The following is a 72,089-nucleotide window of genomic DNA, read 5'->3' as shown; positions in this document are numbered from 1 at the left end:
TATTTTCGCCAACATCAATTTCCTTTCCAAACGAGTTTGTTTGGAATTTGACTAACCTTAACAAATTGGGATTAGAACTAGTTTACTAATGTAAGGTTCGCTAGATCTTTAAGATAATCCAAATATTAATGGTTTGATTATTGAAAATAACATTTATTAAGAGGACAAATATATATTTTGGAATGGATTAGTTTATTATCCAAAAGTGAATACTTTCATGATACCAAAAAAATTAGGAATTAGATCATAGATAATAATCCATTCTTATTTAAATAAAATATTATCCTCTCATTCGCTATTATTATTTTTTTAAGAATATGTAATATTATTTGTACAAGAAATATCTTGTGTTTATTCTAAATAAGAAAATGTGGGTTTGGAAAGCACAAAAAAAAGACAGAGAAATCGTTTGTTATTATAAAATAAAAAACTTATGGATAAATTGTGATACTCAAATATAAATAAGAATGATATAAAATAATACGTTGAACCGAACTAAGAATGGAAATGTTATGAACTTAAGAATAGATTTTCATTGTAAAAATCTATATATAATCAATATATCATTTATTTATATCAATGATAATTAAATATATGAATGATAGATGATATAGTAATAATATATAAAACTCTTATATTATGAAGTCATTTTTCTCATGACTTAAAAAACATTATTTAACTTTTATAAGAATATAAATGATACGTTCACAATATAAAAATTTGTTATGCATACATCCTTTTCTTTTCTCAATGTAATGCACTATGGCTCTCGTCATCGCAGTTAAAAACTTCCATGTAATCTTCTAAATTGTCTTGACATTTTGAAGGGAAAAGAATTCCAATGCAGCAGAACATAGATTGTGGACATGAAGAGTTGGAGAGTGTAACGACATAATTAAAGGTTTATGTTGACATTTTCTATACTTACTGCACTATAATATTCATGCCAAGGCCATGGGAATATGTGACTTGTTCATGTACATGGGTTCCAACGATGTTTTATGGGATTGTAGAATTGATTCAAAGGTGAGAAGGACAATGTGTGGTGAATGACTATGGTGAGAGGGTTGAACAATAGCAATGGTAATAACATCTCCAACTTCAACTATCAATCCTACAAAGATTGTCAACAGCATCTATAATCAATTAGATCTTTGGTTTTCCAGATAGATGATTGTTGGTTGTTGATGCCCAAAAACACTAAAAATAAGAAATAAAAAGAAAATATAAAATTAAAGCACCATGTAGGGTGCCAATTGTTTTTTAGATACTAAAAACATACTTAAACATTAAAATTATTATATTAACTACAACATAAAAATAGGTAAATAGTTAGGAACATAAAAGTTCGGTTTTTGGTTTAATTTGGTGACTGAATTGAACATAAAGAAATAGTTTAATACACCTCAATCAACTATAAATTTTATTATGGTACCGAAACGCTCATAAATGGTTCGGTTCCACGATTTTCTATATAAAAAAAGTATTGTATCAATTAAAAATTAAAAATATATTATAAGAAACATTGTTTGTCCATAAAAAGAAAAACACTCATATTATTTATCCAAAAAATATAAATCAGGAATAAATGTGTAAAAAATTTAAACTAATAAGTTAGTAACCCATATAAAAATTGTGTAATTTAGGAAGAAAAAATAAAAGACTACATATATGATAGTACATTCAGAATTAGTAATATATATATTAGTTACATATATAACAATATAATTTACTATTAGTAACATGTATAACAATTTAGTAATATATATAATAGTAATATATATACTAGTAATAAATGTAATATTACAATTCACAATTGTAAGTAGTAACATATGTAAGAACACATGTCTAACAATTTATGGTATATATTAATTTCAAACCTAATACCACGAAAGTTAAAAAATATGTTCTAAATCATAAGATATTGAGAAAGTAGCACATATATAACAATTTAGTAAGTAGTTATATAGATAACACTAATATAACAATAATTTAGTAACATTTATAACACTACAATGCAAACAAAAATGATAATTTAAATCACAAAATTGGTTGAAGAATACAAACAACACTTTAACATTATTCCCTAGTATTTATTTACTTAATATGCTGTTGAGTTCTAACAATTTATAAATTTTTAAAATCATGAACCGAACCGAACATAAATGGTTCCTTAAATAAATAACCAAACCCAACCGCAAAACTGAACTGAACCACATTTTATGGTTTGATTCGGTTCTACCAATTTCGTGGTTTAAACCGGAACTGCTAACGCCCCTATTGATATTTTATTCCAGGGTACTCATACCTGTGTGTTTGAGACCAACATTTTTTGATTTCTTTAACAAAAAAAATTAGGTGCATTAATCTCAATAACTCATCAAAGGACAGATGTTTATGAAGAAATGATGAATAGAGAGAGGTCCCATTTAGAGTTTATTCAGTCTGTGAATGCATTATGCATTGCAGGTTAGTAACAATAAATTTTAGTTCATTAAAATGAAAGTCAAATAAATTGAAATGAGTTGAAGAAAGTTTTATTTGATTCAATTAAGATTCACTTAAAACGTTCTTGATCAAACTCATTCTACAGTTCAATAAGTGAACACTTAGATTTTGTTTGCAAGTTAAATTTTGAAGGGGAAATAAGATAAATGAGGATCGGAGTCATCTCACTAATGTATTTCATGGCCCCCAAACCTTCTATTTCCATTAATTCACCTTCAAAACTCAACACGTAAACGTAGTAGAGCATAGTAGTAGCACTAGGCACAACTTTTACCCAGGGAAGAAAAGTATATATAGCTAAAACAATAATTTCTAAAATGTAGCCTTTTATCATCATCAACAAATGGAGCCAAATAACTTGCAACAATTTTCAACACATGAGCCACTTCAAATTTTGCAGTTACAAAGAAAGAGCCAATGCCTGATATACAGACTTATCTAAGGACATTCCCATAACAACAACACCATTCCATTGCAACAACTCAAAAATCAAATATTTTATTATTCCTCTGTGCTTAAAAAAGAAGATCAGCAAGAACAAATCAGAGCATGCTTAAAATGAACAAATTAGTTTTTTCTGAGGGCATATGTTTTAGTCTTTCTGACTCTTTACCATCTCATCAACATCAAGTTCCACTTCCAACACTGGTGAATCCTTTTGCATGCTGAAATCACTGCAAAGAAGAAGAATATATCAATAAAAAACAAAACAATATGTGCATAATAAATTATGCGTCGGAAATTTAGTTTACCTGTTCTCTACACGGCCATGGTCTACGGCATTTCGCAGGCAATATATGACTCTGCCTACAATGTCTGTCATCTGAACTGGACCAAATTTTCGACTATCATTTGCTTCCTGCCATTTGGATTGGGGTCGTTAAGCAAAGGAATTATTACTTGTTCTACAAGCGACTGAGCAGTCAAAAGCATAGCCAAAATATTACAGCAGATCCTACTAGACTTTCTGGAAACATTCACTTCAAAGCTTAGAGATACTTAATACAAGGTTCAAAATTAATTATATGCTCAATTATCACTTAAAAAGGTTTTCTGTTACTGTTACAGCTATTTTTTACTGTTTAAGAAGAAGCTATTTTTGTATTACTAACGACTCAAAACAGTAAAGTTTAGAGAAATGCTAACACACACTCTTTTCAACACGCACTTTGTAAATCGCGGAATTCATGTGGACTCACTAAATTGAAAGTGGAACCATATGATTTAGCGGGCCACATAAATTCGACCCAATAACAAAGCCTGCATTAAAAAGTGTGTTGCTAGCATTCTTCATAAAGATTATGACAGAAATAAGTGAATTAAACATTTCTACTTGAGAAACCCAAGTCACAAGCTCATACACCTATAGCAACATAATTGTTGTAAACTGAATTCTAAAATGCTTTGCAGAATTGCCATGCCAAGCTGTGGTCTATTTCATTTCTATGACTCTGACTTGATAAAAGGGGGGTTTAGCTGAAAACCGATGTCCAAGTCACATTGACAGGATCTGTTGATACATGTGTAAGAATTGGCTAGCACCATCTAGTAATTCTATAGATTTTAACCAATTAAACCGTTGAATTCTAGCTAGTTCTCATGTGAACCTAACACACTAAATTTCAAAAATTCTAAGCAATTACACGTATGTGATCGCTTTGAATGATATTATATCGATAAGAACCACTTGCTTTATTGCATGATATTATAATCTTAAATTTCTATTCCAACAATAATACAATAATAGCACTTTAAATTGTGGCAGAGATGCATAATGATCCATCTACTGATAGAATATAGGTAATAGTGAATTGGAAATGCAAATATAACAATTACTTTACAAGAAAAGTAAGCAGTTTATACCTTGGCTTTCAAATTTTCATTGTCAGACGCTACCCAGCATTGCTCCTTCTCAAGAACAAAGGGTTCATCCTTCTCATCCGTAGAAACCATTTCATAACCCTCAACTGCAGTTAATCTTCTGACTAGGAAGTTATCTGCCTTCTCGGGGTCCTTCAACACTACAACATCTCCTACAAAAACAGTCCTGTCAAAGAAAATGTATATCACTAACAAATAACAGAAATGTGCATGCACTAAGTAATTATCTCCGGGTGAAATCATCAATTGTCAGTCAATCTCTTACTAACTTCTGTGGAACAAATGCAGGTCAGAAACTGTAGACACAATTACTGTATATTTGCACAACCAATTGTATCAAATTGTGAAATGTATCACCAGATGTGGCCGCAACATTGTGATCGTGGTGATCTCAGCAACCGCATCACCCCGCAACTGAGGTGTGACAGCGAATTACAATGATGCAGCTGCAATACAATCACATTATATCGCATTTGGGCCGCATCAAATTCAAAACAATTTTTTAATCATAAAAAATTTCACACCGCAACGTCCACAATGCGTACTGCAGTGACCGCAATCACAGTAGTCGTGATCGCAATTTAAATCATTGGCCCAACCATTGAAGAACAATTACTTGGACAGCAAAAATCTTAGATACCTACCTCGAGGAGCCACTTATCTATCTGAACACAGAAAGGGACCTGAACCAACATTACACGTAGTTCCTCATAGCATCACATTACTGACTAAAAACGGCAGCCTAGCACACAAGAATATTTGTGGGGTTTGACGAGGAGTAGATGAATAAACTTTATTTCTTACTGCATGAGCAGAAAGGTGGTTTCCGCCAATAGCACCATTGCACCAAGGCACACCCTAATGCGTGAATCGTGATATCAAGTATGCGCTTAAAAAAAACTAACGAAACAGTGGAAATGGAAAAGGTACAAACCAAGAAAATAATATATTACTGCATAACAATGAAAAATGAACGAAAGAATAGCTACCACTTTCATAAGTGATCTGGATTATAACAGAGATTGAAACATTCAGCCAAAATTATTTTTTATGATGGAGATTATGTTGAGCTGATATAGCATACAAAAATATGCAATTAAGCTAAGAAGGTCCCTACTTTAATGCATAAGTCATTGCAAATCATTTATTATTCATTATTATAAAAATTATGATTCAATGTCATTTGGATAAAGTGGGTAGCAGAAATAAAAAAACAGGTGATTCATTTGTGAAATCAAACCACAACGGGCAAACTCTAATTTAACCAAAAAAATTATACACAGAAAATGGTGTCTCCTAAATAATACACAGACACACCATAAAAGATATTGAAATTGGTAAGTAACTCTGCTTCAAGTGTGAATTCTATATCACTGTAGTTCACAATGATGGTCTATTGGTCTAGTAGTAAAAAAACGGCAGTCCCGGATAGCAGAGCATAGCGGCCGACCCCAAAAACACTATAGCGGGATAGCGGGACAACCGCTACAGCTAAGAAAAAAATATATATATAAGTAGTTTATAGCCTACATATATAAATACTAAAATTAATCATATTAAAGACACATTCCTAATTAATAATCAAGAAAAAAGTATTAAAGGTTCTAGAGTTGATCAAAGTTGGATGCCATAACAGAATTGTATCTCACGAAATTGAACCACACGAAGATGATGTCAATTGGGTTCAATCAGGTTAATAAGAGAATCAATAAAGAGATGATAGGGCAAACAATCAGGGACCAAGAATTTTCTTTTAAGAAAAGATGGAGAATGATCGTAAATTAGGAAGCCTTGCAATTTTGTTCTATGCTGATGAAGAACATGTAAGCAATTGAACATGTGAACTGGAATTTGGAAGAAGAAAGGTATAACCAATTAAAAATCACATGGCCTAGGAAAATCAATGTGTTAAGTAGAAGGGAAAGAATGGGAGGTTAAATTACCTAAAACCCTAGTGAAAAACCAGCCACCTATTAAAAAGAGGAGCAAAAAATACTTTTCTTCTATAAAGTTAGGGTTCCACTCGCAATAAAACATGTAGCGGGTCATGATCCGCTATTTTCCCTGCAATTTTGCCGCTATTTGACCTGCTACAGGTGCTACAGCCATCTGCACCGCTATCCACTATGGCGTTGCGGGTAATGGTCGAAATACTGCTACAGTCCGCTATTGCGGCGCTATAGCGTGCTATTGACTACCTAGGATGACCCATATCAAACAACTTGCAATAGCAGTCAATAGATTTTCATAAAGAAAAATGTATGCTGAATTGGACAAGTATAGTTACTTTGGATCAGCAATTGGTATTTTACGAACAAGAGTTACTGCTTTTCCAGCAATGGTAGGGGCCATCTCCTCTCCTTTATTCCAGTGCATGTATGTTAACTTTCCTTGAAAAAGGTTCTTCCAAACAGCATCACCTAGCTGTGTGTCTGTGATTTGACCTCCTGTATAGTTCTGTTTCACATGACAACACTGAATCAGTCAGAAAATACTTTAAAGGAGAGGCTTTTAAGTGCTACTGCTAACAATGTGATACACAGCCACAGAATAGAGGAAAAGCAGGTAAAACCTGTACAATTGTAGAACTTAAACTACAAAGAAAAATATTACTTCATATGCCTCTGCTTAGTAGATAACTTGCCTATTATTCTAAACATTTTACATCAAGGTTCTATGTTATAACACCCACAAAGGTAGGCCTTAGGAGAGTTCCCTCGCCTTTAATATCAAAGCTCATATATGATGTTCTTCACAAAGTTATGCTTCAAATGACCCCAAGTATAAGCTCAAAGTACATTACGGAGAAGGACAAAAGAGAGAATATATTTGTATTAGACCCTGAATGATAATTAAGCTGTGATATAAAAACACTAACCTAATATTCCTATTAATTATAATAAAATTCTAGGCCAAATACAAGTGTGCTACTGGTACATGCCCCATCCCAATAACCCGCCAAAGTCAATACCACCCCTAATATTCTAACAGATTTAGCTGAAGAGAAGGAGAGAGCCAAAATTAAAACATAAAGATTAGTGTTTGAACTTCTCAAGATAAAATCATAACCTTGGAAGCTAGAAATAGAATACTGGGATGCCTTGTTTTTCTAATGCTTGCCAGAATTCACATAGAGTAAGAAACTGGTTTTCAAGCCACGGGTACCTCCCATAAGGCCATAACCTTGCATACATTTATAAGTGCCAATTAAAACAACAAGTCCTTGATTTACCCACACACAAAAAACAAGTGTGTAAACAGTTATTACTTATCACCTCCTCTTATGCAACGCAGTTTAGACTTACAGTTAACTCTCTTTTTTAAAGAGTTCCACTTAGACTTATACACTTTGTTTATAATAAATAGAAATAAAGGGAGGAAATATAGAATCTAAACTTTTAAGCTCTAATATCCCATCCACTCTAACGCCATGAAAACTCCAAATGCAATTCATTTCAAACTACTTAGATCCTGATTTGAAGAAAACAAGCTTCATCAGATATAAAATTCTTCTATCCAGTAATATCTTATTTACGTATCTCAAACCTACAAGCTAGAGAGCCTATTGACAAAGCATCAACAAGGTTCCATGCCGAGCATGGCCTTTTAAACTACACAGTGATTTCTGGAAATCTACACATGTGTTAGAAGTTAGAACATTAATGAGATGAACCCTATTAAATACCCAAATTATAATATTTTCTCATCATCATTACCATGTTGCCGACCCCATCTAATGGGACTAAGGCTTGGATGTTGTATCATTACCATGTTAAACAATTCAAAGCAGACCAGTTTTAAGTTTACTTTGCAAATCTAACTTCCAATCACAAAAATCATGAGGTGAAAAATCTTCATATACCGACTTGCATCTGGAAACACGGGCGAATCATCGGTTACGAAAATATTTAGCTTGCCTAAGTGAGAACATCCAGGGACAACCATTTACTTGATCCGCCCATTATGACGTGGAAACTAAAATACAGCAAATAGAATATGCAGAACATCATATCATTTGACAACCAAGCAAACTATGATATCACTTCTAACTTTCCCTCTTTACGAGTTGCATCCTACCCTCACACTTCCTCCTTATAACCCACACACTCCCCATAAATACAACCTTAACGAACTTAATTAAAAAATTAATGAAAGCAGTTTAAGGGCATGTTTGTTTAAGCTTTATTCAACTTATGATATTTACAAGCTTGTTTGGTTAGGCTTTAAAAAAAAAGCAGAAGCTGAAATTCAGCTTTTACAAGAATCCATAGTTTTCAGCATCTCAAAAAATCCCTTATTTTGTAAAATCACTTTTCTACAATATCTTATAATCATTTTTTAAGCATAACAAACTGACCCTAAAATGCAGCAAAAGCGGAGAACACTTGTAGAACCTAATAAAAGAACCACATTTGATTAGAGTTACTTTACAAGGGTTATGTGAAAAAAAAACAGCTTTTTTTCCCATTTCTCTTCTTCTTCTTCTATTTTGGAGCAGGGATCTTATAAATTGCATAGCTAGAATTAACAATTAACACCAAAACTCAAAGATAGGAACAATGTTTTTATAATTAAACATAAAAAAACAAGTTTTGGAGAGTATAAGTGGTAAATGAAATGAAGGTATGAATTGAAGAGTAAAGAACCTTCCAGCCGATAGAGGCGGAGTATTCAAGCTTGTGAGCAATGTATCGAACCCATGTTGACAACGAAACCATTGCACTTTACAAACTGAACCAAAACCCTCTAACCCAACCAACTTTCTTTCTCTCTATTTTTTTAGACTCAAGAGCTATTCTTCAAGAAAATGGGTGAATTCAACCATGGGAAAGTTTAAAATGATTTCAAAAAATATTTAATATAGGTCAAATTTATTAGTTTTAATATTTTTATTATCATGATAGAGACATTATTATCTTTTTTGGTAATACAGATGTTATAATTTTTTGAGTTTACTTTTCTCAATTATCAAATTATTACACTTTAAAATTTACTAGAACTATATGTATTTACACATTTTTATTGGAAAAAAACTACACCATTCCTCTTTCAACTAATTTTTTTTCTCTCTCCTTATTTTGTTTTGTTTGGGATAAGTTTTCTGATTCTTCAACCCAAGTATAAGTAACAACATTTGTCATGTGTACCATTTTAATTACATAATGAAAAGATTTATTTGTTGGAAGTAGAAATTTTATGGGACTTATTTGGAAAAAGAAACCTTTTAAAACACTAAAATAACTTTTAAAAAACCAAGATAGTAGTTTTATTTATTTTTTTGTACTATCAAGGTTATCCCTTACCTTTTTGGTTAAGGAATAAATCTCTTTTGGGGTTTGTGGCTATTTCTCACAATAAGTGTCGCTCACAGGAATCAAACCATCAGCCTTAGAGATCAAGTGAGGCCTACACTACTAAACCAACACCTTGTTGGTAGTTCTGTTTGTTTAATTTGTCACATATGTTTTTAGAATTTTCCTTTATAAACCTCTTTCTCCTAGGATATATTATGACGGATAATTGATCAATAAATGTGTTCTTTTATTTTGGTGAGGTCTAGTCCTTGTCATTTGGCCTAAAAATCGTGGCCTATATATGTGTTTAGGAAAAGTTTATTTTCTATTTTTGAAATCCAAAATGTTTAAGTTTATGAGTTTAAGTGTATTTTAAAGTGTTAAAGTAGTGTTGTTAGTATGCTTAATGAATGTGTTATCAACACTAAAAAGTCATGTGATTACTTAGAATGAAATGTTGTTGGATGACACCCCTTGGGCTCATTGGTGAAGTTGTGAACCATATTACGGAAAATGATGACTTCTTGTTAAAAAAGTATTATGTGTTAAGAGTTTAATTAGTAAATGTTATCCTTTGATTTACAAGTTAAAGTAATGATTTGGGATAAAAGATGACTTATTAAAGTCTTGACTTTATAAACTTAAAGTGTTATAAAGTCTTGGATAGTAATATAGTTAAAGTGTGGACGTTGTTAAGATAAGCTTACTTTAACGTGGTAAGTTTGACTTAAAAAGTTTTGATTTAAAAGTGTCGACTTTGGCTAAGTTAGCTTACCTTGAAGTGGTAAGTGTGACTTAAAAAGTCTTAATTAAAGTATTGATTTTTATTTAAGTTAGCTTACTTTAAAAATGTAAGTTTAACTTAATAATCTTACTTTAAGATGTTGTTCTTAGTAAGAGTGTCTTACTTCAAAAGTACAAGTTTTGTTAAAGTTTTATTTTAAAGTATTATTTTTATTTTAAGACTTTAAATGATAAATGATGATTCAAGAATACTTAATCTTGAATCGGATGGATGAAAGTGATTAAATCTATATTAGATTAAAAATTAAGTTTTTTCATAAAGTGTCACTATATAAGAATTGTAATTATCAAGTATTCTTATTAGTGTTTATATTGGTTGTTATCATGATGAAGATTTCAAGACGAGACTGAACACCTTACTTTCACCTAAAGTCGAGAAAACAATTTGCACGAAATACTCAGGTGAGGGAGAAAACATCGTGACACAGTGGTGTCAGGATATGGCATCAAGATCTCCTAAACTCCCTCATAAGTTTAGGAGTTGTCTTAGGAATTAAGAAATCTTGTACTTAATCAATTGTCTGTTTGTTTGGATTAAGTACGTGTGGTTTCTTAAGCCATATCATTTAAGTTATGTATATGTGTGGAGTAATGCTATGGTTATCCATGGATGAACATTACTCAAATAAGTGTTCTAGTAGCTTATACGTATGAATTGTTTGTTTGATCTCAAGACCTAAACACATGTGCTAACAATGGGGAAGTGATCTTGAAATCTAGGATTCTCCTTAGTAGGCGTGAAAAGTTGTGTGAGGAAACTTTTCCTTAAGATAGGAGAATTAGCTTGTTCTCAAGCTTGTATCGCTTAAGCGTCAGTTCTCGCTTGGGCGAGAGGTCTCCAGGTGGATTGGATTATTTTTATCGCTTGAGTGCCAACTCTCACTTGGGCGAGAGGTCTCTAGGAGGATTGGCTTGCTTTTATCACTTGAGTGCCAGACTTCACTTGAGCGAGAGGTCTCCAAGAGGATTGGCTTAATTTTATCACTTGAGCGCCAGACCTCGCTTAGACGAGAGGTCTCTAGAAGGATTGGCTTGTTTTATCGCTTGAGCGCCAGCTCTCGCTTGGGCGAGAGTCCAACGATAACCTTTTTTTATCAAGGTTTCATTTTTCTTCAATTTCTAGTTTCCTCAATCTCATTCCTCTCCAATGAAACCTATAATAACGAAATTTTATTTTGTGCTAATCTTCATGCATAGTGTTGAGTGACATGATCTTCCGTTGCCTATAATAACTACACGTAATGGTCCTTAATTCCCGTATCATAGCAATATCATGTGAATTTATGTTCCAAGCATTATTCACCTACAATTACAAACAAACTTGCATGTATCCATAATATGAACATAGTAAACCAAGTTGCAAAGCAAACCATTTCCTATCCAATCCTCATACCAAATTAACATAAAGAGTCTTAACAATGTATTGCCAAACAAGAAGCATTTGATAGGAGTTTTGCAACAGAAAATGGAGTCTCTAAAGCTCTAATCCAATGCTTATTAGTACCGAGTATAAGGGTCCAAATTAATTTACTAAAAAATGCAATGTTCATAGTTGTCCAGTCTCTAATACCATGCAACGTATTATAGTACAAATGGGGTTAAATGTGGTTGTGCTGCAACCCGATGTGGTCACATCATTGCAATTCAGGATCCCACCGCAATTATAGTGTGATGCGGTTGCGGCGGTCATTACAGCCATAATATTATGGCTGCATCTAGTGACAGAATAAGAGCCTAGAGTAGGGTTTGTCCAATATATGTTAAAGATTAAAATAGTAAATATCATCATATATAAGCATGTGAAAACATTAATGTTAAAATCACAAAATTTAAACGTAGTTAATCAAATGAATTACATATTTCATAATTCATCTCTACATGGCTTCATATTTTGAAATCATTAAATGATAAACTCATTGTTAATATCGTCAAAGACTTCTCACACGATAAAAGTCACGGGATAGTCATTCATCCATATATCTCTCATTCAATTATGCAACCTACTTTTAACAATCTTCATACCTCAAAAGGCTTTTTTAACTGTTGGTGTGGCAACAAGTAAAATCATTGCTAATTGTAAAACAAAATAAACTAATGGGTAAACAATGTGTCTACTACTTGCAACCAACTTCTCTAGAAGATTATTGAGGAAAAGTTACACAAGTAGTGTAGTTTGACTTTTTTATTACAGTTATGGTGTACATTTTTAAAATATTACCAGAGTAATGCAATTTTCACTGAACTAGTGGACAAAACACGCGAGATTTTTTTTCTTTCTGAAATCGTGGACATGGTCCACAATTTCACTTTTTCTCTATCCTGAAATTGTGGACATGGTCCACGATTTTGGACCCTCTTTTTCTCTCTTTGGAAATCGTGGATGGCGTTACGATTTTCAACATTCATGTTTCTCTCTCCAAAAATTATGTTCCAGGTCCACGAGTTCTACCTACATTTTTCATTCATTGTCCGTGTCATAAAATACATTGGTAAAATAATATGAAAAAAACACTAATTTAATACTACACTAATACTAATTTAATTATGTTTAAGTTAATTAATCAAATTCAAAAAATAAAATACTATACTAAATATACTAATTATTTTTTAAATGTCTTAATCAATACACTAAAGTAACATGATTATGTAAATGCATTGGAATCTGAAATTTATGTCCATAGACCTTTAAAATATTATCTAATCAATAAATTGGTGAAATAAATTGCAATAGAATGACAATTAAATATACATTCAGATTTCAATGTCAAAAATAATTACTATATTTAGTGTAGTAGCTTATTTTTTGAATTTAATTAATTAACTTAAACTTAATTAAATTCGTATCAGTGTAGGTAGGACTCTTGGACCTAAAACATAATTTTTGGAGAGAGAAAAATGAAGGGTGAAAATCATGGAATGCATCCACAATTTCCAGAGATAGAAAAAGAGGGTCCAAAATCGTGGACCATGTCCACGATACCAGGAGAGAGAAAATGTGAAATCTCGTACGTTTTATCCACGAGTTCAGTGAAAAGTGCACTACTCCAATAATATTTTAAAATTGTACACCAGAATCGTAATAAAAAACTCAAGCTACACTACTTGTGTAAATTTTTTGATTATTGATTCCTTTCAAATAAGCAAGTTCAGCACTACTAAGATATCAAATATATGTCTCAAGTTGATTATCAAGCATCGCCAAATCAGCTGAACAAAAATGATGTGGATAGAACTTTCCAAATTCAATATGTTTTATCTTATCAAAACTATAGAACAAATTTGGTTGGACTCAAATAAGGTATACAAAGAAGCAGTTAAGTATTTGTCACAGAAAAACTATCATGAATTTCTTAAGTTACATATTCACAATATTATAAAGTAATTCAACATGATAATGATGCTCTATTATGATAGCTTGTGCTCTGCTTCCACATTGTGATTTACCATCATGAAAAGTTGACATCCATATCAAGAATTTTAATGTCATGCATATTACAATATAAGATTACCTCTTACAACAATGAATCTCATTCATCATCCCTCATAGTTTGTAATCATTGTCTTACGATTTTAATCAAGTTCATAGCATTGATGATGTCTTGATCTTTCCTTTGCAATGTTTGTGACAGTTCATTTGAATCATTTGTCAAGCCTAAAATACCTTTGGCTTCAAGTCTTTTTTTCAGAGTTGATCCAAATTCTCTAATAATTTCAATAACATCTCATATAGTATAATACATCAATATAAACTTTATCAAAGTTGCATAATGTAAATCCCAACGGTGTGTAGCTCGCTCTAGACTAGTTTCTAGATTCAAACCTTGTCCACTTAGAATTTCACCTTTTCCAATGTCGCTCTCAAACATTGATTATTTGTTTTTCGCAAAGCATGTCATGTCGTTTGCATGACCCTCAAACAATATTTCATAATGTGGATACTAAACTAAAAAGATATGCAATATCAATGTGATTTTTAGCAACAACAACTAATGTCAATTATAATTGATGAGCAAAACAATATACATAAAAAGTACATGAATTCACCCTTAAAATCAAACTTTTGAGACAATAAAATTCTCCTTGCATGTTATTAGAACCATCATAACATTGCTCACAAATTCTTAATACATCAAGCCCATGTTTACTAAACAAATCATCAATTGTCATTTTCAATGATAAAGCTGTAGTATCTTTAACATGAAAAATATCAAAAAATTATTGAAAAACACTTCCATTTTTGTTAACATAACACAAAGCAACATCCATTTGTTTGTTAATTGATGCATCACGCGCTTCATCATCCATAATATAAAAATACCTCATATTATCTTCTTCTTTGATCAATGGCATATTGTTACAATGTAGTTTTTACTTTCTTGATATTCAAGAGAAGCATAGTGCCCTTTTTTATAAAGACTCAAGAGAGAAGAAAATACTCCTAACAAACACTAAATCTAACCAATCATTAAAACAACACATGTTTAAAAGCTAGATAACAAACCAAAATAAGTTGTCTTGTGAACTAAGTAACTAAGCACATGTTTTTGGAATGAACTTATTATCACGTGCTTGTGCCACTGCTTGATCAGCTTCTTTAATGTCTTGAGCAGATGACTTGTCCTTGGCCTTGGCCTCTTGATCAAGTGGCTTATATTTGGTCTTGGTCTTAGACTCTTGATCAATAGATGACTTGTCCTTGGCCTCTTGATTAGGTGGCTTGTGGTTGGTATTGGCCTTGTTATTATGTTGCTTGGATTGAGAGGTTGGTTGGCTAGGTTGCTTATGTGTGTGTGTATTTAGTCCCCCTCTCGCAAATTGGAGAGTAAATGTTAAATACTCCAAGCTTGGCAAGTAGGTAATGAAATGAATAATGGTCAAGGGGTTTGGTTAGTATATCTGCAGTTTGTTGATTGGTTGAAATAGGGATAAGGTGAAATAGTTTGGCTTCAAGGTGTTCTCGTACAACATGGAAATCAATGTCTATTTGCTTGGTCCTCTCATGGAAGACTAGGTTGACAACAATGTACCTAGCAGAGTCATTGTCATAATATAACAAAGTTGGTCGGGTGACATGGACCTTGAAGTTGAGAAGAAGGTATGTCAGCAATTGAATTTCACAAGAAGCTTATGCTAGTGCTCTATACTTTGCTTCAGAAGAGGATCTTGATACTGTGTTTTGCTTCTTGGAATTCCAAGACACAAATGAATTTCCTAGAAAGATACAACATCCACTAATTGATTTACTTAAGTCTATGCAGGTTGCCTAATCTGAATCACTGAAGGCTTTAAGTTGTAGGTTGGATGAAGCATGATAGAGTAACCTTTAGCCTGGGTTGGACTTTATGTATCTGAGCACCATGGTTAAGCCTTTATAATGAATAACAGTAGGTTGAGCCATAAACTGGCTCAATTGTTATACATCAAAACTTATATCACGTCTAGTATTAGTGAGGTATAATAGCCTACCTATTAATCTTCTATAGGAAGAAGGGTTATCATAATGCAAAGTATTGTCATTCTGAAGTTTGGTAGTCTTAACTATAGGAGTGGGTGCAAACTTTGAAGCTAGAAAGCTTGTATCATAAAAAATATCCAATGCATATTTCCTTTGTGAAATTGAAATACTAGTCTTAGTCCTAGCAAATTCTATGCCTGGGAAATATTTCAAAGTACCTAGATCTTTAATCCTGAATTGGTTATTCAGGTGATGCTTGACATGTTGGATCCCAAGGCTGTCATTTCTAGGTAGAACTAAGTCATCAACATTTATGAGTAATGTTGTGGAGTGTAGTCCTTGTTTCTTGGTGAACAAGAAATGTTCATAATGTGACTGGTTATAGCCAAAGGAGGTCAGGGAATTGGTGAGTTTTGTGAACCATTGTCTTCCATATTGCTTGAGGCCATAAAGGGATTTATGTAACTTGCAAACTTGGTTAGGATTGTTGCATATCACACCTTTTGGTATGGTCATATAGACATCTTTTGTGAGGTCCCCATGGAAAAAGGCATTGTTCACATCAAGTTGATGGACAAGCCAATTTTGGGAAGAGGCTATGGCAAGTAATAGTCTCATTGTTGTGAGTTTCACAATAGGAGCAAAAGTGTCAAATAAGTCTATCTTCTCTGTTTGATTTAAGCCATTTGCCACTAACCTAGCCTTATATCTCTATATAGATCCATCTAATTTATGCTTGACCTTATACACCCATTTGCATCCTATAGGGTTTTTGTTGGGAGACAAGTCAACAAGGGTCAAGGTCTTATTTAACCCAAGTGCATTGAGTTCATTTCGCATTGCCCATATCCAATGTTATGAGTTAATAGCTTGGTTGTAATGCTTTGGCTCTATAGTTATAGTGATAGAGATAAGGTGGCTACGGTGATTAGTGGGGATGGATTGGTATGATATGACAACTGAGAGAAGATGTTGGATCTTATAGGGAGATGTGGTACTTTATGTACTCATCATGCTGCAATGAAAGGCCAGCCTAGCTTTTTTACCAAAATGATAAGAATCACATATTGTTGCAGAATTGAAATGAACAAAGGAATATTTTTTGCATACAAAATTCAAAACATTAGGTGATGAATGTCTCATTCTATAGTGTCATAAGTCAAAATCAAAATCAACATAAAGTGTATTTACATTGTGTTATAAATTTGTGGCATTATTAATTTTTCTCCTAAAAATATACAAGTTATTTCTAACTTCAACATGTCCAAACATCTTCCAAGTATTCATATCATGGATGGAACATTTCAATTCATCAAAGGTTAGAGCACAATGCATAGAATTAGTCAGCTTATGGATGGAAATTAAGTTAAATTTGAAGTCGGGAATATACAACATATTATGCAATATCAAGGAATCAGAGAAACTAACATATCCACAGAGTCTTGCCAATGTTATTGAACCATTTGGCATGTTTGTAGTAATAGGCTTAACATTGTAGAAAGTGTCAAATTTACCTAAATTAGGGCACACATGGCATGTGGCCCCTGTGTCTAGTATCCAGAAAGATGTGTTACATGAGATGTCCTCACTGTTAGCAATGTTTTGAGATTCAGCTACTAGTGTTGGGTGCATGCTTAGTTGGTTGATGTTGTGATTGTCTTTGGAAGACCCAATATTTTTCAGAAGTGATGATAATTGTGCATAGTCCTTGAGGCCAAACTTGAATCCTGAAATACCACCTTCTGTTGCTTGGGACTAAGGTTCCTTGTGATCAATTACAACAATATTGTTGATAATTGTATTAGTTTATCTTTGATTCCCTTGTTGGTAATTAGGAGGGAAACCATGCTTAAAATAACATGTTTCTATTGTATGCCTTTCTTTGCCACAGAATGTGAGACCTTAACTCCATTGGTCCTGTCTGCACCAAAGTTTCTTGCACTGCCTCTGATTCTGCTTTGTGAAGTACCTCCCCTCATATTATTGATTCTGGGATTCCAATTCTGCATTTCATCATCTTGATTTGTTTGTTGTTTGTTGCTTATTGAATTGAAGAAGATCTTAGAGTTTTGTGGATTTTCCTCAGCTAGTTGTCCTTGTTGCTAAACAAGTAATGAGAAGGCTTTGTTCATACTGAGAAATGGCTCCATCTTGAGAATTTGGGACCTTGTAGCATTGAATTCATCATTTAAACCATTGAGGAAGCATACGACATATTTTGTGTTAAAATCAAGTTCATCCCATATGGTTTTCAAGTCAGTGTAGTAGTTGGAAATACTTTTGTCACCTTGTTTGATTGAGTGGAGTTCATGGAGCAGGTTTGAGAATATGAAATAGTCACCCTTTGAAAATATTTCTCTCAAGTCTCACCATAATTCCCTTGCATTGTCAATGTACATAATGTTTTGGGATATTTGACGTGTTAGGCTCCTTGTGATCAAAGAGATCAACATTGTATTGCAACGTTCCTATATATCAAAGTTGGGATTTGTTCTGCGTGTTGCTGGTATAGATCCATCTAGAAACTTGAACTTGTTCTTTGAGAGCAATGTTCTCCTCATTATTCTACTCCAGGACTGGTAATTTCTGCCATCTAATAGGGGGGAACTAGGATTGCCTCTGGATTTTCTCCAGGGTGTAGACAATAAGGGCTTTGTATATCATAGATGTTGCTCAAAGCAGCATGTAGATCTCTTTCCAGCTCAACACTTTTTGCCATTTGTTGGTTGTTTGAATAGAAGAGAAAGAAAACTTAGATTGAAGATGAGTAAGGAAGAATGCACAACAAAAGGTAAACCAGAACCTTCAAAAAGAAGGCTTTGATATCATATTACTTTTTTTGCAGAAAAATACCTCATACTTTATTCTTCATTAATCAATGGCATATTTTTACAATGTAGTTTTTACATTCTTGATATTCAATAGAAGCATAGTGTCCTCTTTTATATAGACTCAAGAGAGATACAAAGGGTCCTAACTAATCCTAATAAACACTAAAACTAACCAATCAGTAAAACAACACATGCTTAAAAGCTAGATAACAAACCAAAATAAGTTGAGTTGTGAACTAAGTAACTAAGCGCATGTTTTGGACTGGACTTATAATCATGTGCTTGTGCCACTTGCTTGATCGGATTCCTTAATGTCTTCAGCATATGACTTGTCCTTGGCCTTGACCACTTGATCAGGTGGCTTATATTTGGTCTTGGCCTCTTGATCAACAGATGACTTGGCCTTCGCCTCTTGATCAAGTGGCTTGTGTTTGGTCTTGGCCTTGTTATTATGTTGACTGGATTGAGAGGTTGATTGGCTAGGCTGCTTGTGTGTGTGTATGTTTAATAGTTAACATAACACAAAGCAACAGTCATTTGAATGTTAATTGATGCATCACGCGCTTCATCACCCATAATAGGAAATGGTTGATCTCCTAGGTCAGTGATAATAACCCTAATGGTTTCTATTGCAGCAACATTAATAATATCCTTTTGGATAGTTGTAGAAATTAATTGATGGTTTTGAGGACCATTTTACAAGACGACATGATTTATTTCTCCATTAAGTTCATAAAGAAACTTAGGATGTTCAAGAAAATTACCTCATTTAGCATAATCGATTAATTCATCATAACCATGAAAATATAATCCTTACTTCAATAGAAAGTGAATTGAATCAACTGACGTTGTTAAACACCTTCATTATATGTCATGAGCTTGATCGGATTCCTTAACTATTGCAGCTCCAGTTTGTCGATTTTGATTCAACAAGTCTTGAGAATTCTTACACACAATATTATGAGCAATATTAGGACCTCCAATATGATCTGAGTGCTTATGTTTATTATTCCAAAGTTTGAATCCTTCTATCACAAATATGTCACCACGAGATTGCTTTCCAAAATCAGGCTTAAAAAGATAACAATACAAGCAAAATATATCATATTTTTCTAAACTGTACTTTTACCACTTGCCAAATTCATTAAACCAAGAATGACAAATCTTCTTAAAGAATTTCAAATTTTTTTTAGGGAAATTATGTTGTGTAGGTTGACATGGTTCTCTTTTTAAATATACTCTTCGAATCTTATCTTGATCATAATGATGATATTACACAATTTTAATTATTTTTCGTCGATCTGATTAGGGGTAAGCATGGGTCGGGTTAAGGCTTGTCCCTTACCTGGCCCTAAAACTTGGTTGAGTCATTTTTTAAACCAAGATTCGGCCCTAGACCAAAGTTAACCCAACCCTAAATATCGAGTGAGTCAACCTTTAAACCAGAACTCAATCCTAGACCCGATTAAATATAATGCATACTCATTTTAGATAAAGTTTTCTTAATATTACTTGTTATTATGAATATGTAATTTGACATATAAAATGATATATATAAATATTATTAATCATGTATATATGATAAAAAATTAGAGAATCAATGATACTCTCTACTAAAAATGTGTCATTACTCTGTGCATAATTGAATACAGACACATATGAACACGATGACTGAGTAACCATGAAATGGGTCAGGTTGGGTCATGCTTGGTCCCTACCAGACCGTAAATATTTAATGTATCAAAAATTTTAATCCAAACTCGGTTCTAGACTCGATGAGACCCGGCCGTTTTCAGGCTCGATCATGATTGGACCATACTGGATAAGTGGATAGGGTCGGGTCATGCTCACCCCTAGATTTGATGACAATTCTTCTAAATGAAGCACAATCCTTTGTCTCGGGGACTTGGTTCAGAAGATATCAATGATTGATAATTGTTCTTTTGATGAAATTGTCTGTCTATTTTTTTCCATTATCCTTGTAGTCCTCCTGCATTTAGAAAGTAACACAATAAAATTCCTAGCCAAAAATGTGAAACATAATATGGAAAATAGAATATAATATAATAGAAGCAAAGCAAAATAGTAACAATAAAATTACAAATCACAAAAAGTTAACGAGTGAATAGTTATAATGAAACATAATATAAATAATGAAGAAAACAAAGAATAAAGACAACGAAATATTGTTTGAAGGCAATAAATAGAAACAACAAAATAGAAAAATGTTAAACAAACAATGGAAACAATGAAATGGAAATAATGAAACAAGTAAAGAATAAAGACAAACAATGTTTGAAGGCAATGAATAAAAACAATGAAATTGAAACATTGTTAAATAGATAATGTAAAAAAATGAAATGCACAATAGAAATAGTGCAATAGAAAATAATAAAGGCTATATAAAAAATCAATCAGCTAACAAGTGTAACAACATTTGAAGGCAATGAATTAACATTTGAAGCCTAGACTCTGTCTTTGTATGAAATAGAAACTCTTACTTTGATATGTTGTTCAAATCTCTAACTTCTAATTTGTGGTGACCTTTCTTTTTTCGATCCGCTAAAGCCCAAAATGTCACCACAATTAGAAGATTCATAGGACTTGGTAACATATTAGGTACTTTTTATTGAATTTGAACTTTTTAACCTGGACTGACCGAGCTATATTACAACATGGTTTAGATTGGCTTGCCTCAGTCTTGTTATTATGAATATGTAATTTGACATATAAAATGATATATATAAATATTATTAATCATGTATATATGATAAAAAATTAGAGAATCAATGATACTCTCTACTAAAAATGTGTCATTACTCTGTGCATAATTGAATACAGACACATATGAACACGATGACTGAGTAACCATGAAATGGGTCAGGTTGGGTCATGCTTGGTCCCTACCAGACCGTAAATATTTAATGTATCAAAAATTTTAATCCAAACTCGGTTCTAGACTCGATGAGACCCGGCCGTTTTCAGGCTCGATCATGATTGGACCATACTGGATAAGTGGATAGGGTCGGGTCATGCTCACCCCTAGATTTGATGACAATTCTTCTAAATGAAGCACAATCCTTTGTCTCGGGGACTTGGTTCAGAAGATATCAATGATTGATAATTGTTCTTTTGATGAAATTGTCTGTCTATTTTTTTCCATTATCCTTGTAGTCCTCCTGCATTTAGAAAGTAACACAATAAAATTCCTAGCCAAAAATGTGAAACATAATATGGAAAATAGAATATAATATAATAGAAGCAAAGCAAAATAGTAACAATAAAATTACAAATCACAAAAAGTTAACGAGTGAATAGTTATAATGAAACATAATATAAATAATGAAGAAAACAAAGAATAAAGACAACGAAATATTGTTTGAAGGCAATAAATAGAAACAACAAAATAGAAAAATGTTAAACAAACAATGGAAACAATGAAATGGAAATAATGAAACAAGTAAAGAATAAAGACAAACAATGTTTGAAGGCAATGAATAAAAACAATGAAATTGAAACATTGTTAAATAGATAATGTAAAAAAATGAAATGCACAATAGAAATAGTGCAATAGAAAATAATAAAGGCTATATAAAAAATCAATCAGCTAACAAGTGTAACAACATTTGAAGGCAATGAATTAACATTTGAAGCCTAGACTCTGTCTTTGTATGAAATAGAAACTCTTACTTTGATATGTTGTTCAAATCTCTAACTTCTAATTTGTGGTGACCTTTCTTTTTTCGATCCGCTAAAGCCCAAAATGTCACCACAATTAGAAGATTCATAGGACTTGGTAACATATTAGGTACTTTTTATTGAATTTGAACTTTTTAACCTGGACTGACCGAGCTATATTACAACATGGTTTAGATTGGCTTGCCTCAGTGGGTTCTGGCTACCCATTTTTCCTTTTTCTTCTTTTTTAGGACTTTTGGCTTGGTAATAAGTCTTAGGTGAAAATTGTTTTACAACATAATAATAACATAAACTTATAATAAATATTAGTGTTATGAGCTTTGAAAAATAGATTAATTTTTTTAACATTAATATTTATAAATTATAATAATGTTATAAAGTAAAACATTATATTATTTATCCTATTTTGCATATTGTCCTTTTAAGCACAAGAAGAAAGTAATATATCAAATCAAATGAGAAGAAACATTAAATCATATGGATTTCATGTTTTCTTTTTTAATTGTGTATTTAATTGTATTTAAACTAAAAGACATCATACTTGTTTAATATTGAAAACTCTACACGACCAAATTTAATTTGTATCAGTTCACAATGAAGATGTTGATAATGAACATACAAATTATCATCATATACAAAATATAGAATGATGATAATATATTACGATGGTGATTATACTTTAACATATAGCATTTCTTCTGAACTTAAGTCTATACTACCATTATTAAAATTAACATAAAATTCTTTTTGATAGTTTCCAAAGGTTTGCATATTAATAAAGTGGAGTTACAAATTACATTGCAAAGGAAGTGAGAGTCTAATAAGATAAGAAAATTAATAAATAGGTTATATTAAAAATTATACAAGTGAACTTGATATCACGTCTTAACTCAAACATAAAGCATTAAATATATGAGTTTGGTTGACTTGGACATAACAAGTATATTAATAAGTTTATACACAAATATCAATTAATATATATTTAAAAAAATAGATTTAATCACTTAAAATTTAAATAAGTATTTTTTTAATATTATACGGGTTGGTCCGTCACAACCTGTAACTTGCTTAACAAGAGTTTAGGCTGCAATTTGATATACATAAATTGTACCTGGAATTTTTAGCTCAGTTCAATTTAACCCGAACATTATGTGAACTAGTCGAAACTCGTCCAAGTAGTATGTTTTGACACTTCTAGAGAAGATTATATGTAGACCTTCCTAATTTAGTCATGTCCAGAGAGCCAATATGTGAAAGAAGAAAAGAGATCGGTCCTAAAATATAAGAAAAAAAAGGAATTTGTGATTCTATAAAATATTTAATTTTGACAATAAAGATTTATGAGTGCAATATTTATGTATTGTCGGTATAAAGATTTAGATACAGTTAATATATTATTCATCATTCATTTGTGTTATTTATTTTTTTGAAAAGTCAATAACGATAAAATATGGATGATGTATTAACAATATATAAATCTTACACAATGTCACTACATTTATATTTTTCTCAAGATTTATACAAAGTCAGTACAACATCTATCATTCATTTACATTATTTTTTATGAGACAATGTGATAATTAAATATAAATGGTGGATGTATTGGAATGCTTGAAATATGTTAGTGTATTAGTCCTACATTATCTAGTATTGGAATAGAGTAAAGTGAACAATCTTATATATTAAACTCAAGTCACTTGTTATAATATGTCCAAATAGAAACACCTAATAGGAACTTGGACTTAAGGGTATGCTAGAACTTATAATCATTATTTTTTAATAATATATTGGTAGTACGTTTCTCGAGAACGGAAACACATTTGGCTCAACTTGGTTACGAAATTCTTTTGTGTTCTTCTATTTATTTTATGACAGTTATACATTGTTTTCTCTAAATCTAAACCCTTAGTATTATAGATGTTATTAAATAATGAAAACTCATGAAAGAAGGGGTGCAAACAATTCCATTCCTTGGATGATTATATGAAACGTGAAGGCACCTGCGCCCACAGCACTTATGAGGTGTAACAACATGAGGTTTATATAGCCATGCATGTTGAAGAATGTCAACACCTCAATAACACACTTTCATTACGTGTCCTTCATTCACACTCCACTCTTCCATATAAATACCCACAGTTTAGTTTCTCCGCTTCACCAACTTCACTCAACTATTACTGTTTCACAATGGCTAACCCTTTTCTACTCTCTTTATCCCTTTGCTTAGTGTTGTTATACACGAGTGCATGTTTAGGTGAAGGGCTAGATAGGTTCAATGAGTGTCAATTGGATAGACTCAATGCTTTGGAACCTGATAATAGGATTGAGTCAGAAGGTGGTGTTACTGAGACATGGAACTCAAATAAACCTGAGCTACGTTGTGCTGGTGTTGCATTTGAAAAACATACCATTGAGCCAAAGGGATTACACTTGCCATCCTACACTAATTATCCACAGATCATTATGATTGTTCAAGGTCAGATATATTCGAACACAACATCTTTATATAATATTTCCTTCTTTCTTATTTCCTTCTTTCTTATCTCTATATATTAATGATATAAGTCTGTACTGATATCCGATTATTGATTATTTCTATAAAATATAAAACTAAAACTTACTAATGATAAGTATATAGTATATGAAATGGTATACATTATCCTCTCTTTCTTAATTGTTAGATGTTTTTTTTCTCTGATCAAAGGATTTGAATTTCAATAGTCAAGAAAGAAATATAGAAATATATCAAATTTAGCTTTAATCCAAATCTAAGATATAACTTTTATAATTTCAAGTAAATTATCAAGGCTTGCACTTTTTTAAGGTAAGTATGAACCTTCATTCCTATACATTATTACACCATTTTTATGAAGCCAATTTAATCATCATATATAATTGCAAACTAACCATATAATGAAGCGTTTGATCCTCTTCAATTATCTCCCATATGAAAGGAGTCCAATATTTTTGTTTAAAAGGATACATTATTACATTTATTGATTATTTGTGACTACTCTCTCATATGCATGTGCATATACTCCAGGTGAGGGAGCCCTAGGAATTTCAGTTCCTGGATGTACTGAAACATTTGAAGAAGCACAACAATCACAGTCTAGACAAGAACGTAGGAGAGGACAAAGGTCACAATCACAGGAACAAGAGGATAGTCACCAGAAGATTCGTCACTTCAGAGAAGGTGATATCTTAGTAATTCCACCTGGAACCCCTTACTGGACTTATAACTACGGTGATGAACAACTTGTTGCTATCAATCTTCTTGACACTACCAGCTTGTCAAACCAGCTTGATCCAAACCCAAGAGTAAGTATACTTCACAACTAAATATTGTGATATCAGTGTTTTATTGTGATGAAGTTGTAAACATAACATGATCATGGATCTTTTATCCAAAATTATGTCAATAAAATATGTGACACCAGATTTCAACATCATTACTTTATATAAATTAACCTCTAACTTCTTATATACATGTAGTTTATATATTTTGATTAGTTGGTTACTTAGTTTATATTTACTTGGCTTTGCAGAGATTCTATCTAGCTGGTAACCCAGAAGAAGAGTATCCAGAGACCCAGCAACAAAGGCAGCAGCGACAGCAGCATCAAAGACCTAGTGGACGCAGGCATGGACAACACCAGAAAGAAGAGGAACAAGAAGGAAAAAACAACATACTGAGTGGATTTGACCCACAGTTTTTATCTCAAGCTCTCAACATAGACGAGGATACAGTACACAAACTTCAAAATCCGAATGAACGAATCAAACAAATCATAAGAGTGGAGGAAGGTTTGGGAGTTATCAGCCCCAAGTGGCAAGAACAAGAGGAGGAAGAGGAAGAAAAAGAAGAACCACGCCAGAGAAGACGACGTGAACGAAGGGAGGAAAGAGAAGAAGAAGAGAAAGAAGAAGAAGATGAACCTCGCGAGTCAAGAAGACACCGAGGAGGACATGAAGAAGAGGAGGTGGAGGAAGAGAGAGGAAGAGGAAGAGGAGGTAGTGAATGGAAGAGAACAACACGGCGAAGACATACACGAGGAGATGAAGGACAAGAGGAGGAAGAAACAACAACAACAACCGAAGAGCGTCGCCGCCGCCGTGGTGGAAGAGGAAGTAGACAAGAAGAAGAAGAGGAACAATCCCCACCGAGAAGTAGAAATGGCCTTGAAGAAACTATCTGCACTGCCATACTTCGTGAGAACATTGCTGATCCAACACGCGCCGACCTTTACAACCCTACAGCTGGTCGCATCAGCACAGCCAACAGCCTCACCCTCCCAATTCTCGGATGGTTCCAACTTAGTGCCGAATATGTTAACCTCTACCGGGTAACTTACTAAATTTATTTCCTTTCTAGAAAATGCAGCTGATACGATCACAGCTGATACTACACTTGGAATTGGAATTGGAGTGAAATTTAAAACACTACTTACCACTATATTTAATAACTTAAATCTTAAACGAATTCTTATTATTATGTATTAGCACACTATGCTATATGTATATGCTAACATGATATTATTATGTATTGTCTGCATGTACATGCAGAATGGGATATATGCTCCACACTGGAACATAAATGCAAACAGTGTGATCTATGTGATAAGAGGGAGAGGAAGGGTTCAAGTGGTAAACAGCCAAGGAAACTCAGTGTTCAATGATGACCTTAGAAGGGGACAACTATTAGTGGTGCCACAAAACTTTGTGGTAGCACACCAAGCAGGAGATGAAGGATTTGAGTTCATTGCATTCAAAACAAATGACCAAGCTACCACTAGCCCATTGAAGCAAGTGTTTAGGGGCATCCCTGCTGAGGTTCTTGCCAATGCTTTTAGGCTCAGCTTGAATCAAGTGAGTGAGCTCAAATATAATGGAAACCATAACCCTTTGGTTACTCCTCAATCTCAGTCTCAGGATCACAACCTTGTTAAGGTGGCATGATAACATAATAATGGTGTAAACTAAGGTGGCCTCATCTTATGATCCAATAAGTTTTTGATGTTTAGAACTTTGGTATAAGGTGTAATAATAAAGTATCCTTGTATACTTTGAGCCTCCTTATATGATGTTGTACAATCGGCTTAATAATATATACAAGACTTTTGAAGTTTTGTCAACATCTTTTGTTTTTCTTATGTTATGTGGGTAATTTTTATCTTGACTTAAAAGGTATATTTTCTATTTCGGGGTTATCTTTATTTGACTGTGGAAGATTAATTTGTTCGTATTATAATGTGTTAGATATGAGAATATATTCATGTGGTTTAAGAAATGAAGTATGGAGTTATCAAGTCAAACCCTAGCTACAAGAGATTGCATTGCCCATTTGGCTAATCATTGTGTAACCTTATTGTTTTTCCTATATAGTAAAAAAAGACAAACATTAAATCTAGAAGCTACACTAATATTAGTACAAAATATGCATTAAATCTAGAAGCTACACTAAATACCAACAAGGATTCTATCTAGAGAAGATCTTATTTTTGCTTTTGTTTGCAGTAAAAGTGTAATACAATTGTAATAAAATGATAAAAATATCATAGTATGTTATTTTTCCTATCACTTTTTTATCCCATTAAATAGGATCCTTACTTCATTAATATTAGTGCAAAATATGCTTTTAAAGTCGGGATTTAAGGGTTAGTTTTTAGTCGAAGTAGAAAATTAGGTGGTGACCTCTTTAAATTAATTTCAAAAAAGAGATAAAATCACAAGTTAAATGTTAAATGTTGCACCATTGTTAAATGTTAGTTGTTGTTCTTATGGTTTGCTCAATTTTTGATCTTTCTATATTTACTTTGTTCAAAACTGTAAGCTGTGGTAAATTTATTGTGAAATGTACCCATCCTATGCTTTATAACTATTAAAGATTATAAGCAAAGTAATAGCATTTTTAACCTAAAATTGAGCTTTTCCACCGGTTCATTACTTCATTCATTTTTCAACTCAATCAAACATAGGGATTTCAATTCCCAAAATAGTATAGAGAAGGAATAGAGTGGGGGAATTTAACTTCAGTATAAAAAAGTTATAACTTTCAATAAAGACCAAAAACGGAAAATAAAATGTCTTAGTTTAATCTTTAAAAATCGCGAATGATAGTCAAATTGTTCTTTAGTAATTATTTTACATTTTTACATAATAATCAGGTTATAAATAACTTTTTCCCTCTCCCCCAAAAAAAAGGTTACAAAATCTCATTAGGATTGGACTAAATTAAATTAGTATTTTGATAGTTTGAATAAAGGAAAATTTTCAAAGTCCTTTATCACCTTTGTAAAATAAAACAAATAGAAGAACAGGCTACGGTTACAATTTTTCTAATAATTCCTCAACTATGGGGTAAATATCATACTAAGAGTCAATGTCATGTAAATTACTTGTCTCGTTGGACTTATAAGATGAAAGAACTTCAGACCAAAAATCTTTATCAATGCAATATTATCCGCAAAACTACCACCACTTCTCCTATTATGAATTTATGATCATTGGTATCACTACAGTCACTTGAATAATGCCATCCTTTGCTAATATATACACACCGTTAATCTAAAAAATTATATATAAGCACTACATTAAGAATTAATAATAATTAAATATAAATGATAGATAATAAATAATAATACATAAATTCCATATACGGTTAGTATATACATTCTTTTTCTTTTAAGTACAATGATGACAACAATATGTATTAAAGGTGCGGGTGGGCAAAGGTTTGAGCAGAGAAAAGTAGGGAAAATGTGTAAATTAACTGTTTGGCATAATTAAAAATCAGAACCTTTAAAGATCAGAATTAAGTATTTGGAAGGATTCATACCACATACACAAACAACTGGAAAAATAAATTTCAAAAACTATAAGTCCATAGTAAAATAGCAGACTTCATTTTTCTTGTTACAAGTTTACAGTATTACTACCAAATCATATAAGAAAAAAACAAATCTATAACAATCTTGACTTGCCAACAAAAATGTACAAAGAACCATTTACTACATTCCAGTTGCATTGCAACATAACATTTTACCCATGCCTTTTGTACATGAGAAGTACAAAATCCACAACTACCTGAACTAGAAGAATTTATACAGAGAAAGTAGACAAATGCAGAGCACAAACTGCGCTCCGTACATAATGAAAGCAGATTTTTTCAAGCTCTAGCATTCCACAAAGTTTAACAGAAATTTGCACCCACATTTTTCAATCACAGTGTCAAATCAGGATCATCTTCATAATCAAAATCTTGTTCGCTTGAGGCTCTCATCCTCTTCGCATCTCTTGGTGCGCCTCTTCCTTTCTTTGGTTTACCCCTATTATAAATATGCAGTTTTTTTAGCTCATACAACATGTATTGCATGCATATTTGCAACAATTCGTAGAAACAGGCTTCTCTAAACTAAAATAATATTTAATTCAACAAGATTATAGCAGAGACACATTGGTTGAGTGCTTACTGTCCATTTGCATAAATTCCTCCGCCTTTTGAACGACCAGGACCAAAATCTGATCTCCCATCTGAGTTAAACAGAAATACAATGAACAGACAATAAAACTCAAGCTAGGTAAGTTGTTGCAATGCTCATTTATATGAACTCACCATCTCGTCCAGCTGCTATCTCTTCTGCCTATAATAAACAGATGAAGAAAATGCATGTTACAAGTCAGAAATATCCTATGAATGAAAAGATGATGTTGCAAACACTTATTAAATGAATTGGAAGAATGAAAAGTAAAGCAGAGAAGAGGTTTTAAGAGCATGATAGAATCATGTCCAGTAAAGGATCCTGAGTTGAAGAGCTAGGTTTAAGCAACTTGAAACTCAGATGTATACTATCCACCACAAAAAAGTTGTTACAGTTCCTTAATCAAATGCGGTAATACCTACCATCTGGCGAAGTTCAAATCAAATGACAGGACCTGCCTAATCTCAGAACTAATTTCTCCTATGCCAATACGAAGTAGACTTGCGAACCGTATATGACCAAGATATTTCAAGTACTACTTGTATCAAATACCAAATATAGATCAATCATATAACTGAGGTAACCTCTGACTGTTTTATGTTCCAAAATGATTAAAATGGTACATTCAGATCAAGCATTCTTTGTCAAACTTCCTAAATGAACTTTTCCATTACATGTGTGCCGTGTGCCTTTTAGAGAAGGTGGCAAAGAATAATGGATGTACTGTTATTCAATAGTGTTGGAAACTCTTGCCTCCAATCTGCTTCAATCAGTCTTACCAACCTACCTAGAAATTAGCAGGAATATATTCAGTGACTTTGGTGACTTTAGACCAAGTCGAAACACATTGGCCATTCTTGAACTCAATTGACCAAATCCCGGATTTAGGGACTTCACAATTTGATCTTGGTCAATTGTCTGTAAGATTGATCTAGGTCAATTAAGATTTATTAATTATGTTCTAAATTGATCTAAAGTCACCAAAGTTACCAACCTTCAAAGTCACTGAATCCAAATCGAAAATTAACATGCTAAACGGTCACAAAGGTCATTAAATCAATTTGACCACTCATAATAAGGATGTGAAACTTGAAAAAGAAACAAACAGTGTGAAGATATATTTAATTATTCCTAGTCACTCTTATTACTCAGTGCTCACAAGCAGATATTCTTTTTTATATTCTTGGATTGAAGCTTATCACTGAATATCAGAAACACACCGCTGGCGAGGTCACTGAAGATAATGAAAAGAGCCTATCTTCGGGCTGAAACTTTCTTGATCGCTTCAAGCTGCCATGAGAATTAAATTTAACAAGGTCATACAAACATGAACATGAAGCTTTAGAAAAACTATGATTAAATGTATATCTCATTTGAAATACATGAACACATGCAAGCATGCTTACACAAAGACAAACATCCATAATGAATAATAAATCAGCATGTCATCTACTTAAGATGAATAGATGCATAAGACCAGTAAATACTATTCATTTTAACATAGAACATAGATATACAAGACAACCGTTGAAAACTCCATCGCGCTTTGAGCAAAACTCTTTGAACTCCTCTTGTTTCGGAGTATTTCAAACAATTCTACTTCTGTAGTTCATCATCTGAAGTCTTAATAAGACCCAATTACTAATGCATTTGGGAAACACCCAGCGAGATACAATTTATGAGGCATTGTAGTAATCAATATTCATAGCAAATCTTATGAGTTAGATTTCCTACAGCCATTAATATCAAAATTACAAAAGACCTGAATAGATACCTAATAATATGAATTATGACCACATATAACAGACCATTCACTTAGCAGAGTGTCCGACCCCAAAAATGGGATAGTGGCTAGCTGGGTGGCTGGGATTTGGACATCCAGGGAAACTAAATAAGTATATAGACATATAAATGGTCAAAAATAGGAAAATTCACAATTAAAGATAACTAAAATCCAATATAGCGCATATAAAAATTATAGATCAAAATGGGTGGCATGGTTAAAACTGAGATGAGAATGGGTTCCAGAAGAAGAATGGGAAATGGCATTAAAAAAAGTTATGAAAGTTGAGAGCTGAGAATTGTTAGAGCAGTGTTTGGTTGAATGGCATGAAAGCTGATCACCCCTGAGCCGTTAGAATGAATTAGGGTTGGGGGAGAAAAGATGATTGGGTCCAAAAACAAAGGAGAAAGGGGTTTGAAAATGAGGGGGGACATGGATTTCACTATATGCCTGTTGCAGTGAGATCCTGCCGCAAAAAAGCCATAGCAGCTGGGATAACAGCATGAGACAGCCACGACAGTGAACTGGGATACCGGACAGTATTGCATCCTAGCAATGCCATTTGTCGGGATGCGGTCCCGAGAAAGCCATGGATCCCAATAGGATTAACTACTAAGATGCCATTACTCTTCCCATTTTCCTTAGAATCATCAGAAAATATGAGAGTGCTTGGATAAGTTATTCAAAGGAGGTAATGCATCTATTGAGGGGAACTAAAATGATTTTGTATAGACTACTTTGTTTGGATATTAAATGGAAGAATTTAATAAATGTTGGGAATTTTCATTGGGTATTTTTTGTAACCCTAAACAGAGAACTAGAAATGACACCTCTATTGAGGAAATTTAGGAAATCCCTCATCTAACTCCTCTCCCGAAACACCACAGAAGGAACATGATTGGAACGTCACTGCCACCAACCACCAGCATGTAGAGGAGACTTTATCTGGCTATGGCAGCTACTCTGTAGAGGACAATTCTCTATTGACGTTGATGTCTCTGTTGACCACATCGATGCAGCATAGGTAGAGATCAAAAGGTTCAGAGATCCACACAGATGCTTCCTTTTGACCAAGAGGAATGGTTACAGGTTCATAGATTCATGTTAATGTCTCCCTTAGACCAAGAGGGAAGATGGCACCACATAAAGGGGAAGCAGTTGTAAATATAATTAGGTCCCTTCGACCAAGAGGGATGATTGGATTGGACCACATAAAGGGGAAGCAATTGTAAATGTAATTAGGCATTCAAATCATAGTGTCATCAAAGGAGAGGGTGAGAGGGGTCAAGAGAGACAAAGTTGCTATATGGTGGGGCAATGGCAGCACTAGAATGCAATGAAGTTCTTCACATGCCATGATGGGTTAACGGTGAAGTATACTATGTTGTGTGCTAAAAATTTCCTAGTCTTGAATTACAGTATAAAGAATGACTGATTTCATGTTCATTTTTACATATTTAGACTTTGAATTACAAAATTGGACAGAATTGCATTGATGTAATTTAATTTCCAGTTTTAAATTCTCTTAAGTTTTGAATTGCACCATAAAAAAATTAAATAAAATAACTCTTACAAAAATAAAAGCAACAGAAGAACTGAACAATTAAGCCTGAGAAAAAACCCATACAATGCAGTGTTCTTTGATGAAGATAGGAACCCTTCAAATCCTTTTAATACATTGCCACATTGTCCAGGATCCTGTAAATAACTTGTCTCCATATCATAAACCTGTATTAAGGGGAAAACATTAGCCCCCTTTTGCTAGAAGTCATGTTGGACTGTGGAGTCCTTAATAGGAGCTTTACTTCATTATTTCATTTCATGTTGGTGAACATAAACACGTAATTTAAGCTTATGATGATATAATATAATATATTGAACCCAAAGTGCATCATTTTCTGCATGCCTAGTTCAACAAGAAACATAAGTGATAATATTGAGCTAGTGACGTGCCCAATTTTAGGCTAAATGATATTTTCCAAATTTATTATATGGAATTGCATAAATTAAGAGAAAACCCCTTTTTTAGGGTTTTCAACTTTTTTCATACACGGACAAATTCGAAGCAAATAAACGAACCCTGATGTGAAATTAAAAAAACAATTACCTGCTTTTCAATGCTGCGAAGTTCCTCGTGAAGTTTAGCTCTCCTACTAAGAAGAGAAGCTAACATTGCTGAAGGATTCATGGTACCTTTTTGCCCTAAAACATGATAAAGCGTAAAAAAATCAAACATACTGCATTATTGTTTCAAATAACAAAAATTGAGTTGAATCAAAGAACCATTTATTGAAGATTTGAAGGCCTAACCTTCCGATTCCATTTTCGCGTGAAAAAATGAAGGAAAATATAAACCCTAAATCCCCAATTTTCCTCTTCTAGGGCTGAAAGTGTGCGATTGTTTTCGAAGCGTTCTTGTGCATTCAGTTATTTTGCAACCAGTTTCATTAACCAATCATGTTACGCCAAGTCAGCACCAATATAATATGCTTAAGAACGAATAAACGACGTCGTAGGAGAAGAGATAAATGACGCGGCGATTCGATCAGAATGGGCATGAATGGGTGAAAAGTAGTGGGACCCATGGACGGTGGATAATTGTCTTTTATAGCAGCAAGTAGTCCTAATACTTTATCAAATTGATAATGTTTCATAAAAACTAGCAAATTAAGATGTATTCACACATAGCGGTATTTTTTTTAAATGATTAAGAATATAAATATTATATCAGCATTTACCTGATTAAGAAGATATATTTTACCTGCAAATTCAAGTGCTTAAGAAACTACATGTTATGTATGTATTTTAATATTTTAATAATTTAAAAGATATTTATTACTCATGTATTGACATTATTAAAAATGTATATATTATCCGTACATTTGTATGTTAGCGATACATTCTCTCCTTGTTGGTAATGAATAAGGAATATAGTAATGAAATGAAAAAAATATAACATTTAGATTAGTGATATTTTTAAAACAACTGTAAACAGTTCACACTATAATGGGAAGGGTGGTGTCCTTAGCGGTCATAAGGTTGTGGATGTCGGGTTTTTCTTTGTAATTATGGTAAAGTGTCCTCAATTTTAGTAGAATTTTTTGCTATAGAAAATGGGTTGTCTTTGGCTTCGAGTTTTGGTTTCAGGATGTGATTTTGGAAAGTGACTAGTTGGAAGTTGTTAAGTTGATTTCTAAGGAGATTCAAATTCAGATTATTTGCTTTCTATATGTGATAATAATGTTAGATTTTGATAGGCTCTTTTTTGGTTCGTCAAGTATCATTTGTTACGAGAAACGTTAATATAGTTGCAAATTTTATGGCTAAATTAGTTTCTCTCTCATTGGAAGAGCTGAAGGTTTAGGACTCAACCCCAACAAACTCTTAACTAATATCGTAGTTATATTTTTCCTTGTTAACTTAGTTTTTTTTTGTACATCAGAAATAAAAGAGAACAAACTAGTCAGAGGGGCAACGATCAAGATGAAGCTGCATTTGACACTCCAAAGGAGCCAAACTCCACACCACGAGATTAGCAGATGAGTGAGATCCAATCTTAGCTAGAGAACCAGCCACACTGTTAGCTTCCTGATCTATATGCTTAATAACGACAACCCAATCTAGAGCAATCCACGCTCGAATCTTCCTCACCACTTGCAAAATATCTTGAAGGAATATATGCACACCCTCTGGAAAAATGTGAACTCCTTCCAGACAGTCAGTTTCAAGGATGATATTTTTGAAACCATGACTCCATGCAAGATTCAGACTTTGATCAATAGCCAAGAGCTCAGCTAAAATCGGAGTGCCTCTGCCAAAATTTGCTGAGAACCCAACCAACCACCTCCCTTCATGATCACGAATTGCTCCACCTCCACCAATAATACCACTATGAATGATACAACTCTCATCCACATTGATTTTCACTTGGCCCACAAGTGGATAGGTCCACTGGAACAAAGTGAAATTGTCAGTTATGTTCTCAAGGTGGCCAATATGATGCCAATCATAGAAATCCAGGTGGACATGACGAGCAACAAAGTTAACATCCTAATTGTTTAAACCAAGGTATACCTCATTACACCACTGCCAAGCCCACCATACACCTGCCATGAACAAAAGCCCAAAATGATGATTGTAGTTCTCCATAATCCAGAACTTGAAGGAATGCCTCCTCATGAAGGAACTAGTAGTCAAACCAAGCATATCCCAAAGAAGAGAGGACTCCAGACAATCTCTAAGGATATGCAATAGGTTCTCCACACCACCCTGGCATTGTTTGCAAAGAGGATCAGAAGCTAACTTTCGTTTGAAACGAAGTTCATTGGAAGGTAGAGCGTCATGCATTCCAAGCCAACACATAAATTTCACCTTCTCAGGGATTTTAAGACGTCAAATCTACTGCCAAACTTTATCATTGGTGCCAACGTCATTATCACTTGAGCTAAGCCACTGATAGCCTAAGATAGCTGACTACACCCCAGAAGCATGACCATCCCAAATCCATCCCTCATCCTCAACCTGCGTTCTTGGAGAGAAGTACTATCGTATAAGATCATTCACCTCTAAAAGGAGCATAGTATATAAACTACTCAAGTCCCAAGAGTAGTCTTGCCAAATATCCTTCACTTAAAGCTGAGTATCAAAACCCAAGTGGATGAAATTACATAACTTGGCACCACCCATCCAATTATCATACCAAAGAGACTTGTTTCCTTCACCCAAGTGCATATTGAAGCCTTCCCTTAGAAGGTTAAAAGCCTTCAACAAACTTCTCCAAACAAAGGAAGTTGAAGATTTAACTTGAGCAAACATCAAAGACTCTTCCCCCAAATACTTATCGGAAAGAACCCTATACCATAATTTATCATTATTCCCGAGTAAATTCCAGCTCAGCTTGCCTAGCAAAGAAATATTAGCAAACCGAGCATCCCTTATGCCCAGACCACCATCGCTTTTATGGGTAGAGATGACATCCCACCCGACAAGATTGAGGTTGCGCTTATTAACATCACCACCCCAAAGAAAGTTCATAGTCATCCTATCAATATCACTGCAGACACTATGAGGAAGCCACATTACCTGCATAGTGTGCCGGGATGGAAGAAAGAACAGACTTAGCAAGTCAAAGTCTGCCTGCTTTGTTAAAAAGACTTGCCTTCCAAGTAGACATGTGACGCAGAATATTATCTAAAATAGGATTAAAAATAGATATGTTGACCTTACCTATAACAAGAAGAATACCAAGGTAATTTCCAAGATTACTATCCACTCGCATCGAACAAATACCCATGAAAGCATTCTTCTTTTGATTAGACACCTTCCTTGAACACACAAACTTGGACTTGGCTTTATTAACCTTCAACCTAGACGCTTGACAAAATTCCTTTAGAGTAGAAGAAACCATCATGCCTTGGGATTTTGTAGCCTTACAAAAAAGGAGAACATCATCTGCAAACAAAATATGAGATAGAGGTGGGCCTCCTCTAGAAAGCTTAATAGGCTGCCACATCCCGAGGTCCACTTTCTTAGTGAGCAATAAAGCTAATTTTTCCATACACAAGACAAAAAGATAAGGGGACAAAGGATCGCCTTGACGTAGGCCTCTGCTTGGCTTAAAACTATCAAGCTTGGAGCCATTCCACAATAAGGACACCTCCCCATAGAGTGATACACCACATGATGAGCTTAACGGTAATAGTAGGAAATCCGAATTGTACAAGAGTTTGGTGAAGGAAATCGCAATTAACCATATCATAAGCTTTTTCTAGATCCATTTTAAAGGTCATAACACCCTTCTTAGCCTTCGTTTTATGGATATAATGCATAACTTCCTGAGCTAAAATAATATTATCAGAAGTGCATCTCCCCGAAATGAAGCTACTCTAAAGGGGGCCGATCAGATCATCCAAGTAAGATCTCAATCTATTCACCAATACTTTAGTAATAACCTTATACACCACATTACAAAGGCTTATGGGTCGAAGCTCCTTTAAAGATGTAGGATTAGCAATTTTGGGAATCAACACGATAAGAGTCTGAACAAGGCGCACATCAGAAATGCCAAATTGAAAAGCCTCAGAAACCAACTTCCAAATAATATTGCCCACCACAGGCCAATACTTCTTGAAAAAGATTGGCTGGAAACCATCAGGACCAGGGGATTTGAATGAAGGCATACCCATAATTACTTTAGTAACTTCCTCCATAGTGACCAGAGCAATTAAACTCTCCACTCCACTATTTGAAAGAACTGGAGTCTCCACCACGCACTTATCAAGGAAAACAGAAGCATTGCTGCAGAAAATATTCTGAAAGTACCTGTTAGCTTCATTCTGGAACAACTCAGGATCAATGTACCAAATTCCATCATCAAAAAATAGCCCGTGTATTCTATTTATTTTACGTCGTACAATAGTTTGAGTGTGGAAGAACTTAGTATTTCTATCTCCAAATTTCACCTATTGCTCTCTACATTTCTGAAACCACAAGAGTTCCTCTTGCCTCGGGATTTTATTGTACTCACGCCTCAATTGGATTTCCAGTCTAACCAGATCCTGGTAATCAAAAACTTCAAGTCTCCTTTGAATACCTGAAATTCGAGCCTCAACATGCCTTTTTCTTCGGAAAATATTCCAAATATCTCTTTATTAAAAGTAATAGCCCCATCTCTAACCCTTGAAAGCCCATCAATAACTCCCAACTCCCCTTGAGCCCAAGCTTCCTGGACAACATTGATAAATTCCTCATGGGTTGTCCAAGTTGCTTGGAAACGAAACGGTCTATTGCGAGAACTCTCACCATAACCCCCACATCTAACTAGGAGAGGGCAATGATCAAAGTGAAGCTTAGTAAGATTCTCCACGTACCCTTCCGGAAAAGCAGTACGCCAGGAACAGTTAGCCAACCCCCTATCAAGCCTATTAGAGATACTACGACCATTATGCTCCCTTCTAAACCAAGTATACCTACTTCCAACAGCACCTAAGTCCATAAGGCCACAAACCTCAAGAACATGGGAGAATCTAGCTGCCCCGTTATAATTAAAGAGAATCTAGCTGCCACAACAAACCACGATCATACTTGATGGGCTCACATAAACAGCTGTACAAATCCACTCCTTATTGTCACAATGAAGTTTCGAGGAAATGACTTGAGAACAACGGTTCATAACCAAGCAGCTAATGTTACTCCCAATTTCAGAAAGGACCCAAATGCCACCAGCATGCCTAACAGCTTCAACAATATCACTATCCTTGTAACCCAACTTCTTCCAAAAATCTTTAGATCTGTTAAAATGACATTGAGTCTCAATGAGAAAAATTAGAGAAGGCTTATACTTTCTCACTAATTCCCTAGCAAGACGGTGACCATCCTAATTGACGGCTCCACGAATGTTCCACGATAAAATTGAAAAATCTTTGAACTCTATCATTAAAAAAGCAGTAAAAGCAAAGACCCGGCAAACAAACCGAACTAATGGCAACCCATGGAAAAATTACCCCCTTCCTGAACAACAAGCTTGGTGTCACCTTTCTCACCCTCCTTCATTAAGCCATACGTCTCATTCTCCATAAGCATCGAGTCTTTTTTAGAAAAAGCGCAGCCATCCACCAACGTACAATTTGGTGGATTTTCAACCCACAAAACATCACTACCCGAACCTGGATGATGGAGCTCTTACTGAGGGGGAAGTATTAGTGATAAGCCTCACCAACCGTAACTTGTTACGTTACAGTCTGTATATTTTGAATTTGTACTTATCCTATTGTTAGCTAATTGTTAGCATAGTAGTTTGTGAATAGAGATATTCTAGGAGATCCTGTTGTTAGCTTTTATCTTTTGTAGCTTGTATAAATATTCCTTTGAAGTAAATAATGAAGATGCGCTTCATCCATATGGTATCAGATTTCCTTTTCTGATCCTACCTCTCCCACCATTCCTTTTCTTTCTATCTCAAGGGCGTCGCTCCCTCTTTCTCTCTCACCATAAGCATGGCTGCGGAATCAAACTTGACATTCCCTAACCCCCATGAACCAACAAAGCCCTTCTCCTTTGTTACTTTATCAGGTGTTGTCAAACTGACACAATCCAATTATATAAATTGGCAGCTGCAAATAGAAGCCATTCTTGATGGTCTTGATCTCTACAAGTTTCTCGATGGCTCTCATCCAGCACCCGAGGCTCTCATCACCAGCATTGAGACCCCACCTGTGAGCCAAAACAACCCAGCGTACCTAACATGGAAACGTCAAGATCGTCTGATCTATGGCGCTCTCCTTAGCACGCTATCAGACTCCGTTGCATCGCTGGTTACTCAGACCAAAACCTCCGCTGCCCTCTGGTCGACTCTCAAAGGTACTTTTGCCCATGCTTCCCAAGGACATGTTAAGCAACTCAAAGATCGCTTGCGTTCCACGGTGAAAGGACCTTTATCTGTTACGGAGTTCATGCACAACATTAAAATTGTTGTTGATCTACTTGCATCCATTGGTCACCCCGTTCCCGCTGAGGATATTACTGATTATGTACTTCGTGGTCTTGATGACAGTTACAAGCCCATTATTGATGGTGTTAACGCAAGAGACAATCCCATTGTCTTTGATGAGCTCCACGAGAAGCTCATACATCACGAACTTTATTTAAAGACAACTCACCAGCTAAACATTGGTCCAGCAACAGCACTTACTGCTCAAACTAAGTCCAACAAACCCAAGGTGAGGACGTTTACACCGCCTCAACCACGGTCATCTCCTCCACCACCTTCATCGTGGAATGCACCTTCACAGCAATCTTCCGCATCTTGTCCAGGAGGTCCAAGGCCATATTTAGGCAAATGCCAATGGTGCAGAACTGTTGGCCACTCATTGCAGCAGTGCACTACTTTCCGTCAACTGCATCCTACCATTCAGGTTCCGCAAGCACCACCCCGTCAACCCAACAATTACACAGTTCCACAAGCTCACACCATGACCATGGGCTCCTCAAATCCTCATTATCTCGTTGATAGTGGTGCCACACACCATGTCACCACTGATCTCAACAATCTTGCGGTTTATCATCCATACACTGGTCCTGATTCACTTTTTATGGGTGATGGTTCAGGTTTGCACATTTCTCATTCTGGTACTCTTAAGCTTAATGATATTTCATTATATAATGTCCTATGTGTACCCTCCATGAAACAAAATGTGCTATCTGTTTCCAAACTAACCAAAGAAACCAATTATGCCCTTGTTTTCTTACCTGGTTCTTTTGTTATGAAGGATCTCCAAACATGTCACACGAAGCTTAAAGGATCATGCATCAACGATGTTTATGTTTGGCCCTCATACTCTCCGTCCGTTCATCATCTTCAGTTAAATAAATCAGCAGGCTGGCACCACAAATTGGGACATCCCTCCTCTTCAATTTTTAGTTTTATTCAACGTGAATTTTCCTTAGGTTCTTTGGAGTTTAAACAATCAGATTGCTCATCTTGTCAAATAAGTAAAAGTCACAAACTACCTTTTCATGAATCATCTCTTGTATCATCTTTTCCATTAGAAATAATATTTTCAGATGTTTGGACTTCTCCAGTTATATCCATTGATGGTCTAAAATATTATTGCATGTTTGTTGATCATTTTACACGTTATATTTGGCTATATCCAATGCGCAAGAAATCTGATGTTTACTCCATTTTTCCAAAATTTAAATCACTTGTTGAAAATTACTTCAAAAACAAAATAAAAATTCTTTATACTGATAATGGCGGAGAGTATATTGGCTTACGTTCGTTTTTAGGTGATCATGGAATAAGTCACAAAACAACCCCACCCCACACACCTGAACATAATGGTATTGCAGAAAGACGGAACCGTCATATTGCTGAAACTGGTCTCTCTTTATTAACACACTCTGGTGTACCTCTTAAATATTGGCCATATGCAATGACAACAGCTGCTTATCTCATAAATCGTCTCCCCACTCCCATACTTTCCTACCAATCACCTTTTTCTAAATTACTAAACACATCCCCTAATTATCTTAAGCTTAAGAGTTTTGGATGTTTGTGCTTTCCTTGGCTTAAACCTTATTCGAATCATAAACTTGATGCAAAATCTACCAAGTGTGTTTTTGTAGGTTATGCTGCTGATCAAAATGCCTACAACTGTCTTGATCCCTCTACAGGCCGCATATATGTGTCACGACATGTAAGGTTCATTGACACTGAATTTCCTTTCTCAAACAGCCACACATTACCTACGGCACCCATACCTGTCCCCACCTGATCTCACCGTCCCAATATGCAACAACTCCCTCCCTTTAATACCGCACCAACCAACAGACCCCAACCCACCTGCACCGCACCAACTAACAGACCCCAACCCACCTGCACCTAGCCAAACACTGAATACCAATCCACCTGCAACAAGCCAATCATCATTACCCCACCCACCTGCACTTGACCGCCCTACAATTCCCACCCCACCGTCCCATATACCTACTGGAATAGTTACTAGGTCCAAAAACAATATAACCAAACCTAAATCCAAACTAAACTTACACATCACAGCCTCCCCAAACCCAACCGAACCCTCCACCATTACCCAAGCTCTTAAGGATCCTGATTGGCGGGCTGCCATGCAAATGGAATATGATGCACTTCGCCACAATCATACTTGGGATCTCGTACCCTCCACTGTTGGCCAGAATGTTGTTGGTTGCAAATGGATATTCCGCATAAAACGTCTTCCTAATGGTTCTATTAGTCGGTATAAAGCTCGGTTAGTCGCAAAAGGTTTTCACCAACGTCCTGGATGGGATTTCAGTGAAACTTTCAGCCCTGTTGTCAAGCCCGTGACGGTTCGGGTTATTCTCACTCTTGCAGTTCATAATGGCTGGTCTCTTCGCCAAGTAGATATCAACAATGCTTTTTTACAGGGTACCCTATCTGACAAAGTGTTCATACATCAGCCACCAGGGTTTGTTGATAAGGATCATCCCACTCATGTTTGCCGTCTCCGCAAAGCCTTGTATGGCCTCAAACAGGCACCACGTGCCTGGTATAATGAGCTTCGTAACTTCCTAATATCCATAGGATTTAAGAACTCAGTTGCTGATGCCTCCCTCTTCATTTTTCGGCATGGACTAACCATATTGTATTTGTTAGTCTATGTTGATGATATTATTGTAACAGGTAACTCAACTAATGTCATCTCTGCTCTTATATCTCGTCTAGCTGCTAAGTTCTCTTTGAAAGACTTAGGCAAGCTCAATTTTTTCCTTGGCGTTGAGGTACTAAAGTCTCCAGATGGACTGTTTCTTACACAAAGACAGTATGTTCAAGACTTGCTTGTTCAGGCTGGCATGGCTGAAACCAAGTCCACATCAACTCCTCTTTGTGCATCGGTTCCTCTAGTTCGTTCCAGTGGCACCCCTATACCTTCCCCAACTGAATATCGACAACTAGTGGGGAGTCTGCAGTATCTCAGCATAACCAGACCAGACGTTGCTTTTGCTATAAACAAACTCTCTCAATTCATGCAAACTCCAACCACGGTTCACTGGTCAGCTCTCAAAAGAGTTCTACGTTATTTGGCGGGTACCCCAAATCATGGCATTCATATTTCTGCTTCATCTCCCATGGTTTTCCATGCCTATTCCGACGCTGATTGGGCCGGGGATACAGACGACTATGTGTCAACCACGGGCTATTTGCTTTATCTTGGGAGTACACCAATCTCATGGAGTTCGCGCAAACAACGATCAGTCGCACGTTCATCCACAGAATCTGAGTACAAAGCCCTCGCAGACACCGCAACTGAGATGCTATGGGTGATCTCTCTCTTTGGTGAACTTGGGCACACCATCACCACTAAACCTGTGATCTACTGTGACAATCTAGGAGCCACAAGTCTTAGTGCTAATCCAGTTTTTCACTCTCGCATGAAACATATTGCTCTTGCGTATCATTTTGTACGTGAACAGGTTCAAAAAGGCATTTTTCGTGTTTCATATGTTTCCACAGAAGATCAGCTGGCTGATATACTCACAAAACCGTTACCACGTGCTAAGTTCGAATTTCTCATGTCCAAGTTGCACCTATTCTACAAATCGTCCAACTTGCGGGGGAATATTAGTGATAAGCCTCACCAACCGTAACTTGTTACGTTACAGTCTGTATATTTTGAATTTGTACTTATCCTATTGTTAGCATAGTAGTTTGTGAATAGAGATATTCTAGGAGATCCTGTTGTTAGTTTTTATTTTTTGTAGCTTGTATAAATATTCCTTTGAAGTAAATAATGAAGATGCGCTTCATCGATAGGAAGGACGTCCTTGTTCTTGGCCACACCCATGGCATTAGTGCCATTATTAGTTGAATGATCAAGCCGAGAAACACCATTAGTGGCATTATTAATAATATCCAATGTACCAAGACGTGAAGGAGGAGCATTAGGCAATGAAATAATTTCTTTATGGCTAATTAATGCCTTGCCGTCACCTTCTAAATTAATATGCCTATTAACAAGAGACATTGAATGCAAATTATCAACTCCCACCTTTTCCTCTTCATTGCCGTGGAACGCACCTCTTAATGATGCAACATTTTTTGTGGCATGCGAATTAATTCTTGCCCTTTTTTATTTCCCATAATAATCTTCTCCAAGGGTGTAACATTTGCTGCCTTATTATCTGGACGAACAGCCAGGGAATCAGTTCCCATTTTTCGATCATTGAAACCTCAAAACGGTTATGTTTTGATTGTGATTCCTTGCTGCTAGAAACATGGATTCGTCAAACACCCTCACGTGTCGGTGTCCGACACGTATCTGACACGAATACGCTTGGATTTGCGAAAGATATGTATCCATAGAGTATCAAAAAATTAAAAAAATAAAATAAAATAAATAAATATTAAGACACGTATTCGATTCGTTTTTAATAAAATATAGGATACATGGATTCGTTTTTAGTAAAGTAATATATAGATTCGTTTCCAATAAAACATGATAAGATAGATTCGTTTCTAATAAAACAAGATAAGTTAGATTCATTTCCAATAAAACATGATAAGATAGATTTGTTTCCAATAAAACAAGATAAGATAGATTCGTTTCCAATAAAACATGATAATATAGATTTATTTTCATTAAAATAGGATAAAATATATTTGTTATAGAGGCAATGATTTTAGGATAGATTCGTTTTCATTAAAATAGAATAAGATAGATTTGTCACGGATGGCAGTGATTTTAAATTTCCACTATATTTTTTACTTTGGGTATTTTGATTTACACTTATAATTTTATCATATTTTATGTGTTTTATTCTTTTATACGCATATCCCTAAACATAACGTATCCTGTATTTTGGAAAAAATATGTGTGAACATATTAGATACCTATCATACATAATGACACAAGTATATAGTTTGCTAGCTTTCACATTGGAATCTTTGCTAGTTTTCATGGGCTTCTTTCCCCATGCACATCAATTTTTTGTAATCCTCCATTAATGTCAACATTAACTACCCCATTCAATGCATGAGAATCTTCTGTAGGTGCCTCATCGTTTAGCCTGACAGTGGACGTACCTACGTACCTTCACCATGGTGGTTTCCGCCACTTGCTCCACCAACTTGGGACTCCTTGGTCGTGACATCCACATTAGTTGGTTGTTGTAACATACTATTGCAGTTCCTAGATACATGACCATAGCAACCGCAAGAGCTATAGAGAATATGCAAACCTTCATACTCCCCTTTGTGCCAATTGTCTTGGATACAAACTTTACCTACCACTGGCTTACTATCAATTTCAACACAAATCCTTGCAAAACGACCTCTCGCAAACCTCAACTTATTGGTGTCAATCTTAAAAGGCTGACCAATCGTTGATGCGATGGGGAGAAGAAGACTCTTATCATAAAAAATCATATTCAAACATGTAAGTCGAATCCATACCAAAGTCTTCGTGACAGTGGCTGTTGTTGAATTAAAATAAGGTGGCCAATGGGTGATTGCTACATAATGATCGAAAATCATCCATGGCCTCCTTGTAGGACTTTTTCTCTATCAACAACAAGGTCAAATTTCACCATAAAATACTCATGCTCAACATCCATCATATCAAAATTACCATTAAGTTTCCATGCAATTTTCAGATGTCTGGTGGTGTGGGAGATGTAGGCTTTCCTTGAGCCAAGAAGACAAATGTATCGCGCATAGCAGCACCAGAGCCCATTGACATATGTCTTACTTGTGAACTTGAGACTTTGTACACGCTACCTGTTTGGTACTGTCAATGGAGAGAACGAGGTTAATTGGGTTGTTGTTAACTTAGTTCTATCCTTCTTTTCCTACGTACAAAAAAAGGTTCACTTTAAATAGGTAATTATATTGTATTTATACTATATATATATATATATATATACACGTTAAAACTTGAAATAACTTCCTTATGGTATAATTTTTATTTCCTATTTTGTCCTTCACATTGTTTAATTTTTACAAAAAAACTATATAATCATAAGTAATTACCACTAATCCATTAATTAACCACATATCTCACCTTAAATTAAATTAAACATTATGATAAACACACAAAATATAATATAAAGTACACCCAACACAACAAATATATTTTAATTCAACAAAAATTTAAAATATATAAAAATTGAATATGTAGTATCACACAATATTCGTTGGCAGACACAAAATATCTGTACACACAAGTGTACTCTAGTTAATCACAATGAAATAAAACTGATAAAATTATGAATATTTAATTTTTTAAGTGACATACCATAATATGATTGATGTGAATACCACAATAGCGTTGCAGCAACGCACTGTCCCGTCCTCATAAATTTAATCTGTCATTTGAGTGGAGGATTCTCAAAATTAGAGTTCTTATTTATTTTCCTTCATTAAGAGGAATAAAAATATTATGTTATCTTAAGAAAAAATATAAATATTATAGAATGAGAAAATAGTATTGTAATTAACTGAAGTTAGAACAATCTGAGTAATAAAAATAAATACCACAAATCATTATATTTTATTTGAATTGAAAAGAGTAAAAAGATAAGTACGCGTAATTATTTAAATAATATATAATTATAAACTAACTTTTAAAGATGAAATTATTATCCTTCCATTTTCTTCAATTTTCAATATACTATTCTCTCTTCTTCTTTATACTTCACTTATTTGAATTGAAATCAAATTTTTGATGAGAAATTGATTGTAAAAATATTTGAACACTAAGTAAACATATGTTAGTCAATTTATATTTAATTCATTATTTATGTAAAAATTGTGTGTATAACTATATTACACAAATTTATTCAGAAAGTAAAAAGAGGGGAAAAATGATTTGCGTGTGCCTACTTTTTATTTTTGCATTTATCATGATTAATGGATTTTGAGACTTTGAGTGCATTCATAGTTTATAAAATATAAAATTCGTGCCTAGCAATTCAATGACGTCACGGCACATTGATTCTTAAATACAAATACATAGAACCAATAATGTTTGCTTTTAGATTAACGTTGTGTTGTGATTGTGATCAAATCCAAGTTACCAATTTTTTCTCTGCATTTCTCTGTTCTACTCTTTGTGTTGCCATGTCTTTCAGATGGCTCAACCGGGTAATAATATTTTCATACTTTTGTTCATTTTACTTCAATTTCAAGTACCCATCATCATTATCTCCACCTGATAATCAAATTAATCTTCTTGTTGTTTGTAGATTCCTGAAAAGATTTCAACTTTGCTATAATTTTACTTCTAATTCTAATTTTTTTTGTGGGTCATGATTGGAGAAGAGTCATCATCATATAGTTGTGGTTTTAGTTTCTATTGTAGAATGAGCCATGAATTACTCAGCTTAATAGTTAGTTTAGAAACTTGTAATCATGTGGTAAACAACTACAATAAACCAACAGAGCTCTGGCTAATGCCCCACTAGATCATCAAATAGACCAAAAAGGTCGAAAGTTTGATTTTTATGAGCCATACTTGTTGGAATACAGCATCACCCGAAAGGATTAGTTTTTTTATCCCTATGGTGAAAGGATACCATTGGTTATACCAAAAAAACAACTACAATAGCAACCTAGTCTTAATCTCAGTCGGCTACATGGATCAAATAACGTTATAATGTTTTAGTTTGTAATCATAATTCATGTCTATAGAGAAACCATATTTTCTATGTTTCAACTCCAAATTTGTAATCAATATGGCCAACTAATGTAATTTCTGGAAAACCTGTCATCAGTATTGATCTGACTATATCAGGAGACTAATCTGCTGAATATGGTTAGACAACGAAGCGGGTAATCTTCAAATAGTATTTTTTGTGTGTGCATAAAAATATCTTGGAATTGTACTTTGTATCCTAGGATTCATGCCCTTCCATTTGAACAAACACAGTTTGACATGTATATAGCTGCAGGGGTCATGTTAAAAGTAAAGGAAAGTTAAAATAAGCTCTTTGAATAAATTACACTTAGATGCGGTATAAGTGTAGTTATAAAATAATCTTGAAGGGGTGATATAATGACAACATAGACTTCAAGGGGAGATCAGATTAACATTTGGAACAATGTCAAGGAAGGTCACAATAATTTTCCTAAAACTAATGATATCTCTATCAACATAACTTGCATGGCTTCTCAATAACAAGCATTCGAGTTTTTTTTTGAATGAGTTTCTTTGATTTGGTTACATTTTGTTTCCAGCCAAATGCTTCATCAGGCATGGGTGTTGCTGATCACAGCCAAAATACATTCATGGACTTGAAGCTAAAGAAGGTCTATCGCTATGTGATCTTTAAGATTGATGAAAATAAAAGGGAGGTTGTGGTTGAGAAAACCGGTACTCCAGCTGAGAGCTATGATGATTTTGCTGCATCATTGCCTGCGAACGATTGCAGATATGCTGTCTTCGACTTTGATTTTGTCACCTCTGATAACTGTCAAAAGAGTAAAATCTTTTTCATTGCGTGGTTAGTTTATCTCACCTCTCTTTCTCTCTCTCATACGCATATATATTTGTGTGTAAAAAGAAAAGCTATTTACTTTGTATTTTAAGAGCATTGTTGCTCCAACTAGACAGAGTAGATAGTGATATTTGTAAAATGTGGCACATGATATGCAATATTCCGTGCAACAAAGGAAATCATGCAGCACATATGATTCACATACTTCCATATTTTTGCAGTTCTCGAACTCACCATGCCATGATGCTGCAATGCTTTAGCCTTTAGTGACATTATTTGCATGTTCTGTATTCATGAAACCATATGTTTATTTTTTCACTATTTTGTGCTAAGTTTCTTCTCTTTTTTTGTTTAGATGCAATTTCTTTTACATTGATTGAGTTGCCTATTCTTGTGAACCCAGCATTTTGTAGTATTTCGATATTTTTATCTGGGTTCTTGTAAATTACAACATTCCAATCTGTTTGCTGCTCTCAGAAATCAATTTGATGAGGGGAAATAATATTTTAAGGGCAAACAAAGCATTTGTTGCAGATAAATTTTACTTGCTACCGGTGCTTATGTTTATACGGAATAATCTGATGTAATTAGCGCAACACATAGATTCAACCATACAAGACTACAAGAGTAAGCATCATGAATACCTAATTTAAATAATCTCTATTTGTTTATGTCCTTTCTTTTTGTTGGAATCTTATCTAAGAGAAAAGCAATTTGAGGAGATTAAGCTTTTGGCACTGCTATTCTGTAGCAAGTGCATTCTCTAGTCACAGAATCTTCATTAAGATATATGGTCTACTTATGGAGATTGGAGTCATAATTTTAGTATCCTCAAATAAGATGATGGTCTCATGAAGGGAAAGGTAGTCTTGTTCATCGTAAATCTTTACCTCAACTAAACTCGCAAGTCATCCGTGATATAATCTACCTTGTTCTCCACAAAAATAAGTATAAATATCGATTCTTTGGCTCACTATTGGTTTTGTTCTCTATTTCTTCTATCATTGGATCTGATTTGTTCTCAAGCCTTGAGGCTTGTTCAGAACCTAATTGAGGGCATTAGCTATTAACTTCAATTTGAACCTTTGGGGTTCAGGTACCAAACAAATGAAAGGAAATATTGTAGATACTGAAGGAGTAAGATTCCTACAAAACTCATTATGTTTTTTTAAAGTTCTGCTTATTTCTCGATGGAATGCTATTGTGATGAACATGGCTACTCTCACCATTAATTGAACCATGTCATATGTTTCGGTTTATCTTCGCTACCACTTCCATATATCATTTGAAGTTAGACTTCATCCTCCTTTTCTTGTGATTTGAATTCTGCATTTTTTCACTCCTGTGCCTTATGTTAGGACAAAGTTATTTATTCACAACAGCTTTCACCTATGTGCTTCTTAGTTCATTTCTGCCATTGAGATAACATTCTAAGTTATTCATTGCATGATATTGATTAGGTCTCCTTCCACGTCACGCATCCGTGCCAAGATGCTTTATTCCACGTCTAAGGACAGGTTTAGACGTGATCTAGACGGTGTCCATTACGAAATCCAGGCTACCGATCCCACAGAAATGGATTTAGAAGTGCTCAAAGACCGTGCGAATTGAAATGTTATGCAGCTATCTTGCAAAAATGTATTAGATTTTGCATTTAGTGAATTGCTTCACTATACTTCTATTATGTGCAAATGATAAAGCTAATGTCCATGCTGCCCCAAGAATGTACCTCTAATAATATTGTATCTCAATGCTGAAGGGTGCTTTTGTTAGTTACTGCTGTAAATTCCAGTGTTCTTGACTGCTTTATGAACATTACATTCCGGAACCTTATATATCTTGGATTGTGAACCTTATATATATATATTAGAGGGTTAGCTTCACACAATGATAAGGTTGTTGCTCAGTGGCACGAGTTCAAATTTTGGAAACAACCTCTTTTTGTGAGATAAGGTTGCGTATATCTACCTCTATTCATCCCACTAAGTGGGAGCCCCGGCACTAGGCTGCCCGTTTTTTACATGCATCAATAGTTGATTTTGAAAGCCGAAATTTTCATGCATGTGGCAAGAGAGATGATTATAACTCAATCAAAAAATAAGTTGGTAGATGTATTTAGATAGAGGGCATTATAGAAAAATCCAAGGGTTTTAAATCCCAATTTAAGAAATTCCTTAAAGTGATTTATGTTTTATAATCATTTAACTTATAATCTCTTTTAGTTAGTTTGTCATATAGCTTATTATTATTCATCCTACACACCATAAATTCTGTTACATTTAACTATTTTTCAGTTACTTTATCATAGTTTTATTAAACTATAAGTTTATAACATTTCCAATGAGTGTGACCTGCTTATCTATATAGTGTTATTTGTATAATTAAAAATCGAAAACCTTCTCTTACAACAAATACATCTATCTCTTATTTATTTTTTATCTTCCATTCCATTTATTTTGGATAATATCCCTAGAAATGTTAACACAAAGAAATGAATAATGCAACACAACAAACCCAATGCAATTTTTAAATTAATTGGTTAAAGGAAACAAAAAAAATATCTCATTATTGGGATAAGACCATTATTTTTTACATAAATAAAAATGGTGTTTTTATTCTTCTGCGATTAGGAACTAAATGTGGAATAGACATTATTTATCCCAATTTTATTAGAGTTAACTTGTATTAAATATTGGCTTAAAAGAAAAAGAGAATGATGTGGCCAAATAAAATGAGTGGCTAAAGTGGAACCTTTTTTGTAGCCAATGAGAAGAAGAAGTTGTGGTGAAACATCTTTATTTTTGGCTATACAATCCTCAAGGCTTTGGCTATAAATAGGAATGGTCCAAACCATTGTAAGACACACCAATATTCTAGCTTTAGTGCTTATTCTCTCTTGTTCTCTTGTTCTAATATTGTGAGGAATATTTTAGTGTTTAAGATATACTTGAGAGCGAGTGATATTTGGTGTACTTGGGTTTTGGGAAGTGAGTGAAACACTTGAGTGAACTTGTAATTCTCTTTTATCATAGTGATAATAATCATTGTTTCTCTTCAATCTTGGACATAGGCAAATTGCTGAACCACGTTAATTTCTCGGTGTCATTTTCTCTATTATATTTTCTCCATGTGTCTTCCACATCAACATTATATTTATATAATATATATTGACAGGCATATATTATAAGAGGATGTATATTATAAAGTTTAGGCAACACAAGCAAGGTGCTATATGTTAGAAATCTATATATATAATAGGATAAAAGTCGTGTAGTTTAAGGTACAAATATAAAAGAATAAATGGACGGAAAGACCTGGTATTTAAGCGTGTCTGTTAAGACTTACCTCTCTTTCTTGGGAGCTTTCCTGGTGTATGTTCACGGACTACGATATTGTTCCAGTATACGGTTATCATGGCAAGTGCTAAATTTGATTTGGAGAAATTTAATGGAGAAAATGATTTCAACCTATAGCGATTGAAGATGAAAGCTCTACTAGTTTATCAAGGCTTGGGAAAAGCCTTGGAAGGTAGAAACAAGTTACCACAGAGTCTGACCGAGGACGAGAAGGATGAAAACCTGGAAAAAGCACATAGTGCAATTTTGTTGTGCTTGGGAGATGAAGTTCTACGAGAAGTGTCAGATGAAACTACAACTGCTTCATTATGGTTGAAGTTGGAAAGCCTGTACATGACGAAGTCACTCACTAACAAGCTGTATTTGAAGAAAAGAATATATACTCTTCAAAATGCAGGAAGGAAAACCCATAAAAGATCATCTGGATGAATTTAACAAAATTATTCTTGATCTAAAGAATATTGATGTTAAAATTGAAGATGAAGACCAAGCAATTCTTCTACTATGTTCCCTTCCAAGTTCTTATGAGCACTTCATCGACACCATGATGTATGGTCGAGAAGATCTGACCTTAGACGAAGTAAAGGCGGCGTTGCACTCAAAAGAACTGAAGAAAAGAGTATCATATTCGAGATCTGAAGGCTCAGGTGATAGTCTTTTTGCCAGAGGAAGAACAGAGAGGCGAAATCAATTTGGTGAAAGAGGGAAATCTAGGTCCAAGTCTAAAGCGAAACCTAGAAAGTATAAATGTTTTCATTGTCATAAGGAAGGTCATATAAGAAAGAATTGTCCAGAGCGCAAAGGCAAGGAAAAGATTTATGAATATGGAGATGCAGCTGTAGCAAATGACTATGATAGTGCAGATGCACTAATAGTCTCAGAGCACGATTCAAAAGATGAATGGGTACTTGATTCTGGATGCTCATATCACATGTGTCCCATTAAGGATTGGTTTTCAACTTACCAACCCTTAGATGGGGGCAAGGTCCTTTTGGGAAATAATGCTCCCTGCAAGGTCATTGGCATCGGCTCAATTAGAATCAAGATGTTCGATGGAATCGTAAGGACGTTGACAGATGTAAGGCATGTTCCAGAATTGAAGAAAAATCTGATTTCCTTGGGAACACTAGATTCAAAAGGTTATAGCTACAAAGGTGAAGGTGGAGCTATAAGAATATCTAAAGGCGCTATGGTTGTAATGAAAGGAAAGAAAAAGAATAGTCTCTACATGCTACAAGGAAACACAATCACGGGTGTTGCTGCTGTCTCATCAACAAGTGATTATGATGTCACCAAATTGTGGCATCTAAGAATGGGTCATGTTAGTGAAAGAGGCCTAGCCGAGTTGGCCAAGCAAGGATTGCTATGTGGTCAACAAGTCGGGAAGGTAGACTTCTGTGAACATTGCATTTTTGGGAAGCAATGTCGAATAAAATTCAACAATGCAGTTCATCGAACAAAAGGCACGTTGGATTATGTACATTCTGACTTGTGGGGTCCTTCCCAAGTACCTTCTCATGGTGGTAGGAGATATATGCTAACTTTCATTGATGATTATTCAAGGAAGGTTTGGATCTTCATTTTGAAACACAAAAGTGAAGCATTTGTGAAGTTCAAGCAGTGGAAAACCTTGATCGAAAAGCAAACTGGGAGGAAGATCAAGCGACTGAGAACTGACAATGGCCTAGAGTTTTGTAGCAGAGAATTCGGAAACTTTTGCAAGGATCATGGTATTGTCAGACATTATACTGTGAGGCACACTCCTCAACAAAATGGACTTGCAGAACGGATGAACAGAACCTTACTTGAAAGGACAAGGTGTATGTTGTCAAATGCGAGATTGCCAAAACAATTCTGGGCGGAAGTTGTCAATACAACTTGTTACTTGATCAACAAATGTCCATCAACAACTATTGACTTTAAAACTCCAGAAGAGATATGGTCGGGTGTTCCTGAAAATTATGATAATTTGAGGATATTTGGTTGCCCTGCATTTGCTCATAACAAAGAAGGAAAACATGATGCAAGAGCATTGAAATGCATTTTTCTTGGATATCCTGATGGTGTAAAAGGATATAAGTTATGGTGGCCAGAGAAAAGAAAATGTATTATTAGTAGGGATGTTACTTTTAATGAAGCTGAAATGCTAAAGCCTCATAAAGAGTCTTCAAGTGAAAACAAAGACCCTAGTATCTCGGAGAAGGTGGAGTTTGAGGTGGAGCCAACAAAGGAAAATACATTTGATCAAGAAGAAGAAGTTCATGATGCATCTACTAGTAGTGATGTATCCCAATTGCAACATTATCAGTTGGCTAGGGATAGGCAAAGGAGACATATAAAACCTCCTGAGAAATATGGTTATGCTGATCTGGTGTCTTATGCTCTAAATGTTGCTGATGATATCAGCAATTGTGAGCCACAATCATATGAAGAAGCTATCAACAATAAAGAGGCTTCCAAATGGATTTCTGCCATGAGAGAGGAAATTGAGTCTCTTCATAAGAATCATACTTGGGTTCTTGAGAAACGACCAAAGTCTCAAAAGGTTGTTGGATGCAAATGGGTCTTCAAGAAGAAGGAAGGAATTCCTGGAGTTGAAGATGCAAGATTCAAAGCGCGATTAGTGGCCAAAGGTTTTACACAAAGAGAAGGAATTGATTTCAATGAAGTTTTCTCCCCTGTGGTAAAACATAGCTCTATTCGCATCCTACTTGCCATTGTAGCTCAATTTGATATGGAACTTGAGCAACTAGATGTCAAAACAGCATTCTTGCATGGTGAGTTGGAGGAACAAATCTATATGAAACAACCTGAAGGATTTGAAGTTCAAGGGAAGGAAGATCATGTTTGCTTATTGAAGAAATCCTTATATGGCTTAAAACAATCTTCTAGACAGTGGTATCGACGGTTTGACACCTTCATGCTCGAAAATGGCTATTGTAGAAGTGAGCATGATAGTTGTGTCTACTACAAGAAGCTGGCAAATAAGTCATTTATCTATCTCCTTCTTTATGTTGATGACATGTTGATCGCATGTAAGAACATGTCAGAAATAAAAAGCTTAAAAGCTCAATTGAGCTCAGAGTTTGAAATGAAGGACTTAGGAGTTGGAAGGAAAATTCTAGGAATGGAGATTCAGAGAGATAGAAAAGAAGGGACGCTCTTTCTATCACAAAAGAAGTATATTGAGAAAGTGTTGGAACGATTTGACATGCAAAATGCTAAACCGGTCACTACTCCATTAGCGTCTCATTTCAAACTTTCAATAGCCTTATGTCCGCAAACTGAGAGCGAAAATGAGGAGATGTCAAGTGTACCTTATGCTAGTGCAGTTGGCAGTCTTATGTATGTCATGGTATGCACTAGACCAGATATTGCACAAGTAGTAAGTGTGGTAAGTACTTATATGGCAAGTCTTGGTAAAGTTCACTGGAAAGCCATGGATATTGGCTTATTGTATGGAAAAGTCAAAGATGTTGGAAGTAAGGTCATCGGATATGTTGACTCAGATTATGCCGGAGATTTGGATAAGCGAAGATCACTCACTGGAATGTCTTTACACTGTGTGTTTGTGCTATTAGTTGGAAAGCAACACTACAATCAATTGTTGTTTTATCTACAACTGAAGCGGAGTACATCGCAGTAACAGAAGCTGTAAAGGAAGCCATTTGGGAGAAAGGTCTAATTGAAGAGTTGGGTATACAACTAGAAGAAACAACCATCTACTGTGATAGTCAAAGTGCGACTCATTTTGCCATTTCTATCAATTACTCTCATCTCATTCTTATGTGCACTCACCTCTTTATCTAGAATGAAGATTAATTTAATTCTCTTAAGTTGGTGTCTCTAACACCGTCCTGCTCAATACTTCTCTACAATGATGTGGTACTATATTACTGGGCGGGACATGATTTATCCAATAATGGGGTTAGCTCTCAGTTTAGAAGCCCATTTTTTAGACTGGTTAAGGAGGGCTGACCCGACAAGCAAGGTGAAGATTTATTAAATATTGGCTTAAAAGAAAAAAAGAATGATGTGGCCAAGTAAAATGAGTGTCTATAGTGGAACCTTTTTTGTAGCCAATGAGAAGAAGAGGTTGTGGTGAAACATCTTTGTTTCTGGCCATACAATCCTCAAGGCTTTGGCTATAAATAGGAATGCTCCAAGCCATTGTAAGACACATCAATGTTCTAGCTTTAGTGCATATTCTCTCTTCTTTTCGTGTTCTACTATTGTGAGGAATATTTTAGTGTTTAAGATATACTTGAGAGAGAGTGATATTGGGTGTACTTGAGTTTTGGGAAGTGAGTGAAACACTTGAGTGAACTTGTAATTCTCTTTTATCATAGTGATAATATCATTGTTGTTCTTCAACCGTGGATGTAGGCAAATTGTTGAACCACATTAATTTTTCGGTGTCATTTTCTCTATTTAGTTTTCTCCATGTATCTTCCGCTACAAGAACTTGTAACATTTTACCAAAAAGATTCTACATTAGATTCAACTTGTTTTTTGTAACATAAGATTGTAAATTCATAAGAAGTTAAGAGTTAGTTAGGGAGTTTAATACCACGAAAATGCACAAAAATCACAGCAAAAATAAAATAAGGGAATCTCAATGTTTTTGTGGTTCAACACTATCTGCCTATATCTACAAAATCACTGCAAAAAATTATTTACTGCCATAAAATAAAATTTCAATTTTTGGATATAAAATCTAAAAAATCGTCTACGAATCATCCCATAAACCTGAGTACTTCAATTAATAGTTACAAAGAATAATCACACTTTTGCACATACTCTCAACAATATTACTTTTTAAGTGACTCAATTTTTGCCTTACAGATTGGATCAACCACCCAATTATGAAATCCTTTATTTATAAAGAGAGAAAAAAGACAAGGGGACTAGTATAAAGTGAATGAAATTAATTGAAAAAGTTCACACAGACTTTCAACCTTTAGAATTGATAAAAGAGCTTAATAGTAACATGGTAGGCAAAACCAGTATTAGACTATTAGTGTCCGATATCAAGTTCTATATTATTTGTCAGTTTTTATCTTAGATTACAACAAGACTTACAGGTACGTAATACGTGGAATTGTAGAATAAACAAGGGAACTATGTAACTGTATTTATCCCAATTGAACACTAATATATATTTGCATCAGCAGAATCATATCAGAAACACAAATATGATAGAGAAATTCTTCATTCATTGCCATGAAATTTAATATACCTTAGAAAAATAGACAACAATACATCTACAAGCAACAACAACAACTAATAAATTTTATTAGAGGAAGTATGCATTGAAGTCTTGATATATACTTCAATATTCATAGAAAGATGGTACCTTACTACCTTAAGTCCTTATTACAAAATGAGAAGAAAATATTCATGCCTTGGTTTCTTCCTCTTCATTCTCACCTGACATCTCCTCCAAAGATTTACCATTTGACTCAGGCACCAAGAATGTGAATAGAAATCCTAAAATATTAACCACACCCAACAAAAGCAGTGAATTCCTCACTCCAATACCAGCAGGGTACCCAGCTTCAGCTTTGGTCTTGTCCTGGTTCTGTGCCAAATATAAGAACCCAAATGCACCAATCATTGCTCCAAGCTTCCCTGATGCCGATGATATCCCGTGGCAAGTAGATCGAAATCGGGCAGGGAAAATTTCTGCTGGCACAACAAAAGTGGTAGCATTAGGCCCAAAGTTTGCGAAGAAAAATGTCAAGGAATACATCACCACGAATCCGATTCTGTTTTCCTTATGAGTCCAATGGTCATAAGGAATGGCAAGAGCAAACATAAACACAGTCATGAAGAAGAATCCCATCAATTGGATAGCAAATCTTCCTATTCTGTCAATGAAAGCCACTGTAAACCAGTATCCGGGAACTGTACTACAAAGAGCGATAAGCGTTTGCGCCCTCGCGATTCTGTAGACCTCCTCAAGTGCATTCATGGTTTTTGCAGGAGGAATCCAACCGATTGCAGTGAAGATATCCTTTTGGAAGAGATTTTGGCTGTAAAATGCAATATCAAGCAAGAACCATGTGCTGCAAGTTCCAAGTAAATGTAGTCCGTGGCGAGCGAAGAATTCCTTGGAGAACAAGCCAAATTGCTTAGATTGTGTCTGCTCTTCTTCTCTCTTTGGTTCTGCTCCAATCTCCATCTGCATAACCTTAGCCATATCTTTTGCAGCCTGCTCTGTATTCTTAGCAACCAGCGCAGTATAACGTGCAGTTTCTGGCATTTTCGACCGCGAGTAGAATGTCATTGCAGCTGGAATTGCTCCAAACATCAGAATTATCCTCCAAACATAGTCTGCTTGTGGAACAGTTGAGCCCAATGGATCAACCTCGTATGCTGGAGCACTAAAATTGGACTTGAATGTAGACGAGATTACGATTGCAAATATACCACCTGCCAAAATTCCAAAACCTTGCATAGCAAAGACTGCAGCTATAAAGGCGCCACGAGTCTTCTTATTTGCATACTCGGACATGATTGTAGCAGAAAGTGGGTAGTCTCCACCAATGCCAAAACCAAGCCAAAATCGGAAAAAGCAAAGAGTTGTCATGACAGTTTTTGGATCGCGTCCGAAAGATAGTCCAGAAGCAATTGAGCACAAAACCATCAGCATCAGTGTCATGCCATAGACCTTTTTTCGGCCCATTTTATCACCTAGCCAGCCAAAGAAGAGTTGCCCCGAAAGCGTTCCAACCAAGGCTACACCGTTTACAGCTGCAGCCACATTGGGAGGCAATGAGCCAGGCTTTTCTGCACCCTCATGGTGGTAATATATGCGGCCAAGTAGCTTTGTGACAAGGGATATGCAGAATAGATCATATGCATCAGTGAAGAATCCCATTCCAGCAATGATGATTGCTGTGAAATGGTACCATTGTGTTTTGGCCACATCTAGTGCATTCAGCACCTCAATTTGTTCTTTGCCCATGCCACCAAGTTTCCCCAAATTCTTCACTTCTCTACAAAAGAGGAACAATTGCCAAATTTTGAGTTCTTTGAATACAATTATTGATAATTTAAGCATAGATGACCAATGCTTTCAACCCAAACCAACCATTAGACAATGAAACTATCATGTCAACCTTGATGACAAGGATTTGATGTCCCAAACTGTGTCCCAAACCATGTCTTAGACTAATCAAAGCATGTTATGTCAATCAAAAAATTAAATATTTATTATGTTTTCTGTTTCTGCGTCAATATCATTGGTCCGAGACATTGCTTGGACAAGAACATATCCTTGTCCATTATAACAAACCTATTTTTTGATAGCTGGCTATCAATAATTACTTTATCACCCATAGAACCACAAAAAATTACTCAATTACACATGAAAAAAAATTGTACAGTTATATGAAACTTCTTTTCTAGAGGACACAAGGGAAATTGAGAATGTGTATCAATATTACAAGGTAATCCACTTACAATGGATGAGGACAAGTAAAAAAACCAGATAAAATGGGTATAACATGCTAAAATTAACATATATTAAACAAAATCCAAATTTCAAATGGGTCATCATCATTTAGAAATAATATATATACTATACTTTGATGTATGAACATTTTATGATCATATATAATAATGTATGAAAACAATTTTTTTTCTTAAGGGTCCACCATCCCTTTTAACTCTAACCTATTTCCCTCCCAAATGAGAATCATAAGTCATATTATATATAATGTAATGCATGAGATAAGACAATGGAAGGAGTCAATAATAATAATCCAAAAAAGACACCAAAAAAACATAGATATTAGAAAGAAAGACAAGAAGGGACAATGCTAGATATAGTATGAAACTGACCTGAATTTATGAATAGAGAGAACTCAAAAAGAGAGAATATAAAGAGGAATTGGGTGAACAAAAAAGATGTGAAGAATGTGGGAAATGATTTATGAGAAACACAAAACAGAACATAAAATAAAATACTAAAAATAGAACATGACACTAATATTCCAAAAGCATATACTCCTTCCTTTTCGCGCTCTCTTTGCGCCACCCAATCTCCTTTCTCTAATGCTCTTATGATGCCGCTTCCTAACTTCTCGGATTATTATTGTTTTCCAATGCTTGTTTTTTTTCAACATTTGTATTCTTATATTATTGTTTTTACATTATTTTATGCTATAATGCAGTGTCGTTAAAACCGTACCGGTTATCAAACCGGTCAGGGTACTGGTATAGTGGTACAGTAGTTCAACCAGTGGTTCAGTAATTAAACCGCATGCCGGTTAAACCGGACATACCTACTTATATTTATATATATATATATATATAACTCAAAATTCACATAAATAAACAACTTTAAGTCTTTAACAAATTCAAAGTCTAAATTAAAAAACATATATCAAACCAAAAGTATCACTTAACAACCGCAAAATATAAATAAATGACATAAGTTCACAACTCATTCTACAAAACAAATAAATTTGGAGTTTTAACATTTAACACCAATGAGTCAAAGTTGTCTCATATAAATATTATACTTTTCTACTAAATCCTATCTTCATACAGTACTCCAAGATTACACAAATGTCACGTTAGGAACCAAAATATGTAATCTAAGTATGTCTTGGAAGTATGTGCCTTAAAGGGTTGAAGAATTGTTAGAAAGATGTGTCACCTTGTAATCAATTTTTAAGTTTTTAAGTTTTTTTTTAAAAAAAAAATATGTGTATAAACCGGCCGGTTTAGTAAAATACCGGCCGGTTCACCAGTTTTGACCGGTTTTAATACTTGGCTGATTCAACACTTGTACCGTACCGGTTAGAGGCCTGGTTCACCGGTTTTCCGGTTGAACCGGCCTGTACGATACGGTTTTAATAACTATGCTATAATGAATGGATTTCTGATTAAACGTGTTATTTAGTTGTTACGAATGAATTATTAATCATGAATGTACTCATTAATAGTTATAAAATGCATGCTTTTAACGGCAAATAGTTCAGATTTCCCTATTGCAAAAATGGTAGAAGAAATTAGTATAATATAATATATTTTTTTCAGTTTTAAAAATAGTGGCAATCATCATATATCCTGTTATTCCGTTATTAGTGTTCCATCGAATCCGATAGAGCCTCGGAATATCAACAACAATATTTTGTAAACATTCATACATATATATACATATATGGGAGGAGAAAAATAAGTTTAAACTTACTTCTCATCTTATGTATCAATTAGTGTAAAATCTAAACTATAAGATGTTCCTTTGATGGCTATGATGGAAAACTTATTATTGAAATAAATGGATCTCACTCTATGTATACAAGAATGGACATCATATATCACGAATAGTGTCTCACTCCATATCTATTTACGTGTTAATAAATGATTGGTTTGGGACAGAGAATGAGACATTGGGACAAGTTATCCTCATCCATTTATACATAGACATTCATATATAAGCATTCATGTATATATATATATACACACTTTCTTGTTTCCTCATCCTCTCTCCTATCTCTTTTTACTGCTACAAAGACAATGGTGGAAAAAAAGGAGAGAATGAAGAAGGTGTAATATCCTTACCAAGTCATGAAAGAATTAACATCACTAAAAAAATGATCAACTATATCCAACTCCATGAACAATTTTTCATATTGTTTTTTTGTTTGCGATCACGATTGTGGTTACGTTAAGTTTATCATCAGACGTATACAAAAATGTAAGAAAATGTGATAATATGATTTCGGATACTCCAAATCTGCAATATTGCGACCATGATTGTGTTTGCCCACAATTTAAAACCATGCCATGATTAACACTACCAAATAACTTGAGAAGAAGTGAAGCTCAGAAGTTGCTCTAGATAATCAGATCCTAAATCCTCCAACACCAGCACATTTTTGGAAACCATCTCTAACCCTCTATCACCCCTTTTGGTCCTTTTGTTATTACTATCTCCACTACTCTTACACTTTCTTCTCATTGTGTGCTTCCTCTTAAGTGCCAATACAGGAGAACAATCATCTTCCAAATTAGGGTTATTGTTATTATTATTGTTATAGGTCATGTCTTTGAGTGATGCCCTAACAACTTGTTCAGGAAAGTTGAGCACTGCCATGGCACCTCTTGTTGATAAAGCAGCTTGGTCATAAGCTAGTGCAGCTGCTTCAGCTGTGTCAAATGTTCCAATCCATACTCTAACTCCATTTCTTGTTGAGTCTCTTATTTCTGCTGCAAATTTACCCCATGGCCTTGACCTTACACCTCTGAAGGGTCTCTTGTGTTTGTTGCTACTTTGATCCTTTGGTGGTGTTGATGAATATGATGATGGAGGTTGTGTATCTTTGAGTACTTGTGAATTGGAAGAGACTTCTTGTGATTCAGTGCTGCTAAGAGAGAGTGAAGAGTTGGAATATGAAGATGATTCCTTGAAGTTAAAGGGAAGGGTGGTGTTGTTTTCTTCATTGAAGAAAAAGAAATTCTCCCATGAGAAAGGTTTGGAAGAGAAAAGGGTTTGGTGTTGGGAGAAAGAAGAATCAAAATCCATGTTTTTTTAATAAAAATGCAGATACTAAATTCAGATGAGTTTTCTGTGTGCTGGTTTTGTATAAACAATGATAGTGGGTACTTGATGAAGATTTAGGGACCTAGCCTCCTTTATATACCCAATGAAGAAATAAACAACAAGTAGGGAAAATTGGAGTCAAAATGTTGTACATAAAAAAATCAAAATATATTTATACTTATATCTTTTTTATTTATAATAAAATGATACTTTTACTTTTAAAACTAAAAGAAAAATACTTCATTTTCACAAGAGTTGATAGATAAGAATGAAAAGGTTTCGATTAATAATGTGTTTGATATATAATTGGGGGCATGCAACTAGGCAAGGATGATTATGGATAACTTATCATTAGCTATACTATTAAAGGGTGGACCTACAATTGCACCCAAAAAACAGGGTGGAATCTATGGCCTACAGTGTAGTATTATTAGCCTGATAAGGAAAGAAAATATTGTCATATATAAGATGCTTAAAATTTTGGTCTATGATGGAAATGTTAAAATTTTGGGAGTAAGTTGAAGAAGGATTGTGGTCTTAGACTATATGTAAAAATACGACTTACATTAATAACAATAAAATAAAAATTAAAAAATAATAAATATTTAATTTTTTAATTGACACAATAAGTTTTTATTAGTGTAAGATAAAATTTGAGATATAAGGAGATAACATATATAATTGTGACCACTTACATTATATCCTAACCAATGAATATGGTGAACTCTTTTTGGAGTCTTCAACATCCTAACCACAATTATTATTTAAACTTTGATTATATATTTTGTCCTTGGTTTTGTTAAAGAGTGTCACTGCGATATAACTATTTATTATTGTTTAAGTAATCATTTAGTGAGAATTAATATGTATTTTTTTATTTCAAGCATATTACTTCCTCTATTACATTTTTATGGTTATTCAATTTAACAAATTATTAAATGATGCAATAATTTGATAGTCTAACTACAATATCCTTACTTATTGAAGAAAGTGAATTATGATTAAAAAAAATGAGTAATAAATAAATGTATATATAGTTGAAAAAAGTATTATTTTAAAGCATCAAAATATTAAGAGTAAAGTGAAAGATTAATATATACAAAGGTGAATATAAAAAAAATACACATCATTCATATTCATATGTATTATTTTTTATTTAAGAGTCATATATATTATTTTTATTTAAGATTCATAGATGTTAACAAATGAATAGTGAATAATATAGTGTATAGAAACTCTTATTATTAACATATATATAGATGGGTAAATGTAATTAGTGTAACTTAAATTTGGTGTGAACTAATCTCTCCTTTCTATATATATAACTTATAAAATAAAAAAGATCAATACATTTCTTACTTCACTAATGATTCAAATAAAAAATATTAAATACTCTTAATATTTTATTGAATAATATGTTTTATTAATTTATTATTATTACTATTAGTATTGTTGTTATAGGCATAGGCACGTGAGTCAAAAAGAGAGTCAAGAAACGTGGGCAACTCCAAATGGAGAAGAAGGTTCTACCAACAGAACAGGTTGGTGATTTCCTCTAATAAGGACGAATTTTGTATCTTCAACGTTACTGTACGAATCAAATCATGTATCCACTAATAATATAGAAGTAAAATAGAAAAAATAATAAATATTCAATTTTTAATTAATAATAGATATTTTTATTAGTTCAGAACATAATATAGAATAATATGTCTTTATTCATCAATCAGCAGAATGCAACTATGTCGTAAGTGTTGTATCTAGAAAAAAATGTTACGGAGGGGGAAATTATTAAGTGTAAAACAAAATCAATAGTACCTAACTTATACTATTAATAATAATTGTCTAATGTTTAGTGTAATGTATCCTACAAAATAATTAAACATGTTACATGGTTATTCTTAAGCAATGCAAACACATAAAAAAAAAATATACTTCATTGTACCCATGCTCATAGTGAGAAAATTTGAAACTAGAGATAAAAATATTTGTATCACAAACACCTATTCAACTTTCAAGACAAGAGGAGTAGTACGGAAATTTGGAAGAGGCGCAAATATATCATATTTAAATAATAAAAGTATATAAGTGAATTGTTTAGGGGTGACTACCTCTATTTTCTTATACGGAAGTCAATCTTTATACATCATTGTCCTTATACCTACTTTTTATAGAGTAAGACTTAATGGAGAGAAAAATGATTATTTCCTTTGAATTCTAAGAATACAAGTATAATCATATTTTAAATAAAAATGATACAAATGTTAGAGTTAATTACACTGACACCCCCTGAGTTTTAGTTAAATTACACGAATCACCTTTCACTTTTCTACACCTACACAAACCTCCCCTAGTTTTTATACTTTCATTACACTGACCACTCATGCATGAGAAATAAGTGTAATATTTTAAACAAAAAATGTGATAAATGCAACTAAGTTAAACAAAACATGATATATTGCAAGGAAAAATCCAAATAATATACAAATGAATGTATCTTTATTATTTTTTGTTACAAAATGCATCAACAATTCTAAAAAGATATTGTTTAAATCGCTCTTATACTATATCGTAACGAACCAAAAATAATAAAGAGGTATTGGCTCATATATTATTTGGACTTGTCTCCACAATATATCACAATATATCATGTTTTGTTTAACTTAATTGCATTTATCACATTTTTTGTTCACAAAATTACACTTATTTCTCATGTAGTTGTGGTCAGTGCAATGAAAGTATACAAATGAGGGGTTTGTGTAGGTGTAGAAAAGTGAGAGGTGATTTATGTAATTTCACTAAAACTTAGGGGGTGTCAGTGTAATTTACTCTAGATGTTATTTTTCTTTTCATATTCCACAATACTTCTCTCTCTCTGATAATGGAGAGGAGTCTCACTCTTTTCAAGATTTACTCAAACACCTAGAAATTTGGGTCAACAATTATGAGAATCTCACTTATGAAATAATGAATCTAATTACACTTGTCAAATATTCGTTTTACAAATTATATACATCACCGACCCTTATTCTCTAATAGACCACCTCAGGGTGAGAATAAGTGAGGATCCACAAGAAACTAGATATATTCATCTTGAAAAAATAGATAATACTTATCGTTAAATTAATGAAACTTTTGGTTTGAAACTAATCTCTTTTAAATATGTAAGACTTAATGAGATTTTGAATTATTTGACTAATTCCTTATTGATAAAAATAGACGATTTAAATAATGGAATAAACTAAAGTAATAGCTTAAGACTTCTCATGTGCTTGATTAGAAGATAAGTATTTCTTCTAGATGAATATCTTCAAATAAAGTTGATTTTTTCATAATTCATAGAATGTTAGTTTCTCATTCTTGATATGGTCGCGTCCCTATTTTTGGTTGAATACTGACTACACGACTTAGGAAGATATAAAACTCAATTTCAACATCTCTCAAAAGATTTAGTGTCGCCATTACAATTTTTGTGGCTTAAACGTAGATAACTAACTCTCTTTTATGTCACTTGGATAAAATGGTATTTAAACCTAAGTTCTAAGCTCAAAAGTCTATTACAGATTAGGGAATGTATTAGGACATCACCCGTTTGTAATCAAACGATACCTTAATTAATAGCATGAACTTTACCCTTAAATTTTTTAAAAGTTCATTTACTAAAACATTTTTTTTATTTTTTATTTTTTATTTTTACGTTTAACAATAGTTCATCTTACTCCTACGTTTCAATAATAGAGAAATCAAGACTGAGTAATTATGGGTGTCTGACTCCCTTAAGGGAAGATGTCCCTAGTGGAGTCGTCAGCTGTTACGACCCGTTTTTCGGTTGAACAACGACTCTACGACTTAGGAAGAGTTAACTCTATTTTGATCACTTCCAAAAAATTTGGAGTCGCCACTACTTCTTTTTTGTCGTCAAAATGCGGAAAACTCTATTTTATGTCCAAATTGAAAACATCGTCTTTTGAATAAGAGTTCTCAGCCTGAGAGTCAATTACGAATCGAGAAATGTATTAGCAATATGTTCGTCCGTAATAAAATAGTACACTAGTAAATTGCATGAATAATATATACAACAAAATAGTGTATATTTTTATTTTGTGTTTGAAAAGAGCTAATCTTTCTACTATGAATTCCTAAATGCAATAGAAAATCAATACCAAAATGTTATGTATTCAAAATTGATTGGTATAATTTGATTTGGATTATAAAAATTGTTTTTAGATTTTTTTGTAAAAATTAGTATTAACAGTGAATGATATGATTATAATTTTTTTAATTATTAAAAAATTTATGGAATCAATAGCAAATAGACGACACTAGTACTGACTTTTCTCTTTAAGCAGATAGGAAGAAACGGCGTGGGTCATAATCACCTATTCAAATTCCATAAATTAAGATGAAATCAATAGTAAAGAAAGACACTCATTGTAGACTAACTTTCCGCTTCACACAAAAAGGAGGAGACGATGCGGCTCACAAGTAGGCTATACATATTCCATAAATTAATCATGTGATTAAGAAAATGTTTAATTATTATCACAATTTAAATTAATTTCTAATATTATTTTTAAGATAAAAGAAATTAAAAGAATTTATTTATCATTATTTTATAAAAAAGAAATAGATAAAAAAGAGAGAATAATAATATTAACAATAATAATAAATATACATGCTCAAGCCAAGAGGGGTACATGGCGAACAGATTAGGCGGTGGAATTTTGGCATAATCATTAGCGCATATTGCCTGGAAATTCATGTTGTTCATGATGAAGGACTGGTAATGTCTCTTGTGTGGTGAAGGGATTGTTGCACGAAAATCCCTGGAATGATAGACTAGTGATGATGTTGCAATGATTTTGACATGAAAATTTTGGTAATTTTCTACTCTTTATGCACTCATTTCTTACTTTTTCTCATCTCTTTTTACCTACTCTCCCATCCCTTTATTTATACTATTTTTTATAACACCCAAAATAATTTTGAATTTAATTTTATTTAAAAATGAATACCTACCAATTAATTTTTTTAAAGCGAAATTGCTAATTAATTTATGAAATTAAAACAAAACTACCAATTAAAATCGGTAATTAATTGACTATTGATTAAGATATGAAGATAAAATTGGTTTTAAGATACTTAAAAATAAATTTTCATGTAAAATTTATTTTTCATAGATTATTTACAAAATAGTCTCTCCTTAGGTAGAAATATTTTACTATAGAATCTCAAAAGTTATCATAATACTTATAAGGGATAAAAGTAATTAATTGACTCTATAAAGTCACAAAAATGCTTTTTGTTATTTTGAAATTTTATAATTTTTACACATTCTTTCATGCACATGACTTTCCACATGCTTACGTCATTTTGAGTTGGGTCTTCATTACTAGAGAGGGTAGTGCATATGTATAATTATGACATATGATAATAACAAAAATTCAATGGTTCATATTTTTACTTTTTTTATAAATTAATAATTTAAAAAAATTGTCCTCTCTCACATTCCTAGTACTAAAGAGTTCAATATTGGAGAAAATCTATTTCAGTCATTTCACATAACCTTTTATGAAGAACGACTTTCTAAATATTCAAGATATGTTTCACAAACCTTTTATGCAACATGACGTTCCAAATAGTCATATCATTTCACATAATTTCTATTTAATTATTCATATAGAAATAATATAATAATAAAATAATTATTTTTCTTTAAATAAGTCAACATATTTTAATTACACCCTTAAATAATATTAAATCATTCTATGGGTGACAATTCTTATTACTAACATCTATTTGCTATCATCAGCAGCTGGTGTGCCCTCTGTTTTCCCATTTTTTTAATATTGTTTTTCAGTTTTTCAATCACATATTACCGGAATTGTACATTTTTGAGTGATTTATCATAAGAATAGCATTTTAGTGATATAAGGCAGAAATTGAAGAAAAATGCTTGGTGTGCAAAATTCTCCACCATTGGTCACTACTCTTTCTATTAAAAATGTATAATTATCATGTTCTGTCATATTTTTTGAGACAAAATTTACACCTCCGAAAGTAAAATAATTTTTCTAAATAAATTAAGCAAATATTGCAAGTAAAGTGGTCATTTTAAAAAAAAATAACATAGAATAATTAAATGTGTATATATAATATTTAAAATAATTACTGAAAAGGATGTAAACACCAAAGATATAATTCGTTCCGCACAAAAGTGAAATTAATTTTTGAGAAAAAGTTATTTATTCCCCTAACATATATAAATGAATGATGAAAAATGCTATACTTATACTTTATAATGATTTTAAAAAATAAGAATAAAGAGGATTTCTTTTGAATGATTAACCGCTTATAAAATGGGAATTTACGAGCAACTTGTAATAAAATATGTGTCACTTGTTTGATATATTAAATTTGTGAAGTTCTTTATTAACTTTAATCTCATTGTCTTAGGATTAGTTTGAGAGTTAAATTTTGGAGAAAAATGAAGAAAAATTGAAAACTTGAAAATCATTCTACATGTATATTTCATGACTCCCTTCATCCCCTTCAAAATTCAACTTTGAAACTAATTCTTATGATTTTATGAACAAAAGAAGATACATGCATATATGCATCTCTATCTCATGATATTTTTGGTCAAGAAAACAATTAGCTGGTCCACCAGATTGTCTTGACTCAGTTTCAAAGTTCAAAAGTCAAGAGAAGCCTTTCTTGAATTCTAAATTTGTAATCTCTTTTCATTATTTGGAAATGACTTTCTTTGATTATTTTTATATTTTGTTATTATTTAATATATTGATACACATAAATAATGAGAGAGAAAATTAATGATCGTGGAAAGGAAATGATATGTTCCAAAAATAATAAATATCATATAAATTAACATAATTATTATGTTTTTTAGTGCATGTGTTTTTTTGTAATGAGACACGTAAATATGAATAATAATGAATGTAAAATATATATATTATATACTAATAGTGTAAGAGTTTTTTATATTATAATTGTATCATTTACTATTAAAATTTAATCATTATTACCTTTGAAATACAAGTAATATAAATGAATGGTAGATGATATACTATTTATGTATAAATCTTTAAAATAATATAAATATTATGTAAAGATGGTCAAAATGGATTGGTGGACCCGCCTAAACTAATTTGGTCGATTTAGTTATGAGCTACTAATTTGTTAGCCCAACCCAATCTTTGTGGGCTGTGGACTAAGTAGAATAGTCCATTGGCTTTGCTCATAATTTTTGTTGTTGAAAAATTTACTTTTAAAATCAAAAAAATATAAAATTAATCTTATAAGTTAAATTTGGAAAAGTGTCCTACAATAAGTTTACATAAATATTCTATTTTATTTTATCACTTGTACACCAATGTTCTAAGGAGAGAAAAACACTATATTAAGCATATATCACTAGTTTAAGTTAAAGCCTCTAATATAAGATAAATATGTTAGTAATATTCAAAGCATTTTTACTCACAAATAAACTTATGAAACATTAAAAATTTATAGTATATTACTAGTCAATATTGGCAATTTCAAGTGTTAGTTATGCCGTGAAAAATCTTAGATTATGTGTAACTTATTGTTGTTTTTCTTTATTATTTGACTCCTTATTAGTCAAAGTTTTATGATTGTTTGAGTTATCATATTCTAACAAGTGATATTAGAGTTGATAGTAGGTGGGAGGAATATTAGGTGAAGCAATATCTTTGCACTTTATTTATAATTTCCTAAGTATACGTTTTAATCTTGGCTTTTCTATGGACCACATGTTGAAAGACAATTTTTTGGTCTTTGGTTTGTAATTTTGTATACAAAATAAGGGGGTTTCAAATCTGAGGGGCTAACACTTGAAGAATAGATTATTGACAACTAGAAGTAAGTTATGCGATGAAAAAGTGTTAGATTAGTTAATTATAATTAATTCGAAAGTAACTCATATTGATAATATTATATTTTCTAAATCAATTCTTTTTATAGGCATGGTGTATATAGTAGTCCAACCTGTATATAATAAATATAAATCCATATGTCAGAGTTTAGTTTTAACAACATTTGTATGTGAAAATGTTGGACGAAGATTTAGACTATCTATTTTATAGCGCTCCATGAAACCAACAGTGGTAAATCAACAATGTTTCACTTGATTAAGGGAGTATAATTTTTTATATGACAAATTAACATGTCATGTATGCTTCACTTGGTTAAGATGTCATCTTATCAAAATTATATTGATTGTCTATGAATAATTCAACCTACTTTTAATTATTAATTTTTTGAACCTAAAGTTAACTAAACCTAGTAAAGAAGTTAATAAAACCTACAAGCAAACAATCAAATAGTAAAGAACAAAAAGTAAAGAGACAAAAGAATAACACAAGAGAGTTGGTAATAAGGTTCGACTAATTGTGCCTATGTCCGTAGGAGCGTTGAGCAACTACCACTATATATTAATAGAGAATTAAGATTAGTGTTTAACTATTATTCTCCTTATTACATTAAGTTTATATAACTTGTATTAGAAATATGAGTCATTGCACAACACTAACTTAAATAGTATAAGGTGTTGTGCAATGTTACAAATTATTGATGTGAACAAATCATCAATAACAAGGAATATGCTACTTGCTTTACCTTATTGCAAAACGACATCACTTAGAGTGCACTTCCCCCGTTGCTCTACATTCGTCTGTGAATGTAGAATTTTGCCAAGAACGGTTTAACTTCATAACTCACACGATACCACTAAATAACTTGAGTTCTTCTCCAGTAGTACTTGAGAATCAACTACGGGGAGGAAAAATAAGAATTTCTTGATTTTTAAATTTTCTTATTAAAAAATAATTTAAAATCATTGTTAATTGATGTAATCAAGTGAGTTAGTTATAGTAGTTAGATGAGTTGTCACTTATAGAAAGTAGTTAAGTTGGTTGAAGTTGTTTTAGGAAAGTTGTATATTAGTTTGTAATCATTGAAGAATTATGAATAATTCCAATGCACTAAATATTTATTGAAACTCAATTCTCACACAACTTAATTCTTCTCTCCCTGACCACAATTTCTTCTGCAACTCTTCTTTCTGTTTCTTTTCTTTCTCACACAACACTAACAATTGGCATCAAGAGCTGGCAAGAAGATCACCATCTTTCCGCTGCAAATGGCACAAACAACTGGACACTTTGCCACAACACTACCTATACTAGATGGCAAGAACTAGACTAGGTGGTGCATACAGATGAAAGCAATACTTGGATATCAAGATGATGAAGATATAGTGGAGGAAGGGTTACCAATACTAGAAGAAGGAGCCACAGAAGCACAACGAAATGCACATAAACAAAACAAGAAACGGGACTGCAAAGCAATTTGCCTTCTTCACCAAGTAGTGGACAATGCCCACTTTGAAATGATCGCAGGATCTGC

At 33.6% G+C, this 72,089-nt stretch overlaps 7 protein-coding genes and 1 long non-coding RNA gene across 11 annotated transcripts; 2 read left to right on the top strand and 6 right to left on the bottom strand.

Moving 5' to 3' along the window:
- LOC109360718 lies at positions 2,801-9,205 on the bottom strand. Its single transcript, XM_019605784.1, has 5 exons — positions 9,036-9,205; positions 6,677-6,846; positions 4,372-4,555; positions 3,261-3,367; positions 2,801-3,182 (listed from the first exon to the last, which is right to left on the bottom strand). Exons 1-5 carry the CDS (start codon positions 9,105-9,107, stop codon positions 3,101-3,103), a joined length of 615 nt encoding a protein of 204 aa, XP_019461329.1. The 5' UTR covers positions 9,108-9,205; the 3' UTR covers positions 2,801-3,100.
- LOC109361312 (legumin type B-like) lies at positions 24,618-27,607 on the top strand. Of its 4 annotated transcripts, none has more exons than XM_019606756.1 (5): positions 24,618-24,948; positions 25,516-25,580; positions 25,614-25,793; positions 26,021-26,818; positions 27,039-27,607. In XM_019606756.1, exons 1-5 carry the CDS (start codon positions 24,660-24,662, stop codon positions 27,429-27,431), a joined length of 1,725 nt encoding a protein of 574 aa, XP_019462301.1. In that variant the 5' UTR covers positions 24,618-24,659; the 3' UTR covers positions 27,432-27,607. The 4 variants fall into 4 exon arrangements, with proteins under 4 accessions (XP_019462301.1, XP_019462300.1, XP_019462299.1 ...); XM_019606755.1 differs by having other exon boundaries at positions 25,516-25,793; positions 27,039-27,447; positions 27,479-27,607; XM_019606754.1 differs by having other exon boundaries at positions 25,516-25,793; positions 27,039-27,453; positions 27,485-27,607.
- LOC109359016 (chromatin modification-related protein MEAF6) lies at positions 29,353-34,182 on the bottom strand. The gene is made up of 7 exons (XM_019603511.1): positions 34,047-34,182; positions 33,844-33,938; positions 33,364-33,464; positions 31,174-31,243; positions 30,088-30,115; positions 29,945-30,005; positions 29,353-29,800 (listed from the first exon to the last, which is right to left on the bottom strand). Exons 1-7 carry the CDS (start codon positions 34,057-34,059, stop codon positions 29,695-29,697), a joined length of 474 nt encoding a protein of 157 aa, XP_019459056.1. The 5' UTR covers positions 34,060-34,182; the 3' UTR covers positions 29,353-29,694.
- LOC109359821 lies at positions 36,366-39,317 on the bottom strand. Its single transcript, XM_019604517.1, has 6 exons — positions 39,239-39,317; positions 38,820-39,017; positions 38,329-38,720; positions 37,688-38,071; positions 36,958-37,503; positions 36,366-36,818 (listed from the first exon to the last, which is right to left on the bottom strand). Exons 1-6 carry the CDS (start codon positions 39,315-39,317, stop codon positions 36,366-36,368), a joined length of 2,052 nt encoding a protein of 683 aa, XP_019460062.1.
- On the top strand, positions 47,242-50,586 carry LOC109361210 (actin-depolymerizing factor-like). The gene is made up of 3 exons (XM_019606586.1): positions 47,242-47,376; positions 48,469-48,734; positions 50,189-50,586. Exons 1-3 carry the CDS (start codon positions 47,257-47,259, stop codon positions 50,337-50,339), a joined length of 537 nt encoding a protein of 178 aa, XP_019462131.1. The 5' UTR covers positions 47,242-47,256; the 3' UTR covers positions 50,340-50,586.
- LOC109361211 lies at positions 47,588-48,471 on the bottom strand. The gene is made up of 2 exons (XR_002109276.1): positions 48,301-48,471; positions 47,588-48,269 (listed from the first exon to the last, which is right to left on the bottom strand). It is a non-coding gene; the product is annotated as an uncharacterized LOC109361211 (long non-coding RNA).
- Positions 57,483-60,031, bottom strand: LOC109359024 (inorganic phosphate transporter 1-4). The gene is made up of 2 exons (XM_019603523.1): positions 59,933-60,031; positions 57,483-59,085 (listed from the first exon to the last, which is right to left on the bottom strand). Exon 2 carries the CDS (start codon positions 59,052-59,054, stop codon positions 57,483-57,485), a length of 1,572 nt encoding a protein of 523 aa, XP_019459068.1. The 5' UTR covers positions 59,055-59,085; positions 59,933-60,031.
- Positions 61,896-62,789, bottom strand: LOC109359820 (ethylene-responsive transcription factor 1B-like). The gene has a single exon (XM_019604516.1). The coding sequence runs from the start codon at positions 62,622-62,624 to the stop codon at positions 61,896-61,898; it is 729 nt and encodes a 242-aa protein (XP_019460061.1). The 5' UTR covers positions 62,625-62,789.

This window comes from Lupinus angustifolius, chromosome LG11, assembly GCF_001865875.1.
Source record: "Lupinus angustifolius cultivar Tanjil chromosome LG11, LupAngTanjil_v1.0, whole genome shotgun sequence".
Classification (NCBI taxonomy): Eukaryota; Viridiplantae; Streptophyta; class Magnoliopsida; order Fabales; family Fabaceae; genus Lupinus; species Lupinus angustifolius.
This window is presented reverse-complemented; position numbering and strand designations above follow the sequence as displayed.

Bases quoted from the DNA above. Each gene is read 5' to 3' on its own strand.
- LOC109359821 (XM_019604517.1), bottom strand. From the start codon at position 39,317: ATGCTTATGGAGAATGAGACGTATGGCTTAATGAAGGAGGGTGAGAAA. The intron at 39,018-39,238 runs GTAATTTTTCCA...ACAGATCTAAAG, and splicing joins GCTTGTTGTTCAGGAAGGGG to ATTTTTGGAAGAAGTTGGGT. The intron at 38,072-38,328 runs GTATTCAAAGGA...GAGTTGTTCCAG, and splicing joins TGTTGAGGCTCGAATTTCAG to AATGAAGCTAACAGGTACTT.
- LOC109361210 (XM_019606586.1), top strand. From the start codon at position 47,257: ATGTTTGCTTTTAGATTAACGTTGTGTTGTGATTGTGATCAAATCCAA. The intron at 47,377-48,468 runs GTAATAATATTT...TTTTGTTTCCAG, and splicing joins CTTTCAGATGGCTCAACCGG to CCAAATGCTTCATCAGGCAT. The intron at 48,735-50,188 runs GTTAGTTTATCT...GATATTGATTAG, and splicing joins AAAATCTTTTTCATTGCGTG to GTCTCCTTCCACGTCACGCA.
- LOC109359024 (XM_019603523.1), bottom strand. From the start codon at position 59,054: ATGGGCAAAGAACAAATTGAGGTGCTGAATGCACTAGATGTGGCCAAA.
- LOC109361312 (XM_019606755.1), top strand. From the start codon at position 24,660: ATGGCTAACCCTTTTCTACTCTCTTTATCCCTTTGCTTAGTGTTGTTA. The intron at 25,794-26,020 runs GTAAGTATACTT...TTGGCTTTGCAG, and splicing joins AGCTTGATCCAAACCCAAGA to AGATTCTATCTAGCTGGTAA. The intron at 26,819-27,038 runs GTAACTTACTAA...ATGTACATGCAG, and splicing joins AATATGTTAACCTCTACCGG to AATGGGATATATGCTCCACA.
- LOC109360718 (XM_019605784.1), bottom strand. From the start codon at position 9,107: ATGGTTTCGTTGTCAACATGGGTTCGATACATTGCTCACAAGCTTGAA. The intron at 4,556-6,676 runs GTAACTATACTT...TTTCTTTGACAG, and splicing joins ATACCAATTGCTGATCCAAA to GACTGTTTTTGTAGGAGATG. The intron at 3,368-4,371 runs GTATAAACTGCT...TCCAAATGGCAG, and splicing joins ATGAAAATTTGAAAGCCAAG to GAAGCAAATGATAGTCGAAA.
- LOC109359016 (XM_019603511.1), bottom strand. The intron at 31,244-33,363 runs GTATGGGTTTTT...TTCTCATGGCAG, and splicing joins TCATCAAAGAACACTGCATT to CTTGAAGCGATCAAGAAAGT. The intron at 30,006-30,087 runs GTGAGTTCATAT...TGTTTAACTCAG, and splicing joins GATAGCAGCTGGACGAGATG to ATGGGAGATCAGATTTTGGT.
- LOC109359820 (XM_019604516.1), bottom strand. From the start codon at position 62,624: ATGGATTTTGATTCTTCTTTCTCCCAACACCAAACCCTTTTCTCTTCC.